The sequence below is a fragment of the Vanellus vanellus genome (assembly GCF_965231255.1).
Source record: "Vanellus vanellus genome assembly, chromosome: 1".
Classification (NCBI taxonomy): domain Eukaryota; kingdom Metazoa; phylum Chordata; class Aves; order Charadriiformes; family Charadriidae; genus Vanellus; species Vanellus vanellus.
The window spans coordinates 111,757,772-111,827,181 of NC_138905.1; the positions used below are offsets into that span (position 1 = coordinate 111,757,772).

General features: G+C 41.2%; 1 protein-coding gene across 1 annotated transcript; it reads left to right on the forward strand.

Moving 5' to 3' along the window:
- Nucleotides 1-28,124: 28,124 nt before the first annotated feature.
- Nucleotides 28,125-51,129, forward strand: CXADR (CXADR cell adhesion molecule; the record flags this gene model as incomplete). The annotated part of the gene is made up of 7 exons (XM_082498773.1): nucleotides 28,125-28,173; nucleotides 46,228-46,394; nucleotides 47,073-47,277; nucleotides 47,648-47,803; nucleotides 49,899-50,021; nucleotides 50,362-50,500; nucleotides 50,862-51,129. The coding sequence occupies 7 exons, from the start codon at nucleotides 28,125-28,127 to the stop codon at nucleotides 51,127-51,129; spliced, it is 1,107 nt and encodes a 368-aa protein (XP_082354899.1).
- Nucleotides 51,130-69,410: the final 18,281 nt, after the last annotated feature.

Below are 69,410 nucleotides of genomic sequence, written 5' to 3' on the forward strand. Positions count from 1 at the left end.
ACTTCAGCCCAGACAGTCTTCTAGAGTCGTTCAGAAGGAAACATTTTCCCACAGTTCATTGGGATCACAGGGTAATTCGTCTTAATGGAGTGAAAGAGCCACAGGATATAGCCCCAGAAATCCCAGCAAGTGCTGACATGGTAACTCACCTAGTGCTTTGTGGAGTGGCCGCCCTCGCCAATTACCTAAATTAACTCAGCAAAGACTGCTCACACATGGAGAAAATCCTCCCTGACCTGATTTGTAAGGCAGTTTAAATCATTCCTTAGGACCCACCTTTGCTAATATGCCTCTATAAAATGAATTGCTGAAACTAGGAGAAAGTGGTATACTCTACCTATTTGTGATACCTTACAAACATCGATGTGCTCATTATGACAGAACTGGCTGGTAGTGACTTCTCTTTCATGTGCCAAGTGTGGGCTGTTAGTGACTTATATAAAATACTTTCAGCTCAAAAAAAAATTAGAACCATTTTATAAAAGTCTATTGCCATCGGTATAACAGTCTTTGCAATTTAAAAAAGAGAAAGCCCGTAGGCTAGAAAAGTGCCCCCTCACTGCTAATAAACTTGGATTAAATGCGTACGATTTAATTAACTCACTTAATTTCATAAAGTTCCATTCTAGTTTCGCTTCTACAGCTTGCATGCCAGAGAAACACACTGGCAGTCTCCCAAATAATAAATGAATACAGAATATTCCAAGGTTGGGCTCATGCCACCACCGAAGCAGGAACAGCCAAATCTGCAATAGAAATGTCTGCAAACTGCTGGAGGAGAAACGCAGTGCCAGGGCAAACCCCTTTAAACAAACTCCCAAACTCACAGGTCCCATTGCAGAGCCGCCCAGCTCGCTGGGTCGAGAGGTGGGAGAGAGGAAGAGAGTATTCAGCTGTCTGAGCAAAGAAATAGCAGAACTTTTCAGCAAATCTGTTCTCTTCTCACACAGAAAATAAAGTTTATTTTCTTCTACTATCATCCTCAGAACAGCTATATTTGTCAAAATCTTTTTGCTAATTTGCTTGTAATCCATCCTGAAGCATACATCCAACATGGAAAAATTGAGATTGAAAAAACTGGAGCTTGGATAACTTATATTTGATAAAGTTAAAAACAGCCAAACCCAGGAATTTAGAGGGTAATTGTGAATAACCTTAACTAAAGCTACCATGACTGCTTTTACCGATAATAGCATTCTTCTCCAGTAGTTTTTGAGTAAGCCTGGTTTTCATTTGCAAAATTCAGACACTTAAATAATTAGTGAAGAACAACTTTTAGAATGAATGTAGCTACACTTCCAGGTGGAAGCACACGAGATGGTCTTTAGTCTTCCCTCTGAAGATAGCGATACTGGTATAAAATTTTTTATATTAGTTGTGAATTCAGATTGGAAATACATGCTGGTTTAATTATGCTATAACTAAATGTGCTAAATTGATATCGTACTAAATATACTATATCTGGGAAGATTGCACTATTTTAATTATATTGACAGGCTTAAAGATCTGCATTTTTCTAGCACAAAAAAAGGATCAGCTTCATATCCACATTCCATGATGTCAGCTGAGTAACTCTGGTCTCATTGCTGCAAATGCAAGGTACTGTCTTGCGTTAAAAGCTACTCCAAGTCATATCACTTCAGATTTACCACAGACTAAAAGCATTCATGTGGGTTGTTATCATGGCTCACTTGGTCCACAGTAACTTGTTAAGCCATGATAATTCAGCTATGAATTTGAGCTTAAAGGGCAATTTTCAGAGTACTATGATAACGGTGCTGTAGTGGATGCATGGTATAAGGATATGTTTTGTATTAACACAAAACCTAACAAAATAGCACCCTCATCCAGACTAGGCCATATTAAACAGTGAGTACTAAATAAGGGTCAAATAAATGAAGAGAATCAGGACTGGTTAGGATACAGATGATGATCAGCCTGGAATGCAGCAGTGTTCCTTGATGCCCATGTGAATCCCCCACTTTAACCCAGAGAAAGATGATTTTTGGTTGAGGAAAGTGCCCTCATTCAGGAATGCATTTCAGCAAGTACTTGAATTTCACTAAAAGCACTAGGATTCAAGCTGACCTTAAAACTAAACATATGCCTACATGTTTTCCTGCATGGGGACATTGATTTAGAGACTGAAAACCATGCAAGTTAATATCTTTGGAAAGCTATCAAGGTAGTGTTGAAGAAGATAATAAAACCAAAACTTCAAAAACTAAGGAAGTATTTGGGTCATTATGTTTCAAGCTGAAAGTGACAGCACTAAGACGTATTCAATGACAATGAAATTATACAAATTAAACCCAAGGTATCTTTTTAAAGTGATGATACAGGTTTTTTTACTGTTTGTAGTGTTTATTGTGCTTTAACAGAACTGGATAAATCTGATAAGCTGTTTAATTTTGGATTGGAGGAGCTGATGGAAGTGGAGTTCTGCCAGTGCTCCGAGAAGCTTACTTTCCCCATTGAGCCTCGCATTTAAATTGTCCTGACTGCTCTAGATTGTGTAAATAAATAGACACGGGAAACGCAGCATCGGCTCCAAGAGCCTGCTTAGTCTTCTTGTTAGAGCTATAGTGTACTAGGATTCGTTCCCACGTAGGGTAGACACTTATAGTCAATTACACTCAATTTATTAGATTAGGTATGCAGAGGAATGGCATAATAGCAGAGTCATATGGCAGAGGAGGTTTACCATCTGTTATCTGCCTTTAGCAAAGGATCAGTTCTCGCTGTGGACAACGAAAAGGAATAGTAAAAAAATAAATGGGACATATGCTTTTAAATTCCCAGCTGGGAATTTAATTCAGAATTCTCAATTTACAACTGTGCCATTTTGTAAGCAAACTGAATTATTTTCCAGTATTTCACAGCTGAAAAGATTTGCTAGCAGGCTTTTATTAATTGCATTTAATAATCTTCTGTAAGAAGCCTTTGCAGAATGTGCCAAAAGCTTTTCAGCCCGCAGTTTAAAGGTATAGATCCAGATAATGTAATTGACGGCACTAGAACTGTGCCGAGTTCATTTTGGCTTTGCAACTATTCATGTGTAAACAACCAGATTTTTGTATTAAAAAAAAATTATCTGTGCATAAATGCTAGCCCCCTGAAACAGAGATGAGGAGAACATTAAGTGGCAGAAGATTCTCAAGCAGCAGAAGTTAGGCATCTAACTGGGGTACTAAAAACTTCTATTCCAAAATCTCATTCAACTATTAGTTGACCGGTGAGACTGCTGCCACCCTGGGTTAGGTATGGTTCCTCAGGAACTGAAATGCTACTTCTCTGCAACCACAGCACCCCATTCTTCGAAAAAGGTACAAGTTACCCTGTTGTCAAACCTACCACAAAGCCTCATCTGCTTTTAGGAACCAGTGGAGAAATATCTCCCCATACTTCCCCAGTGGCCATTATGCTCTAATTCCACATTATGCTACTGGTACAGTAGGACTTTCCAAAAATTCAGCTAAGAGCATCAACTTTCTTGTAAAACTTGTTTTGCTCTTCTTTAAGACACATGTTAGCCTGAGGGCTATTAGCTATTTTGGGTATGGCCTCTCTGTACTCTTTTGGCGAGCCGTTGCAAAGAAACCGGAGCTACCTAAAACAGAAGGGGAGGGGAAAGGACCACTCCAACGTAGTTGTTAGGGTATACTTCTGGCAGGCTGAGATCTGTGTCTTCATCAACACCGGGCCCAAAAACTGTGGTGCTTTCTCCTCCACCCTGCTCACTGAGTGCCAGGCTGCAAAGTTGTCCCCCGGGTGTCTCCAATACCTCCTCCTCCTGCCGAGAGGCACAGGTGGGGCAGGAGGGAGGGCTGATGCAGCGGCACTCACAGCCAACCGCTTACAGGGGATGTGCCTGGGAATCCGCTTATGAAGGGGAAGGTATATAGACCACCAACACCATGGACTGTATCTTCTGTAAATTGCTTTCCAAGAGAAAAGAGAAAGTTTTAAGACCTCAAAGAACGGGAGCAATAAAGAAAGCTATTTTCCTTCTTTCACGAATCATATATATGTGTATACGTGTTGAAAATATAAATTCTTTTTGTGGTGTTTGTTTTTTTTTTAAACCTGTGTAAATGAAATTTGCCTTCTCAAATCTCGGGCCTTTCTGCCTCTGTGCTGCAACCAGCAAAGTTTGATTTATTTACAGAAACAGCTTGTGAGACCTGTGACAACAAAATAAATATAGCACTGGTACTGCACTGACTTACGCTGCATCTGCTTTGGGAGACTGACTTCCTTGGGTCAGTCGATACCCTTTACTCCTGTCTGTATATCGCTTTGCTGGGGATGGGTATGGAGCAGGGAAAGGTGTTTGCAAAACAGGCCTTGACCTTTTCAGCAGCAAATAAATTCTGTGAAGCAAGCAAATAGATTTCTGAGAATTTTGCAAGAGGAATTTTGGATTGGGACTGCTTTTGCCATCTCGTTTTCTTCTGTCGCTGTTCCAAGAGCTTATAAACTAGATTCTCAGAGTCTATCTACCTACTAATAGCTCACATTTTCCAGTTCCTGTTTCTGACCTCCGATAAAAACCCACTAAAAACATTTAGAAGTAAACAGACTCTAAAATTGTAATGTTAACAGCTGAAGTAACACCATCTTTACCCTTTAAAACTCTATTCCTTAAAAAAAAATAAGAAACACTATTCTAATCAACAAAAGAGATGGGTTTATCCAGAAAAAATGATTTTGAGTTAAAGTACTTTGTAAATCTATTTCATAAACGGAACGGTACTAAAAGATTTTGCATTTCCTGTGCTTTTAACTTGATAATCTCAAAACCATCTGTAATCAAAGATAAATAAATTCCTCAAAACTAATCGCAAGAGAATGAAATTCCTAATAATATGCCCATCTACAGGTGTGTGTGCATAAAATATAAAATTATACTATTTTACATACATTTGTGCCTTTTTCCTGTGAGGGTTATTTTTTTGTGTTTTTGATCATGTTATTCTAGTATAATTTCAGAATGAAGATTTATATGCTGTTGTATCAATGCCATGGGAAGTTCTCAAATTGCCAAAAACGTAATTCCCTCCATTTGACATCACCACCATGTACATTGTAACAATTTGATGAATTTGGTATCTTTTTACCATAACAAAAAAACTAGGTTCAGGGACTTACTGACTAAATTTTCCCATTTTTTGTTGTTTTGCTACAGAAACAAGCCTTCCGTGATCATACTTTTAAATTCTGTCTGACCCGTGGGTCCTCCCCATTCCTCAGTAGTTCAGGACGTGCTGGCCAGTTTAACTTCACACATACATGTAGAGATCTCAAAAATAATGTATGTGCTGTAAGTGTCATTACAACATATAGAAGCTCCAGTGAAGCTTCTGAAGCTTCTGAAGCTGCTGTGTGAGCTCATCCCTTACAATACATTTGAGTTTATCTGGTGCCCTGGTTTGAGCGACACATGACTAATTTCCCTTCTAATACTTGGGAAAACTGCACTTTTAGAAGACTCCAATGTCTGAATTTGTGAAAATATTTACTTTGTAGCCAGCTATGGTGTGTGAGTTTCAAGGCCTCAATGTTTTCTAGCTTTCCAGGTGCAGGGATGAGGAGCAGCGAGACCTGAGCGCTTGACCCAAGCTGGCCAACAGGGTTATTTCGTACCATGAATGACATATTCAATATAGATTAGAAAGTTTGCTGCGAAGCGCTCTCTCTCTCTTAATGACTGCAATCCAGAGAACTTCTTGCCCGGGTGCCAGACCCCTGAGGCCTTGCCTTCCTCCCGAAGCCATAGCACTCAGTGTCCGACGTTTACTGTCCACTGCTGGAAGTGCACAGCTTCCTGCTGATGGAATTGGCTGAGTATAATCCTCATATATTTTATATTGGTATTGCGATCAATATTGGTTCTTTAGTGTTATTAATGTTAATTATCTAGTCTTATTCTATTAAATCTGTTTATATTTCAACCTTCAGGTTTCCTTGGTTTTTTTCCGATTCCCCTTCCTGGGTGGGGAGGGGTCATTGGGTGACAGAACAATTGTCTAAATGACAATAAATTGTTGTGGGTTTCTCAAACCATAACACCTGGGAAGGCTGAGAGAAAGCAGAGAGACAGAGATCACGACCCTCCAGCAGCAGGAGAAGCACCCGAGTCGCTCATGCATATGACAAATATGCAGGAAATCAAGTTCCCCTGGTTCTGGTGCTTGTTGAGTGCCCCGTAGGTGTACATGCTGCTCTTTTTATTTCCAGTAACACTGTCTAGAGACAAGTGCCTATGAAATGGGACTAAATACTGGTCTGCCTTTGCTTGGCTGCTGTTTGGTGGCTCTGGCCAGTGATCACATTTCTGGGGCAAACTCAGTTATGGCATTGCCTTTCATTGTGATTCTGTCCGGAACTTCTCCTCGCGATCCTTTGCTCTTGCACAAAGCTGAGTAGAAAAATGTTTTTTAGTGGATGTAGTGTAAATTCACTGGAGTAACCTAGCTGATAATACCTGGGGTTTACGTCCTTGAATGTGCTCTGATTGTGGACTGGGAACGATGGAAGGTTTATATTGTGTGTGTTTATAGGCTATTAAATCAATACGCTGCTGGAGGGGAATCTTCCACATCATTTATAAATAATGGTGAGAGATGTGCTCTCAGCAGCAGTGGTGTACATGCAAAGTGCTTCCATTGACTTCTGCAGTGTTATACATTTTGCTGCATGATTAATTTAACTCGTTCCCCTTCATGAACTGTCCACTCCGAGAATTACTGCTTTAACCAGAGAATTAGCTGTTGCAAAGAACTGCCATCCCAAATCAGCCCTTCTAAAGAATCAATGGACTAAAATACATTTAAATGTTAGTTGGAGAACAAAAGAAACTATGAAAATCAGGAGAACATGATACTAACATCAGGTAGCTTCTGAACCATAGGCATCTACAGCCAACTGTCTAGGAACGTATGCTCTCTGCTCATACAAAATGTTTATTTGCACTCCTGGTGTTTCACAACACATCAGGTTTCAAGTCTGCCACAAGTCCCCTTCCCTAGCTTTGTGTTCAGCACTGAAAATGCCAAGTCCTGTACTCCACACACATCTAACTTTCTGACCCTGAACTTTATTATGACAGCAAATTATGGCCTCCAGCTGAACTCTCCTGAAAAGTCATCGTGTAGCTGACGCAAGAAATGAAACATGTCGAAAGCAGGGGCGTGGGCACACGCACAGCAATATTACTTCAGTAGTGAACAAAAGGAGGAAGTACGGATTATCACAAATAGCCAAAAAATCCTACTCAGAATAATGAGCAAATTAATAATAAAAAATTATCAGACTTGTCAAATCCAAAAGAGTCTGAAATTATAATAATATATTCATTAATTACTTAGATGTTTTGGTGAATGGAGTAAAAGTACATTTCAATCGACAAATGACAGAGGTATTTAGCTAAAAGTTATCGAAGTGGTAAAGTTTGGAGCAGTTTTCCCAAGTAAGACGTTTTCTAAGTGTGTCCATTTTTCCCCCAATCCCATCAGTACCAGCTGCAGTTCCCCAGATTTGCTTATCTCCTGATTCTACTCAAAAATACTCCACCATCACCTGAATTACAAAATTGTTTTGTCTAATAAAGATTTCTAACTAATTGGAAACTGATTGGCAAAACTGTTAAAAAAATGTTGAGAGTTCCAACCAAGTGTCTTATTAAATCTTTCTGTGTCAATGAGTATATGGGATAAACTAAACTGAAAGTTGGACAACTTCAAATTGTACTGTCAACTCAAGAGTGACAAATTCCTTTCCTTTGCACCTGAAGTTCAGTTGTAAATTATTCCCACTTTTCTGACATGGTGCAGAAGCTACATTGGGCATATCTAACTGCCAGTCAATAAGTTCATACATTTTCCTAACGTCAGCCAAATTGTTAGACTTCTGATGAGTGGGAAATATCCAGATCCTGAAACTCCTATACATGAGGTTCTGAGCAAAGATTATTTTAATTGGTGTGTGGCCGACTGGCCGTTTCAGCAATCTCTGCCCAAACACTAGCGCTCATTTCCTCATAGCAGGCCCTTTTGTAATTTAAGTTGTTTTGACAGAATAGAGAGCGAGGTTCCTTGTTGATCTAGTGACCAAATAAACCACAACAAATGCCGAGCTGTGAAACACCACCAGCAGCGATCTCTCCTCTGGCATTTTCTTCCAACATTAAAAGAGTGTTTTTCAGCACAAAGAAAACAAAGCCTGTAAAATTATGTGCCATCTCATCACCTAGTCCCTTTGTAGTACTGCTTCCATGTGCAGAACCCGTAGACTGCAAGGTCTCCACGTGTTAAGTAACCGTCATGTCTGCTCAGGTAGAATCAAAACTTGGTCACGGCGCTTTGCCCAGGCAATGACTGGAGACTTCAGGTGTCTCCGGCTGCAGTGGGAGGTGCCTACCTCCCAAACCTCTGTGTGCAAAATGTGTGGAGCTCAGCCCAGGTGCCCACAGGTTGGAGACCTCTCGTTGGAGGCCAGGTAGCGTAGGCAATTGCGGAGACGCAGCTTCTGCTCCACGAACGCCAGCATTCGGTGTGGTCCACAGCAGCTATAGCCCAGAGAGGACATTTGTGGGGGTCCAGAGGAGCAGCCAGCCTGCAGGACTGACACCAGGAAGGCAGTGCCACCTTTCACTCTGCAACCTTTTACCTGTGTTCCCACTGCGCTTCTCCAGACCTTATGCCTTAAATAAGCACTGCACTTGCCTTCCACCAGCAGATGGGCATAACGTTTTCTTCTCCTCCCAACATCTGTTCCCATTCTTACCCATTATATAGTAGACATCCCACATTTTCCTCTAATCTGAACACTAGTTTTCCAATATTTACAAATATAACCCATGAAGAGGTTGAATACTCCTTGCTTAATAAAATGTACTTATGCAAAACTACTTGATCACTCAAGAACACTTTCTCTCTTAATAGACAACCCCCAGGATGTTGACACTATCCAATAAAAGCCCGCATTCCTCTTGAGCTGTTTTATGTTTTCTAATTTCTTCGTCGCAATTAGTGTCTTTCGCTGTCAGAGCTGGCATCAGTAGTTCAGCAGAATTGCACTCAGCTGTGTTTCATCCCTGGTTCTGACTCATAAAGGTTGTCTGGGAAAGTTTGTAAACATGAGAAATCACCATTAAATGTAAGGATCATATTATCAGTCTGACAAATCAAGGAAGTTCTTGCTGGGTTAGGATAAATAACAAAGGGCATAGAGGTATATTTAGAAAGTAAATGCGTCTGTATGATGAGTTACATACATTTCACAAGCAGCAGAACTGAGAAGTTTGTGAAAGAACCAGTTCTCATACGACTCCACCCAGACAAAGGCAGCAAATAAGCAGCAACATATGATGAACCAGTTAAATGAAACGAAGGCATACACACCCAGTCCTGGGTTACTTTCAACATTTAGATGGTAATATACAACCTAAATTGTTAAATGGGTTTATAGCACTGTGAAATATGAATCCAGCTACCAAGAGGATTTCATATTTTATTTGAGATGCATATTTTCTAATGCAGCAGTTTAGCAGACACTGGGAGACATGGATGGATGTATGCAATATATTTAAGCTTTATAGAGAAACACCCCATTCAGTAGGAATGAAGTGTGAATTATTTTTTTTTTTTAATTCCTTACGGCACCTCCTCCTTTGTCTCTTTTCTCTTTTGTTTTCTTCCTGTACATCTTGATTGCTGATCTCTCTTTACTTTTCCACGTTTTGCTTTTTTCTGCTCTTTCTTTCTGATGTTCTGGGCAGTACTGCTGGAAAGAAAGGGAAAAAAAAAAAAAGAAAGGGGAAAAAAAGAAAAAGAAAACGGAAAGGAAGGAAAACGGAAAGGAAGGAAAACGGAAAGGAAGGAAAACGGAAAGGAAGGAAAACGGAAAGGAAGGAAAACGGAAAGGAAGGAAAACGGAAAGGAAGGAAAACGGAAAGGAAGGAAAACGGAAAGGAAGGAAAAAGAAAGAAGGAAAAAGAAAGAAGGAAAAAGAAAGAAGGAAAAAGAAAGAAGGAAAAAGAAAGAAGGAAAAAGAAAGAAGGAAAAAGAAAGAAGGAAAAAGAAAGAAGGAAAAGGGGGGGAAGAAAGGGAAAAAAGAAAGGGGAAAAGGGAAAAAAGAAAGAAGGAAAAAGGGAAAAAAGAAAGGGGAAAAGGAAAGGGGAAAGGGGAAAAGGGGAATGGGGGGAAAAAAAAAAAAAAAAAGAAGGGGGGGGGGAAGGAAAAAAACAACCAAACCCTGGCCCCATTCCCTTTATCTGGTGCTAATGATGCTGTAAAGAGCAAATGCCTGGAGTTGCTGTTACTGCAAACAGCCCTGCTGCTGCTGGCCGGCTGCGTGGAAGGGGCTGATAGGACGCTTATTATAGCCGAGTCGCAAGAACGGGTACCGGAGTGGGAAAGCCAAGAAAGCCGCTACCAATGACAGCGAGGGGCCAAAAATGCCTTAGTGCAGGGAAACCTTGAGTGACAGGCTGTAAAGGCGGTTATCATGGTTAATATATGGTAAATAATGCGTGGCAGGTACTGGCGTGTTTCCCCTGACAGCAGGCGCGGGCTGCGTTTGTTAACCCTCAAGTCGCACCGCTGACCTTTTTTTTTTTTCTTGGGTGTCTGAGGGAGGAACAGATAACTGGATGTATGGTCATTACGCGCTGGGTTACCACTGATGTCGTTCTTCTCGTCCGTTTTACCGGGGCATGCGTTGGGATAGTTACTCAATGCGTTTTTAACAGATTTCTTTTTTATTTTCTGTCCACGTGGCTTTATAAAAAGCCCATACAGCAGAGGCAATCCTTTTCGTTAGAATAAGCCAGTTCGCTAATTAACTGCTGAGATCGGAATATCATTGTTTTCCCTGATCGGAAATCAAAAATTCCCAGAAAGCCCCATATCTCAATATCTCATTATCAGCACCAAAGGCAAATAGCAGCATTGTTATTCCAGGGATTGCACCTTTTCAATGGCTGAATTGCCAGCCCCAGGCTGTGTCTGGGTGTGCAAGGGGGGGGGGGGGAAGGGGGGGGAGAGAGGGGAAAGGATTTGCCCGAAGTTCTTTGGTTTCAGGCTGTGCCATTTGTTTTGCTAGAAGATGATAGTGTTTTGGCAGACCTCTGCAGTTTTGGTCTGGTCAGCTTTATCTCTGTGCATAAAGCCTCTGTATAGCTACTGCATGTTGAGCTCTCAGAGAACTGGTTTTTGTTTATGTGCCGAAAAGTCTGAGAAAAAATCTGAAAAATTGCTTAATAGTTCACATAGTCAACACGCTGTTCCAGTGATATATCTTTGAATATTTTATTTCCATTCTGTTTCCATTCTTCTCTACCAAGCTGTTAGTAGCTTTTTCGGTCCAGTGCAGTGTTTTTTGTTGTGATTTTCTTTTTCTTTCTTTTTCTTTTTCTTCTTTTTCTTTTTTATTTCCTTTTCCTTTTGTCTGAACCGCTCAGGATGAAATGTGATTCAGAGTTCATTTCGCTAATCATTCCCCCTTTGACCGAAAAGTGCTTTACGGAGGCTGCATCCAGCTTGGTGGTATCAGATTTCAGCGTGAAAGTGCTACATTCCTGACTGGCCTGCATTCTCTTTGTGTTTGATTTTGCCTGGTAAAATAAATGGCATACTTAGAAAGATTAATTCCATTCAGGAAAAAAAAAAAAAAAAAAAAAAGAGAGAGAAATAAAAGAAAGACCAGGGGGAAAAATATATAAAAAAAAGAAACTCAGCTAATTTTTTTTTTTCCTATGCGTAGTTCCACTTGGCCATCCACTGTAACATTTGTTATTCTTTTTTTTTTTTTTTTTTCTGTTGCTGCCCTACACTTATCTTTTTCTACCTTTGATTTATTTCAGGTTTGATTCTACTTCTTAACTTCTGGTTTTAGCTGAAGAAAGCACTTCTCTAGATCTCTGAAATTCACAAAAAAAAAAAAAAATCAGTGAAAAAAAAGTTCCTTTGGAAGACAGCTGTAACTTTTACCTTTCACTTCTTGCTGTAGTTCATGACAGAACTAGCTCATGTTGGCAGCGCTGCTTGAATCATTTCAGAACCTTAAAAGCACTCTGGATTTTTATAGATAATTATTTATTTTTGTTTCTTGTATAATGTATAGCTAAGGCCTGCATTTTAGATATATCTTTTATTTTAAATGTTCTTTTTTTCCCGCCTTTAGTCTTGTTTGTAATTGTCTTATCTGGAAGGTAATTTTTGAACGTAGGCACTTGAGGAGGGGGAGGAAGAGCATTTGCATCACTGCAGCTTTTTGCGTGAATGCAATTGCACTGGCACAAAATAGTATAATAAGAGTGCCACTATAAAGTGACAAAAATGTTGACCAATTCTTAGAAGAAAACGGACTTTAAAGAAGTATTTGCTGTGAACTCTTAACACATATTTGAAAATCTGAAGGGCCCTTTTTGTAGACAGTGAATTCCTAAAGTAAAGAAACAGGAACATTAAAAAAAAAAATCCTTTCTGCCCATGTTCATGATGATAGTAACAAAACACAGCATCCCTGTGTTTTGAAAGTTACATTTGCAAATTAAGCAGCACCACAGTTTCACTCATATATCAGAGAATTGCTCTGTTTTGCATGCGATAGAATATTTGTGTGAGCTGGTTTGTTGTGTTGTTTTTTTTTTTTCCTTGGAAGGCTGGGCTTCTTTAACAATGTTAAAGGCTGTCTTTTTATTATCTTCTTGAACAATATCTTTTTCTCTGCTTCTGTATCTTATTTTTTCCTTAAATAGCCTCACTCACTTCAGAGACACAATTAAGAACCTGAAGACCCTCAGAAAAGGTACTCTTTAAATGAATTATTCTGAATATTATCATATTTTTTTAAAAAAAGTTTGCATTTCTAAGCATCCCTCCTGGTCTTTAAAAACTGAAGCTGGCATCTGTGTTGGCTTGAATTGAGATGGTCCCTGCAGGCTCTTTAACTCAAAGAGTTATTTTATTCATTTGGTTGTTTCTTATTTCTTCCCGTAGGGTAACTACAAACCTAGCTCTTATATTTGTTTACTTGCCTCGCTTTGTTAAAAGATTATGTCTTCACCAGCGCTTATGAATTTATTAGTGCTTAAAATGCACTTAAATTGTTGAACTCCATCCAGTTTGCCTTTATCACCCTATTTTACCTGCAGCACTTTTTGCTGTGATTGCTCCCCATGCATCCCTAACAATAAGCTCTCAGCATGTAGAAACGTACCAGAGTTAGCTGAGCAGAGGATGTAGGGAAGTGTCAAACATTATTTGTCTAGCTTTATTTGCTCCTATTAATACATCCCTCATTTGTATCGCCTGCAGTCAACGTTTTCAAATGCAAGAGATTGTAACAGGGTAACCTTACCTCCACATCTATTAAAAAATGCCACTGACACTTTCTTCAAGGGGGCCAAACTCGTCTCTCGGGCTGCATCTCCTCCTCTCCTCTCTCCTGCGCTCAGGCCAGCGTACTCTGCCTGATGCTACGCTCCCCAGACCAGCCCTTTCAGAAGCAGCTCCTGGTTCATCTGCCCCCTTCCCTCCTGCTGCTGGCTTCTGCCGGCGGTCCTGCAGCTCACTGTCCCCGCCGTGGTGCTGCCGAGGCAAATTTTTGAGGGGCTGTTTTGCAACAGAATTGCCTGAAAAGACGTGAGCTAAAGAGGGAGATGTGGTGCAGGGTAAGACCCGAGGGGCCAGGACCGTTTGCTCAGCATCACTGAACTGCACCTTCCCCTATCAAACGTCAATAGCCTAACCTCCAGAGCGAATGAAGTCTGTCACTTCTGAAATATCTCCTTGAATCCTACGTCCTGTAGTTGTAGTGGCCAGAGAAGGAGGGAGATTGGGTGAGATAACCTTCATCGGGTACGTTGGAAATCCTGGGAGGAGCCTTTGCTCTGAGCCATCAGCCTTCCCTCTCCTGGGGTGGTCCTCAGCGGGTGGCACAACTGCTACGCGGGCAGCTCTTTCCATACCGGGAAGTTTCACAGGGTCACAGTGTGCTTCCAAGGCATTTAAAACATGTGTCAAAATCTCCTAATCCCCGTTTCCAACCTGATCAGCCTCTGGCGTTTCTAACATGGCTGTGTTCTGCTCAGCTCTAAGGTACTTGATCATTTTATAGCCATTACCATATAGCCAAGAGATAACAAACGTAAGAGGTTAGCAGTGGAAACACAAAGATCAGCATCTGGATCAACCTTTTTCCTCTCTGCCAAGAAAGAATAGCATTTGAGGGGTTTTATTTGGTTTGGGTTTTATGGTTGTTTGTTTGTTTGTTTGTTTGTTTTTTTGTAAATATGTATCTTAGCTGTGATACTGAAGAAAGAAAGAACTGAAAAGCATAAGGTTTATATTTGTGCCAACATGGGGATGTTTGCAAAATTTCTGGTGGAATGAGTCTTGGACCGGGTCCTGAGGAAAATCTTTCTTCTGCATAAAGGTAACAGTCCCTGTGCCAGCAACAGATTGTTACTGGTGGCCGTGGAGGTCCTGAAGGTTGGTGAGAGTAAGTGCTGTGCACAGGTCCTGAAGGTTGGTGAGAGTAACTGCTGTGCACATCTGTATGTGAACAAGGAGAGAGCGGAACATAATACGGGCAAAGATACCTGAATATAAATAAGCGAGGGGAAGACTGTGGTCTTCACTTTAAATCCATGAAGCAAAATGTAAACCTATCAAAGCACCAGGATTGTTTTGACTGTCTGAAGAGATGCTGGCCACTTCTAAAATGCTTTAAAAGACACACGCCTACAGAGAAAGGCCACAGATTTTATTAGAAGAAAGCGTAAGGCATCTGGAAAGTATCTGACGAGGCAGAGGTGGCACAAAGTCTTATCCCAGTCCCGAGGGCACCACAGGAGTTTCCATAGCGCAAGACACGCTTGAGGCTCAGTTTATTCTCTGTCTTCAACTAGTGGCAAATAATATCTGCATTATAAGTAATTGCTGGGCAACTTCATGGGAAGCTTTTCTTAAATTAAAACCTGTTTGCTGCTTATGTTATAGCAGGGTCACATAGATAAGCTGCTGCCAGTTTAGCAGATACAAATCTTGTTTTCTCAATTCTAGTATAAACACATCTTTCCTACAGACTCATCACTTTTACAATACTACCTCTGCTTTTGTGTCTCTGCATTATTTCCTTCTTTCCACCGTGTCACAAATACCATTTGATTTGGTCCTGTGTTGGCTGACATCTACTCTGTCTATATTTTCTTATATCCTTTCAATCTGTTCACCTTTCTGGCCTCTGATTTGTCTGGTGGCATCATCTTTTATTGCCTATAACACCTTTCTGCTTTCTCTTTTTACTCTCAGTGGCATCAAAGGACACATACACACCCTCCACCCCGAAGGAAAAAGAATAAACCAAAAAAAAGGTAAAAAAATGTAAGGCCGCTAAGTTCATCTGTTCCACATTCTTGCTTAAAGCCTCTCTCTCCCAGGAAACATGAATAGTTTGCTAGTAAGTAGGCAGTTAGGTGTTATTACCTGTATCATAACCATCTCCTCCTGTCCATTTCAAGCTTACCTTAGAGGCACTTAGTATTTTTCCTCACTAGACGTCTTTTAACCTTTTGCATACATTGACTAAATTACAAGTCCATGTTATACCCTGGGTTGTTTGGGGTTTTTTGTTTTATTTTTTTTTTTGTTTGGTTTCTTTTTTTTTACAAAAACAGTCAGTTAATTTATAGTATTAAGTATATTTGCAGAGAGAAGCATAGTCTCCATAGTTCTCGTCAAGACTATAAATACTTGGGTTTAGTTCTGATTTGCCTGCGCTGCTAAGGGGTACCATGTATAAAACACTTAACTTCAGGCAAGCTAAAGCAAATGATAAACATTTGCTTAAAAAAAAAAAAAAATGGACCGTTTATAGAGTGTCCTGCCCCACTCCCTCCACTAAGATACCCGCCCTCACCATCCAGCCTCCAAAAGTTATGACAGCCAACAGCAGGAACAAAAAGGAGGTTTGTTCTCCTTCCTTCCCTTTTCTGGTTACTGCAGTTCATCCCGAAGCTGATGAGCTGAAAGATCTTTGATCTGATGGATTTCCAAACAGTAAGCTGGAGAAGGTGAGGTGTGGATACGCTTGCTGGTTTGCTGTTTCTGCTATTGGAGTAGTAATCTCCAACAGAGGAAAAAGAAAAACATTCAGAATAGTACCACCTTAAAGGACTGCAAAAAAAAAAAATGCTATGAGGCTACAGCCATGAGAAGAAGGGCTTATTATGAAATAAAGTCACACTGAAAATCAATCATGTTTGACCTGGCATGAGGTTACAATGCCAGGTCAATTATCATCCAAGTAATATTACTCTGTGGTAAAATTAAAGTGCCCTATCTTCATGGAGAACGTATCTTGAAATAGCTGGGTTCATTTTGACAGTTTAATTGCGCACCTTTAGGAGCACTAAAAAGAAACACTAGCTTCAGAGAACAGAGTAGACACATTACTTAGGACACGGATCAACATTTTGTTTTGCATACTTAGTGAAACAAAGGCATGATTCATAACTGGAGCCTTCAGACACTGCTGTAGCACAAACAGACAATAGTTTACATAGTTTTGACAGCCTTTTAATAGCAGATTTAGCTAAAATGACAATCACTTTAGCTGACGTAATAATCCCAGCCACATTGTCATCCTTGTCTTTTTTGCAGAAATGATCGTCCTGTGGTGATGCCAGGAATGCATATGTTGATCACAGAATCATACAATCATTTAGGGTGGAAAAGACCTTTGAGATCATCGAGTTCAACAGTTAACCTAACACTGCCAAGTCCACCACAAAACCATGTCCCTAAGTGCCACATCTACACACCTTTTAAATACCTCCCGGGATGGTGACTCAACCACTTCCCTGGGCAGCCTCTTCCAGTGCTTGTCAAGCCTTTCAGTGAAGAACTTTTTCCTAATATCCAATCTAAACCTCCCCTGGTGCAACTTGAGGCCATTTCCTCTTGTCCTATCGCTTGTTACTTGGGAGAAGAGCTCGACCCCCACCTCACTACAACCTCCTTTCAGGTAGTTGTAGAGAGTGGTGAGACCCTCATATGCATACTCATAACCAGCAGTGAGTGATTCAGGAACTGATGCAGCAAGCAGGTAGAGATGACCAGTGCCACCAGTGGGGCTGTGTTGGCAGGTGCCTGAGCCATCCCAAGCTGCTGCCTGGGGGCAGACAGGAAGCCACACCTTGCATGGGGAAGCTCTAATGTTGGGAGCTGGGCCCTTCTTTCCAGTGGTGGCAGGACTTCTGTTGCAGCCTTTACCTAGGTGAAGTATCAATAGCTTTCATCAATAAGTGCTGTCTCAAGATAAGGTTTCACAAGACAGCTGAGCTGCTCTAAGAGTTTGCTGCTGCTGCTGCTGCTGCTGCTGAAAGAGGCAGGCTCCAACCCTCATCTATCCTGGCTTGGTGCTTCCATCCCTCCTCCTAAATTGTGGCAATTGCCTGATCCCGTCTCCCCAGCTGCTGCAAGGCAATGAACACTACCCAAGCACAACGGAGTGGCATGGAGCAGTGAGAGCATGGGGGACGGGGAGGGCTAGGGCCGCTTCTTTTGTGTCCCTGCAGACCAAGCATCAGTCTTTGCCACCCTGTACTGTGAACAGACCTCTGAACTTTCAGAGTGAGGTCATAAAATGCATTAAATTGTCCTATGAAATGGACATTGTAGCACCCATAACATTTCTTGCACTTCCAGTATTTCCTGATGAAGGAGTAGGACAAAGTGTTTTGTCAAGTATGTTACTGACTTCAGTTTTTTGTATTGTCCCTTTCGGACAAGCAAATATTTAATTACACAGTTATTCAGATGAAACAACTGAGGATCAGACAGATAAAGCAAATTGCCCAGCGATTTCAACAAAACAGCCAGGCTAAGGCTCTGGCTGTCCTGCCTCCCCACTCTCCGCTCCATCTCATGCATGCCATTTGGTTTTGAACTCCTGAATGCATTTTGCTCATCTTCCTGGAGCATTTCACTAATTGATGAAAGATTAAAATATAATTCAGAATGACATTCCCCACTGAAATCTGCCTTAACAAGAGGCAATAAGCTGAAACCAGGGAGGAAAGGGAAAAAATGCTTCCAGAATAAAAAACAAATTACAGAATTTGAAAAGTAGATTCATTTCTTTGTAGAGGACTACTTGCAGAATGTCCCCAAGTACACCACAATTCGGCAGTAAGTGCCACTTTCAATAAGCAATGGCATTATTATAGTTTGCCATTAGGTTAACAGTGCTAGACTTCCAGTTAGGGGCTACTTCTACTGGGCAAATACTTTTCACTGGCTCTCTGGGAGGCCATTTAAAACAGGTTTCACTGTAAATAGTTACGCAAGACATAACAAAGGTTGTTATCAGTGAAAATATGTATTCCTTATGCTGTCAGCATTTTTTCCTGAGCTAATGTAATTACAAAGCACTATTGAAACCAACCCGGCCTGTTTATACAGTAGGAAGGAAAACTACATTACCCTACCTAAAAAAAACAAAAAAAACACCACCAAACCCCCCCAAAAAAAAACTTTCACCAAATGAAATTGTTACAGATTTTACAGCGGTGTGATGTTCAATGATCCAGCAACATAGAAACGCATCCAAGTCAACCTGGAACACAAACTGGAACTCTCCCTTACAACAGGACACTGTTTAAGTGCACTGGGCAGGGAAGAAAAATCTCAGCAAAGGACACCTACACCTTTGAGAGGGCTCCTCTTCGGGTCAGTGAGCAACGTCCATTGCTATCTCAAACAGCCAAGTCATACGCTCCCTTCCAGAAAGTTCTGTATGGAAAGTTGTTAGACCTTTCTTTTTGCCTCCATGGGGTATGGCTCTTCCGGAACCTCCAACCTGGGCAATCAGAAACTTAACTCTGGAAGGAAAAAAAAAGGTGTATTCCGTGGGCCAAAGTCCCTGCCGTACCCAGAGGGTGTGGCTGTGATGAGGAAAGCGATGAAGGACAAAGGGTGGTTTATGCTGCACTTGCCAATGTATCAGTCAGTTGGACCTACTCTGAGGGTACATGGTTAGTACCCAAGGCAAGGGAAATGGAGGACAACACGATGGAAGTGGAAGAAACATGTATAGTGGAAGAAATAGTATGGCTATTTTACTCGCAGTTTGCTATTTAGGCAGTCATATCCATTTTTCTGCTTGTGCAGAACTCCTTTAATACACAGCATAACTTAGAGCAGGAACATCTATAAGTGACTCACAACAGCAATTTTAGAATTCTCAAGCTCCTAGGCACCGCTAGACAAAATTTTGGGGTTTTAGGGATTGCCATAGTTAAATGTATCCTGGATACATGTGCACCTGAGAAAAAATGGAATTCAAGGAAGGGAACCTGAAGAGGCAAGGTTGGGGGTTAACCAAAAAAGGCAGGAGTTTGTGGAAATGATGACGATGAGGAGGAGGTGGCATCCATTTCAGAAAGAGCTAGGAAACCCTATTATGTAGTACTGCCAACCAAAACTTTATGAATAAATCCCTTCTCCCCACACCTTCAAATACTGAGACTACATTAAAAAAAAAAATCTTAGAAAAAGTAAAGTTAAGAGTATTTTTATTTGGGTATTTTTGTTGTTATTTCTGCAGGTCTTCTTCCCAGTTTATCAGCTGCAAACAGGTTCTGATATTTGTTCATTTTTAATAAAAGTTCTGTTTTTCATTACAGTAGAAGCTGATGCCTTAAAAGGAAAGACAAGCAGCACAAGCAAATTGGTGATAATTGTCATTCTTCAATGATACCATGTGTAGTGACAGTAGGTGTTAGATGAAGGTACCATCAAAATCTTCATAACTGTGGGCCCCAACACACAGATCCTCAGTGTTATTTAACTATTCTGGTGGAAACAGCAGTTAACATTGAGATACATTTGAGGAGCTCGGCTGTAAGTATGGTTGCAGTTAACCCTGAAACACCTAAACTTCTGTGACAAGCAGATTTTACAGCCCTGAGCTACCCAACCAGGCTTCCCTGGGGAAGGGGAACATCAGACACCTATGCAAGAAATACTTCAGAAAAGCAGCCAGTTGAGCACAGTGTGTCACAGGGGTAAGACTGAAAGGTGAAGCATGGGACAATGAGTAAAGTCTGCGGTGTCTAAGCAACTGATTCTGTATAACTAGCTGATGGACCTGAAATGGCACCTACCTACCTACCTGTTCTTGAGATCTTCAGCTACAAACACCTCCCTTACGTCAGCTTCAAGGATTGGTTTGCCAGTACGAGATGAAACACTGTTTCCCCATCCTGTACTTGCACTCCCTATCTCTTCACGGAATCATGGAATCATAGAATCATAGAATTGCTGAGGTTGGAAGGGACCTTTAAGATCATCAAGTCCTACCATTATCCTATCCTGACAAAACCACTTCTAAACCATGTCCCCAGGTACCACATCTACCCTTTTTGGGCAAATCCACCACCTCCCTGGGCACCCTATTCCAATGTTTAATACCCCTTTCAGTGAAAAAATGTTTCCTAATATCCCATCTAAACCTCCCCTGACATAACTTGAACCCATTTCCTCTCATCCTATCACTTGTCATCAGGGAGAAGAGGTCAGCCCCCACCTCTCTACAACCTCAATCATGGAATCACGGAATTTTCAGAGTTGGAAGGGACCTCTAGAGATCATCTAGTCCAACTCCCCTGCTAAAGCAGGATTGCCCAGAGCACATTACTCAGGACTGCATCCAGGCGGGTCTTGAAAATCTCCAGAGAAGGGGACTCCACAACCCCCCTGGGCAGCCTGTGCCAGTGCTCTGTCACCCTCACCGTAAAGAAGTTTTTCTTGTGTTTGAATGGAACTTCCTATGTTCCTACTTGTGTCCGTTGCCCCTTGTCCCATCATTGGGAATCACTGAAAGGAATCTGGCTCTATCCTCCTTTAGATACTTATAAGCAATAATAAGGTCTCCCCTCAGTCTTCTCTTCTCCAGGCTAAAGAGTCCCTCTTATTTTTACCTTGTTGTTTTATTCCTCCCACTGTCCTCTGTGCCAATACTCTGTTCCTCCATCCACCATTGGCTTGTACCCAGACCTTCAGGCACGTGAGCTGGCAGGCCACAGATGTTAGGAGTGATCCGGGCGTGCCTGTGGGATCTGGTCTCACTGGCAGAATAAGCAAAAGGATGTCAGATGAAGTGAGTGTTACATGCAGTTGGCTCCCGTCTTAATGCACCTCCTTGCTTCTTCCGCTAGCTAATGGTTGTATCACAACGCAGTTGTTCAAGCAGTCACTAGAAATACTGCATAGCAGGCTCGTGCACTCTGGGCACCCTCATACCACTTAACAGGTATGCCTCAAGATGGTATGAAAGGGTAATTTCCCCTGATTATGGAGGATCTTGCCTCAGGGACTCGGGGATTTCATCTCAGGAAAGGGCTTTGAGCAGCTTGCTAGTGGCTGGGCGATGTCAGCAGTGACAACCAAGAGAAACCGGGCTGCCTAGTAGGGCAGTGGCAGCTGAGTAGCAGTTCAGAAAATGTCACTGGTGCTTTAAGTGGTAGATACAGACACCAAAGAGGCTAGTAAGTGCCAAAGCACCATTTATAAAAGCCTGGCACGAACAAAATAATCTCAAAATGATGCAGTCCAAGCCACCACCAGCTACTGGTCCTGCACTATTATAACTGACCTGAGTTATTTTTGGGATTAGGTATGAAACGCCATTGCCTCTGGCATATCTGTGATTATCTTCCTGTTCAACTGCAGTCCCTGAAAGGTTGGGATAAACCCCTTCCCACTACTCCTTGCTTATGAATGCTCTTGGTTTTCAGATATTGTTTCTCCTCTCTCTCCTGTGCAAGTGTGGATCCTCTTCCTAGTCTTGCCTGTTCGATTCTCACAAGATGATTCTTTTTTTCTGGGTGCAAGAAAAAAACATACTACAGACGCTCTCCTTCTATCCGCAAATGCCAGCTTCTACAGTGCATCTTTCAACCCATTTATGGGTGGTTTCCATATTTCCCTTGGCCTTTTAGCTCTGTAATGATCACTTCCAGCCTGGCCATGCAAGAATCCCCTCCAGTGTTGAGCAACCCCGGTTGGAAAATACAACCCAAACCAAGCATAGCCCATGCTAACCTTGCGAGGAAACGTGTAACCACTCTCTTTCTCTGGCTGTAATTTTAAAGATCCATGTTAGGGTTGCAACCCCTGAATGGATGCCAGGTGTCCACGCCCAGTTCCCTCCACAAGGAGCCAGTTGTAGCAGTGGGAATGCAGCACTTCTTCACGAGTGTAGTTGTGCTTTGACACAACCACCCCGTGATACAGCTAATTTCACTCTAAAGGCCAAATTTCACGAGGCAGCTGAGAAGCTGTAGTTGTTGCTATGACAAGCAAGCATGGGCCTGTTCTTCCAATCCTTACTCACAACTTCACCTCCTCCTAGCTTGTCCTTGTGCTGCTTTTGTGGCACCAGCAATGGTCAGTAATTTATTCTGAAAGTAAACCAAGCTGATAAAATGTGGAGGGGAGTAATTGTTTGCTAGTCTGGTGAGCTAAATTAGCTCACTAGGTTGTCAGATGACTATCAAAGCTGGCACAAGGGAAAGCATGGTGACTGCAAAGCTCAAAGGGAGAGAGGGGACTGGGATTGTGCTCCTGTGAAATGCTGTTGCTGGGTCATACCGGCATCAGCAAATGTGGCAGCTGAAATTCAATGCAAAGAGAGGGACAGAGAGAAAAGAGGAGAGAGCAATGTGTATGTCACCTCCTTTGGAGACAGCAAATCTTCAGATCAGCTGCCGAAGAAGCACTTCCTTGTCATTTCAGGAAATCACATCTATTTTTCCTCTTAAGGGAAGTTTTCTTCAATCAAGGCGTCACTGTGGTGAATGTTAGCTTAGAAAAACAGTATGCTACAGGACAGATCTGTATTGCCAATTGAATTAATGTTTCAGCCAACAGACATTGTCCTTTTACTGCCATGTGCATATACAATGCAAGGCTGAATACAAATAACCCTCCAATATATAAATAATAAAAGATGTGTAGCCCTAATATTTTTATAAAGATGAATCACACGATGCACTTCTCTTCTGGACTTTAAACAAACCAAATCTATCTTATAATTACATGGATGTTGCTTCCCTTTTACAGCATAAATATGTAGCTTTAAGTTTGGACCAACTCTCACTACCATCGGCATGAAGGAACTACTTACTGTTCCTTCTTTTTACTTTCTGCTGGTTTTGTGTCTAAATGATGCAAACATTCAAGTAACCTCTGAGAGAAAATTATTCGAGGCAAATGATATTTCTAAACTTCATTATCACAGGGACACAAAGGTGTAAATTGCTGCCCTTGTAAAACGTCTTTGCTAAAAATTGTCGTTCCAAAAGAGGAGCGCGGCAAGATTTTACTCTGATAGCAACTGTCACTTGACGGAGGTGCTAAATGCGAAACCTGTTATTTTAACTCTGAACAAGACAGTCCCTGAAAAACATTAACCCGCATTAAGGATAATGAAACCCCAGCTATTGTTGGCCAATTTTTCCTTCATTTCTCCGCATTTTCCCCAGTAATGCATTGCTTTTAGTTACCATTCCAAACAGGGAGCGAGCACACGAAAGCTTAACTGGGACCAGCCCACGGTTGTTAGAGGAAAAGGCGGCCGGTCACCCCACGCGTGCGGAGCGGCGGCCGCTCCGAGGCACCACCCGTGTGCTGTCCCCGGGGGAGGCCGAGGTGAGGAAGGGGGTGGCGACACCTCGCCGGACCCGTCCCAGCGGGGAGCGGCGTTCCCGGCCTCAGGAATGAGTCACCGCTGCCGTCTCTGCCCGCCGGGACGCGGCGTGAGAGGCCGCCCTCAGGGCTTCGTGTCGGAACACTCGGCGCTCGGTAACTCTCCTGCCTTCCAAAATCCTCTGCTGTAATCTCCCCACGCCGGTGAGACCTTAATGTGGGCTGTCTCTTGACTCCGGCAGCTATTTTCAGCCTATCAGCCTGATTTGCCTTGGGCTGGTTTAGCTAATGCTGATAAGGAGAGCTAGTGCCAAAAAAGCTCAGCGGTGCAGAGGTGCCCGTTCCCGGCATCGGGGCGGGATAAGCACCGCCGAGAATTCGTTTGGGGAAAAAAAATAGTTGTGCGACCTAGACCTCCCCCTTCTTCTTCTCCCCTGGACGTGGTGCCAGAACAGCTGAAACTGATCTCGGCTGAGTCACAGTCCTGCCCTTTCGCTGCCCGCCACCCAGCTCCCCTTTCCATTTTTTTTTTTTTTTATTTTTTTTTTTTTATTTTTTTAGTGCCAGCTGGCATTCGGGCAAATAAGCAGGAAAACAGTTCGGGGAGCTCAGCTGGCTGAAAACAAAAGGTAGTCATCTTTGGCCAGCCTGGCTTCCCAAACTAACTTCTCAGTGAGTGACGTGAGCTCCAGTGGCAGCTCAGGTGGGAATACTGGGGGTTGGGGCTGGGGGCACTTCCAATTTACGTGGCCCGCCTCCAGGTGGATTCACACCGAACAGCAGCAGCCTGCAACTGCCGAACAGAAATGGTCCCGTCCTCCTACCCTTTCTCCCCTCTCCTGGCCAAATACCCCACGTCCTCCCTAGTGTTGGCTCTGGCCTGAATTACGGAGTAAACCAACCGATGGAGTCTGGTTGGTTTACTGGTACAAAAGAAAATGTGTCCCCGAAAAAAATACAACGGCTCCCTCCTACAGGTAGAAATCCAGACCCAAACTGCCCAGGGTACTATTTGCTCCTTCTCTTTATCTTTCTCCCCCATTTCTTTCTTTCAGCCTTCTTGATACATAGTGTTGTCCAAATTTGGAAACGTACAGCCTTATGGGGAATTTTCCCTCAAGAATTGCAGTGGCTGACCGCAGCAGCTCCTCCAGTGCAGGACGGAAACTGAAACAGAAAATAACCCCATTTTCCTTGTACGGGACAGTCACATCCTATGTGATCTGTGCAACACAAGCATGGATGATCTCCATTTCATTGCTTCCGTAGGTCGAGCCTATGGGTAACTTTGGGTCATACTCTTACACCCTTCCCCTCAAAAAACCAAACAAATACTAATTTCACTCAGTGGGAGGTCAGGCAGATAAGGAAGGGTTTCCAAAGCAAGGAACACAAATTATTCACAATGTGAAGTTGAAATGTGTGGATAATTTCCCTTCAAAAAGCAGAGGGAAGTTGCAGAAATATGCAAACAGTTTTATTCAAGTTCTGAAAAGTTTAGATTTGGATATACCGAACAGACAAACCACACCGTTTTGTAAGCATATTTTAAAATTACTTCTGAATTTGTGCTTTTTGTGTAAAAACCTATTACAAAAAATTGTCTCGGTATTGTTTCATTTCAAGGTATCAATAAATTTTGGCTAATACTGAAGTTTTTCCTAATTTTAAACACATAAAATGATTTTTTTTTTCATATTTAACATAAATCTGAAGATTCCTGAGCATGAGACAGCATTCTCCACAAAAGAAATGCTAAACAATTATCCATTTGCAAAACGTGGCTCTGGACTGTAGGCCTCACGCCAGTGGGTCTCTCTTCCTTGTTGACTGGATTCTGCCTTCACCCCAGACTGTTTCTCGGTCTTGATCCAAAATGCTGCCACTGGCAGAAATCTTTTCAAAAAGTTTTGAACCTGACCTTTTCCTTTGTGAGTGGAGTAGCTGTGGTCATTTTCACAGTTATCTTTTTCCCTCATTGTGTTTAGTGCTCCAGGAAGCACAAGGCCACTCAAAATCTACAGTATGTCACATCCTCTAATAAATCTGGTAGCTTTATGCCCTATTAGCCTGCCCAAGGCTCTCAGTGGGAAAGCGGGGACTTTTTTGCTTTTAAAAAACAATTCTTTAAACGTTGTATTTTGATGTACTTTTAATTCACAGGAGTGTGAACAATATTCAGGAGTGTGAACAATATTCAGAAGTGTGAACGTGACTGCATCGGCGTTGCTTTTGATTTAAACGAGAGCAGGAATAGGTCTGTCTAGGCTAGGCAAAGTGTGGACCTCATGTTTCCTAAATGCAGTACAGTATTTATTTTAATTATTAGCTAGGGTTTATTTCACAGAAGGGTGAGCATCTCCATTCTAATGACGAATCATTTTCTCTTTCTGTAATGACTGTGATTGCCTCATTATACTTTCCATGGTATATAATTTCTGCGTTGACACAAGTGGATGTACAGCAAAGAACCTCGCTCATCCAGTCAGCCTGGGATCCTCGAGTCAGATTACCCTTTAAAGCACAAGTCTGCAGCACATATAAAACCACAAAAGGAAACAAAACCTGAATATCCCCACTTCAAGGTTCTACTTTCTTTAGCTTAATATTACAGGAATGATATTTTCTTTCCTTCACAGAAGGGAAAGACAATTCTGTTCTGTCAAACAAAATGCTTGAAATCTCCCAATTTAAAATCCTATGCTTTGCATAGAGTATCCAGCATCTTATTGGGCAGATTTTTTTTTAAAAGGAGATCTAACAGGCACTGTGAATTGTCACGTCCTTACGTGACAGAAGCGGAACCTACCTGGACCTTCACAGCAAATGACAATGCGTTTACCCTACTTATCAAAAAGCTAATTCTGAGCGGCTGCTTTACGTAACAAACCACTTTGACAGACGTCAGTGCACGTTCATGTATTCATCATTCCAGCAGAAATGGAGACGCCACCAGTTTCATCACTAGGAATCCTTTACTGAATGAAAAGTGTAACACTTCCTTTTTAGCTAAGCATTTGGGAAAATACCCTAGTGAGTAGTCACCAATTCGATCTAACATTTTCAACAAGGGCAGAAAGAACTTTGTTTTTTAAACTCTCATCTCATACATACAGAACATAATCATATAAAAATGTATTTCAACTTTTATTTATTCTGGGCATCAAAGAAAAAACAACAAACAGTAATACTATTCCTTTCAAAATTTGTTTGGGCTGAAAAATCTGGAGGACGTAGCTTTGGCATTTGTGTAAATATTTGGTTACGGGGATGCTTTCTTAACACAGACGGAGCTGTGGACGTAACAAAGGAGATGGTACCAATACAAGTCTTTACAAGAATAAACCATAGTGACAGGAACACGGTTGTGCCAGTTAACAGCTTTGCTATTGCAGTGTATGGTAATATATGCATAGCAATAAATTACGGCGACTGAGGGGTTTGCTGTATGTGGAGCACAAATCACGTGTTTTCCGCGATCAGCCGGTGCTGCCTTGATGGGCATCGTGCTGCTGGGTGACGTGACGCGAGGAGGCCTGGCGCTACCCTCTCGCCAAGGGCCTGGCCCGCCTTTTGTCTCATTTGCGGGTTTCCTTCAGTTCCAGATCTTTCGGCCAGAAGCTGTATGCTCTTTATCAGGAAAGCACAAGACATGGCGATGGTGTTGCTATGGCGACCGATGAATCCCACCGATTAATCCTAGAACGGTTTTGGTGGGAAGGGACCTTGACGATCACCTCGTTCCGCCCCCCTTGCCATGGGCAGGGACACCTCCCACTACACCAGGTTGCTCAAAGCCCCATCCAAGCTGGCCTTGAACACTTCCAGGGATGGGGCAGCCACAGCTTCTCTGGGCAACCTGTTCCACATGACTTTTTTTCGGGGCCGACAGCAACGGGCGAGGGCCCCGGGCACTACCGAGGGCAGCGGTGCCCACCGCCGCTCCCAGCACCCCGGGGCCTCCCTTTAGCTGTCACCGCTCTCACACGGGGGAGGGTTCGGGCCAACGCGCCGCCACCTTTCGGCGGCCGTCGGGCCCCGCCGAGCCCTGCCCTTAGGCCGAGGCGCGGAGAGCCCCAGCCAGCGCGGTGGCGGGCGGGCGGCCGCTGCCCTTCGCCGAGGTGCGCGGGCAGGCGTGTGGCCGCCCCCCGGATGGCGGCGGCGGCCCCGAAGGCTCCGCACCGGCCCGGGAGGGGCGGGGGGAGGCGGCAGGTGTCACCGCCGGGGCCGGGCGCCGCCGAGCGGCCGGGGCTGGGGGGGACCGGGGCGGGTGGCGGCCGGAAGTGACGGGGCCGGGCTGATTCACCTGCTGGGCGGTGCGCGGGAGGTGCCCGCCGCGAGCCGGTGCCGGAGCCGGAGCCAGAGTCGCTGCCGCCGCCGGTTGCCCGCCGCTCGCGCCGCGCCATGGAGCCGCCGGTGGTGCTGGTGTCCCTCGTGCTGCTCTGCTCCGCAGGTGGGCGCTGGGCGCAGGTGGAGGGGACCGGATCGGACCGAAGGGAAGGGAAGGAATGAGGGAGGGAAGGAATGAGGGAGGGAGGGAGGCGGCGGCGGCGGTGGTGGTGGCGGCGGCGGCTCTGTCGGGCTGGGAGAAGGGGCGGCGGCGGGGAGCTGCTCTATCGTCCCGCTCCCCCACCCCCCCTCCTCCCGGCGGACCGGCCGCGTCTGTGTGTGGGGAAGGCGGCTGGGCCGGGGGGCTCCCGTCGCCGCCAGCCCTTCTCTCGGGCGGGCGTCGCCGCCCGGTCCCTGCCCGCCGGCGGCTGCGGCCGGGGAGCGCCGCCTGAGGCGCGGTGCCTGAGGCGCGGGCGGGCGCTGCGGGGCCGACCTGGGCTTTGTTCGTCCGCCGCGCCGCTGCCGCCGTTTGTCTCTTTTTTTTTTTTCTTTCTTTCTTTTTTTTTCCTCCCCCTCCTCCGCCCCTCTTCCCGGGCAGCCCTCGGCGCCCCGCTGCGGGTCTCCCGTGGCGTGTCCACTTTCTCGGGCGGGGGCTGTGGGCGACGGGGCTTTCCCCGCCGTTCCGGGCGGCGGTGCGGTGCGGCGCGGCGGTGGCCGCCCGGTGTGGCTCCCGCCGTCCTGCCACAGGAGGCGCCCCGCCGCCCGGCCGGCAGGGACCGGGGCGTGCAACCGGGGCGGGGGGGGAAGTGGTGGTGGTGGTGGGACGGGGCCGGAGCGGCGCCCGCTGCGGGCGTGTGGCCGAGTCAGTGCCACGCGTGGGAACCGAAGAGAAAAGAGAGGGGGAGGGAGAAAGGTTTAAAACCCATAAGGCAGTCCTGCACGTGTAATACCTCCTTCGTGTCTGGGTGCGACCTCGAGGTTGGTCCTGTTCTGAGAGGGTGGAAGGGGCCCGGTGGTTCCCAGCGACCCCTCGGAACCGGGTTGTGCCGGACTCGGTGGCTGTGATTGAACTCAGTGGGGAAAACGTGAGAGGATTTAGGGTGGGGGGAAAGGAGTTGAATGAGATAGGGCCTGAACTCGTTTGTTGTTCTTGCTGAGAGAAAACAAAGGGGTAGATGTCTTTCAAACAACAACAAAAAACCAAAATCAAACCAAACGTGCCTGGGCTACTAAAAAGTAGGCAAACATTTTTCATTTCAAATATTAGACGTTATGTGGTTCCAGTAATGAACTCAGTTGGATTACCACATTAACGTTTCCATAAAATATCTTTTTTTCAAAAAAACAACAAAACAGCAAACCTAGCTTCCACTAAAGTTGACCTAAACTTAAGTGAAACTACAAAAGATGACAAAACACCTGTGGTGGTTCAGGTTCACAGTAAAATGTGTATCAGTGGTGTCAGGAAGCCAGTTTTTGTTTCCTGTTGAAATGTTTATGCCTCTGTTGATGTCACTGCTGTTTTGGGAAATTACTCACGGGATCAAAATTCTATCTCTAGAATGGAATGATGAACTCTGGTCTCCTGCGTGAAAGTGTATCCATAATTCTGCGTTAACTCTGTTTCTCTAAGTAGGGTTAGAAACAAGATAGATGCTGTGTAAAAACTATGAGTTACTAGTATTAGTTGACTGGGTTAGCAATTAAGATTTATATAGAAACACTTCAAGTAACTAAAGCTGTGAAAAAAAGCTTGTTGTGAGTACAATTATATGTACCATGTATGAGCTGGATCACTGCTAGGATATCAAAGGCTATGATACTATAAAGCTAGGAATAATTAATATATGATGTAAAGTTTTGTTCAGTTTTTATATTCCACTTTAACTTTACTGAAGTGTACAGGTGTCGTCAGACTTCACTGTGAAACTGGATGACTTTGTAAAGAAAGTAATATATTTGTTTTGATTAAGAATATCTTTTATGTGGTTATTTAGATGACTGTACCTTGAAAGACACATTTCCCAGTCCTCTGAGGGAAATAATTGAATAATCTAGATGTCATAGGAGTTGATACATCATCTGAGCTTGCTTGTGTGTTTTTTTTCCTCCATCAGATCGAGTTAATATTTCTGGGTCTGTGTTCGAGGTAGACATTGCTTCCTTTATTGAGGGAACGGGTGTCAGTAAGTTGTGGTTCTCAGTATGGACCAAACTTGGAGGAAGGAAGCTAATTTGTGTGCAGCTGAGTGAAAGGTGTTGGCAGTGGAGGGCTGTCTAGGTGCTGAAGTGTTTACTTAGGTTTGTGGTACTGGAATAATTTGTCATGGTATTTTAGGGCTCACGCCATGTGCTATTTCCACAGCTCTGTTTTTTTTTTTTTTTTTTTTTTTTTCTCTCCCTGTAAGCCTCACTTTCCTTGTTTCACTATTGCTGAAAGTCGAGCATTCAAAATAAGTGATATTCTATAAATAAGGAGGCTTATCTTGACTGTGCAAAACACACTTTCAGCAGGCAATGGGGCTATACCATTATGTGTTGAGATAGGAAAGTGGTTGTATTTAAGCTGTCCCTGAACCCTGCTCAGGGGTTTAATCCCTCTGTTAAGGTCAATTTCACAGTCATAAAAAACTGAATTGGGAATTTCTTTCCCTTGCAGGAAGGGAAGAGTTCATCCTTGAGCATTTCAGCTGTTCTTTTCTGCTCTATCGTTGTAATTAGTAATTTATGTAATTCTCTACCTAAAAATGCACGCCAGGTCTTTGGTGACTTGATGGCCATTTGGTGTGTATGTTAAGTATGATCAGTCATTTCAAGTAGTTGGAGATTCTCAAAACCTACAAATTCTGTTTAACTTAAATGAACTGTATAGCTGTCATCAATTTATCCTGGAATAGGGTAATATAAATGATGTAACTCCTAAGATCTTGAAATATTTTATTGAGATAATTGATATTAAACTGTTCTCAAAAGGGCGATGCAGAGTTCTGGTTTGAAGAGGGAAGCTCAGTTGTGATGTTAAGTGCTGCCAGATCATTTTATTAGGTCTTATGGATGTGTAAACAGGTATACTTTTTTTTTTATTAATTAATTCTAAGCTTTCCAGAATGCATGGTCGTCTCAAGAGCTAATAAAAAAAAGTCTATTGTTCCTCATTGCTCAGTGGCACTGAGCATGTATTTGCCTGTGCTGTGACTTCAGGGGAATTGTGTACATACTGGTAACCTTTTCCAGTTAGTGTTGGGGAAATCATCTCATTCCATTTGGAGCATATTTAAGTTCATGTAGTTTTAGAAGTCTGAGAATAAATATAAGTGCTTAACTTGTGACACTGATCTAACAAATAGATAGTGACTTATGGCTGTTAACATTTCACAGTTATTGAAAGTTTGCATTCTGACATTACACATTTTTAAAAGTTTAACATAGCTGGATTAGTATCTATATTTGTACAGGTATAAAAAAGGGATTACATCTGTGGCGATGCATTTAGCCTTCAGAAGATATGTTACACAGAATAGTAATGTGCACGTGAATGCTCAAATTGATGAGTTTGAGTAGAGTTTTAAGGTAAATAATGAGGCAGTTATCTGCAGTGTTATTGCTGCTCTGTGATGTTTTTTGGTTTGGGTTTTTTTTTTCAATAGGAGTAGTAGGTAACTGTACTATATTGAAATTTTGCAATGTGTGATGCTTTATTAATATAATATTAAGCTTCTGCAATGTGTGTCCTTTATTAATAGAATGTTAAACTCTGAAGTAAAAATAAAGTTCACGTAAGCTTTGAGAAAAGTCTGTGGTTATTGCCCTGTCATTAGGTGTTATTCATAAAACTTGCCCAAGTATTTCCAATAACGTGCATGCAGGAGCAGAACCTAATGCAGACATGGTAAGTCAGCATTTGGTGGTACTAGCCTTTGTCAGGCATGTATAATAAGGAACTTAAGCCTGTTCATGTTTTTATGCATGCAACAGGATCTTTCAGAAACTTAATTTAGAAGTTTGACTACCACAGGAGTTAAATGATCATTCCAATTCCAGTCTCATAACGACTAAACCTGGTATGCTTCATCCATTGCAGAGTAATTGTAACAATTTGCAGGTTTTAAGTTCTTCCGAAGTGTCCCTTGACATTAAAAGTTATCTGAAGTTCAGGATCCCTTTCCTAGGTTTCCCAGATCAGTGTTTCAAGAAGTATGAAAACCTTAACCAGAGATGACTTAATCAACTAGTTACTGCTGTGACATTGACCATGAGATCTGAATTACGGTCATTTTGCTTTCATTAATCTTGTGTTTATCAGAACGTATTTTATGCATTCAGAATGCTGCTGCAAAGATTATTATCGCTCGTCATGTTTGTCTCAGCTGACTGCTGTTCTCCCCCTGTGCTGGCTTCCTCTGTGTTGCATCAAACTTCAGCTGCCTGTCTGTCTTCACTTGCAGTGCTTCTCACAGCCTCTTCACAAGCTCAGTCCACTTAATATAGAGATGAAACTACCACTCCTAAATGGCTGGTTTAGCTTCCGTTGCTGCTTTGCAAAAAAAGATATATTTACATAGGAGCACTTGCGTGCTTTGCTCCTGATTCCACTCATGCTTTGAGAAATTCCTTGTAAATTTCTTTGAATCTTCCTCAGTATTGGAGACTTTTAAAACTCATTTGCTACAGTGCCCACAGATTTGTACAGACTAGGGAACTTGTTTTTGGGGCCACTGTTGTTTCATCATACTTCCTAACTAATTTAATCATTTGTTGCTTGCATTAATTCAGAAGTTTTAATGGCAAGGGTTCTCTTTGCTCTCCTTGCAATCTCTGGTTCGTTTCATGGAGCTTTTAGATACTATGTGAAACGTAAATAAGGAGAAGCTTCAACAACTGTGTGGCTCACCAGCTTGTAAGAATGCTGCCCCCTCATCATTTGAGTCGCTGCTAGCTAAATATACACTTAGCTTAGCTAGTTCTTCCTTTTTTTTTTTTTTTCCTTTTTGCTTTCTTTTCAGGGAATTCCTCTTTCTACTAGTTTGCATCTTTCAGGGTTTGGTTGTAAGAAGAGCCACTTCAGCCTGTTGCCATGGGAGTAAGTGGCAGTGAAGCTATAGTCCTGTGGAAGCCTGTTTCAGTAGCAGCTTGAACGTGAGCAGCCCCTGCATCCTTACTGCTCCTCTCCTTTACTGCTCAGCTGCCTTAGCTGTGTGAGTGCATGGTGAACAGGTCTGAGTTGAGGCTGCTTGAAAAAACTTGCATTGATTTTTTTTTTTTTTTTTTTTTTTTTTTTTTAACTTGTTAGATTGTAGGATTTGAAACAAGAAAGAGTTTTGTCAACAACTTGTCTTGGTTCAGGGCAGGAATCAGTGACAGGAAGGAGGGCAGAAGAGCATTAGGAGGAAAACCTGATCTGCTTGATCAGTATTATCCCATAGGTGAGCAATGTCTGTATAACATTGGCCTGGGGGATCTTAGTTTGGGAGTTTGACTTCATCGCTAAATCAGGCAATCAGTTGAATGGCTAGATGTTACCTCCAAGATTATTTTTGCATCCCGTTTCATGTTTTGGCTGGTATTCATCTGGCTTCATGGCGAGCCAGTTCAGGGAGTTTCAGTCAGAGAAATGCTAAATTTTTGTGCTGTCAGTTTTTTACCTGTTCCTTTTTTTGATCCAACTCAATGAGATTGAGTCTGAGTTGTTACGAAAGAGTCAGCTGGAACCTGAAACCTATGTCGGAGTATACTACTATTGATTTTTTTTTTTTTTAATGCCACCTACTTATTGGGTCATATACTCAAAACTTGTGATGTGATAGGCAAGATTTGGAGCTTTATTGGCTGTAGGCTGGAGCCATTCACCAGTGCTGTGAAGTCATTTAGCTGCTGTTAAGAAGCATCTGAGATACTTGATGGTCACAAGTTTTGCAGTTCTACTTGCTGCTACGTTTTTTAAATAGATATGTTTTTCATGCCCTGTAGCTAAAACCTATGCTTAGTATGTTGAAAGATGATTAATCAACAAGAAATATGCGAATGTGCTGTGCATAGAAGGAAGGATGATAATTTCATAAATTCACAACTGTTTTAACTTGTGCAGAGTAAGTTTGTATATGTAACGGAAACTTCATGTATTCACTGATCCTGCATTTTCACTTCTTCCTTTTAGATGTATTAACAGCATCAGCTACGAGGAATGTTTAATCTTAGTTGTTTTAAGGCATGTAAAAATAATGTGTGTGTATATATATATATTTGAAAGCCTCCCTACATTTTTAAATGACTAGTTAACCTTGTGGCTATTTAGGGTGGATATTCTGATGCTTTGCACTTATTCCTTTCTGGCTGTTTCTTACATGGGGGGATAGGGAGGGGGGATGGGGGCAGGGACAGGGAGGGAAGCAAAAGCAGGCAGACAGCTACTTCTGTCATTGTGATGCTTCACCTTTTTACTTAAAAGCCAGCAACAACAAAACAAAAAAAACCCCCAACCCTGTACTACTGAATGAAATAATTTTCAATCTTAACATGAGGTGTGCATGTGCTAGGAAAAAGCATTGCTTGTTCAGTAGCTCGGAAGAGGCAAAACCCCTTTACTCAAGTGAAAATAATATGGCTGCTCAGTTAAGTGTTTGATTGTACTTAACTCCCTAATTCATTGACTGACAGATGTGCCTAACGCATTCACACTGCAGAAGAGCTGCTTCATTCAGTTTCCTTTTAAATGCCATCAAATTGGCAGGAAAAAAAATCGAATCATGTGACTTGATTGCTTAGTGACTGCATAAGCCTTCAATATCAGTTTGTAATGGGAAAATAAGTGACTTGCAGGGCTAAAAGCAAAACCAACCTGTGCAGTTGATGTAGACTTGATAGAGGAGGGGCAGGTTTTTGCATGAACAAATCATGTTAAGATTTGGGTCCTGATTTTTTTTTTTTTTTTTTTTTTTTTTTTTGCCTTGGCTTTGTAATGGTTGGCCCTCGCTTCATTTTACACTTCTTAACACTGTTTCTAGATGGTTCCTTAATGGCTCTTAAGTGCAGTCTGAAGGTACAGTTTCACATTACACCTAGTCACATTACAGATGTGATGCAGTTACATCTGGTGTAACTTCACGTGTCCATTGAGGTTGTCACTGCTTCCAGCGATGGTGTTGGGTTCCTTCTTCCCTCCCTCCTGTCAGAGCAGCGTCAGGCAGCTGCTGCCAGAGTCCATTCCCCTGATACAAAAGAAAACCTTTTCTTTTGAGGGTATGTTGTCTTCCTATTGGGCAAGTTCTTGAATTCAAACCGCTCTGTGGCTGGGTGGCTGGCTGTGGGAGCTGGCAGCAGCCTGCCTGCTGTAGGTGTGATGAGAAATATCTCTCTGCAGGTGGGGTTCCCTGGTGGTGCCGTCACATCCGTACCGTGGCTGTGGCAGCCTCGCTGCTTTTCTCTCCCTGGCTTTCTGCTCCCGCCGCCTGCCTTGTGCTTGGGGGCCTCTCTGTCGGGGAACCCCACATAAAGAGGAAAAGCAAAACTTCATAGGTGGTGTCAGTTTTTACTGGAGTCAGCGCTTTGTTCTGGGTTTCTGCCTTTTTGCATAAAGTGTTATACTGGTGTAAAGGGGGGTGAGGGGATCAAGCCCGAGGATGAGAGGGCAGGACCTCAGCAAATCCGAAATATTCCAGTTGTCATTCCTTTAATACTGCAAGTTGAATTTGCTCGTACTGGGGCATTTAAATGTGACCAAGCCTTAGAACTCATAGTGATCTTCTGTAGGTACTGGGCTAAACAATACTCCTGTGCTTAAAATTAACCTTAATCCCAATTTGTGTTGCAATTTCCTCCCCCCCTCCCTTAATGCTGCCCTCCACCAAAAGCGTACCCTCCCCTTCAGTAATGAGATGGAAATGCCCCCCCCCCCCCCCCAACGTGATAATCATGTCCTTCTCGGGTAAGGCCATCAGCTGCGGCAGTTGCTAAGATACCGCCTGGTGACCTCGGCTTTAGCAACAAAAAAGCTTCAAGAATGTGCTGAACAAGTAAGGAGCACAAGGACAGTTGTAAAAGGGAAGGGATGTTGGGTAGAATCTGAAGGCGAAAGGGGATGTCAGGGAAGAGATGACAGTAACGGATCGGTAAAGCTTTAGCCTGTGATTTTTAGGTTTTCTTTGTTGCGTAACTATTCCAGCTGATCTCAATGAATTACGGTTGGGGATGAAATTAAGCTCATGCTATGCATTTGCAAGGATGGGGTTATTTGTAGTCCTGTTAAAGTCTTAAAGTTAAGAATTTTTAAAGTTAATAGGTTTTTTTAGTAGATTGGGAGGATGAGTAACTTCTAACTTAATTGTGCAGTACATTTTAATCTGGGATGTGGGTACTACATGAATTGGAGCTAGTTACTTAATGCTGTCTGAGGGCATCCAGACTGAAAGAACTTCTTTTTTTCTGTCTTTGAAGAAATACACTTAGCCCATTTCCTGTTGTTATAGCTTTTTTTCTTCCATGTGTGATTTGACAGAGGATTTGTGAGTTCAGGTGAACGCTGATAGATACCCAATACCTTAATGGTTATTGTTGAATTGATGTATTTTGTCAGATTTTTTCAGACTAGAGCAATGCAGGATTGCTTCAGCTTTGGCTTCTGTTCAGTCGATCACCTTAAGGTGGTGTTTGTGGCATTTCAAAGGGGAATAGGTCTTTTTGAGCTGCTCTGCAGAAGTTGTGAGCTTAGAGTGGCAAAACTTTTGAAACCGTCTGAATACCGTGTTTCTTCTGTGCATCTGGGGATCAGAGAGTAGAAAGAAGTATCGGACATAGTAGTGGACTCCTCTTTAATTGTGGAAGCAGATGGAAAAGAAAAGTGAGAAATAAGCAGGGAGAAAGTAAATCCGTGATTTGAAGTAATGTCACACTGGTTACTTTAATGGTAAGTACAGCTGGGAGGCTTTGCCCAGTAAATGTGCTCAGAAAAGTGATGCTTCCCCTCTGGTTGCTCAGATGAACTGAAGTTTGGAAATACAAACCCACTGTTTTGAGACCCAGCAGCAGCAGAGTTGACTATCCAGGTGGTAGAACTTTGCCAGGCTTATTCTGACATGCAGGTTTTCTTTTTTTCTGTATTTTGCTTTTAGTGCTTCTGCTGTTTCATCAGCCACCTTTGTAGCTTATGGCAGAACCTTTCTCCATGCACATAAGTCTTACAGCTGCACCACCTGTGGGAAAAACTGTCCTGAAAACTTAACTACCCCTCAGCTCTGGGAGTTTGGTCACTCACCATCGTTCTTCTATCAGCAAGGCAGCTCAGATGAAACGTGAGAGAGGGAGGGATTTGAAATCTTGCCTCTGTTAACACTAAGTGTCCATATAAAACTCAAGGTCTTTACTCCAGAAATTATTTTGTAGATTTAGTTTCCTGAACTATTTTTATATTTAGTCTGGGACTAAGAGGACTAGGAAGGAAGAGACAGTGTTTGGAGCAAAGACTGGTAGCCAAATCTCTTCTTTTCTGGGTGAGTGCTTTTATTCCTGGGTTGTCGTTGCTTTCCTTGGCTCCATAAACTGTATCTTTTCTGCATGGTAGAAGGGCTTCACTAAGGTATGTGACTGATTAGCTTAGAGAGTACTGTCCTGGGAGGTATGAAATGCAGGTGTGAACATCTTTTGTCTGAACGTTAAACCTCTGTCTTTGGGGATTAATCGGTGTTCTGCCTAGTGGACATAGGCTAGTATAGAGAGGCAAGTTTTTCATCTTCTCTCTAACCTTTTTAAGTTAGGCCTTTGTGAGGTTTAAGTAGAGGGTTATGTAGTACATTAATGTCAATAGCTGTAGAAATGTTAAATTTAGAAGTGCTTGATGCTTTTGCTAAGATGGAGCTTTTTTTTTTTTTTTTCCTGCTTACAGATGTCACAGAAAAGCCCAGTTCACAGTATTGTAGCATTGTATGACAACCACAGTTAGTGTCAAGCGTGGGAAAAATGTGGTCTGTGGAGCATATTAAACATTAACTGTTTTACAGTTTTGCTACTAGCAGGACAGTGCTTTCTTTGTAAGAAAATGCTTTGCAATTTGCCTTTATCAGCAGTGGATTATCCTAAAAATCCTAATTCTCTGCAGAGTTCTACAATAATTGCATATTAAAACCAAACTTGCTTTTTGGATACGTAACCACTATAGACGCAGGTGCAGTAATGCTGTGCCGGTTTTTCTTTCTTGTTTTATTCATTGCTGCATGATTTCCTAGCTTTTGGGAGTTGATTGCCTGTTGCTCGCTGGTTTCTTTCCCTCATCTCTTGCTTTTTCTTACCTCAGGTGAGATTGCTGTGAAGGTTATGTGTTCTTCAGTACCTAGGTGCCTGATGTGTATTGAGCTAATATGTACTTTGGATTCTGTCCTGAAATATTTGATGAGAATACCTGTGTACTTTGGCTGTAAAAGAGAATTTTAGAGTTTCGTTCTTACATCAAAAGTCCCCAAATCTGTTGAATTTGCTTTTTAAAGGGAAAACAACTGTTTGTTTTTAATCCTTCTATTAAACTTCTGCTTTTTTTTCTTTATTGTCAATGTTCCTTTAATGGTTACTAAGTTAAAGACAACTCTTTAGCGACCTTTCTTTGTGGTCTTCCATGTCATGTGTCCCAAGGAAAAACAGTGAAGTTGAGAAAATAAGTGCGACTACAGCTGGTTGGAAAATTGTAATTGACTGTTTTCCCTTCGCTCTCCGTTCCCCCTCTAGTTGCTCAGCCTGGATTTCTGAAGCCTGGTATAACTTCTGCAGAGACTGAAGTGGGGTTAACTGCCTTAGTCTGTGTTAGACCTTACCAGGACCAGTGTCAGGATGTTTTCAGTATCTTTTGCAGTATGGTGGTGATGCTTGCCAGAAGTTGTAGGGTTTGGCATGTGGAAAGTTAGATGCACCAAAGCTTCATAACGTTTGGGGCCCGATTTCCTGAAAGCTGTGACTGTAATTGGGCCTTGCTCTTGCTGTTGGAGTTAAGATGCTGGGAACTGTGAGAACCCAAATCTGAAGCTAGGCTTTTTTGGCCTTTAGGGGTCTTACTGGTAAAGCTAGGGTTCAGTTTGTGGTGCAGTCAGTTATGATAAACTGTGGCAAAACAGCATAAGGAAGCTTTGCAGCTTGTGGCTATCTTGCCTGTGCTGATGTGACTCGGCTCCTGGGTGCTGTAAAAATCACTACAGTGAGTAATGTCAAATATTGTTTTTCTTTTATTTTTGCAAAGGCAACTTTTTAATCCAGTTAATTCATTAGCAGCACCCTGCCTTGCAGAGCCTTGTTTTGGCAGCACTTGAGGATACTGAAGTGTTGTGTAGCAAGGAAGTGGGAGAAGATTGTGAGATGGTGGCTTCTTGTGGGGATTTCAGTCATGAAGACTTATGTTTGTCTTAGATTGTGCCAGTAAACACTGGGAAGTCTCCCTCAGCTCAGTCACTCCTCAGTGTGTACATATCTCGGTGTGTACTGCTTACTTGCCAAGGGTGTTCATTTGACGCCCTCAGTTTTGCAGGGCCTTATTTCAGAAATGCTGTTCCAAAATAAGACATTGTAGAACCTCTTGAGTGGAGGTGGGATAGGAGAGAATTGGGGAACTTTTGCTTTTATTATATCATTGGAGCCAGCTGAAAAAAGTAGGAGATTAATTGTGGATGAGATGGTGGGGAGATGGTTCTTGAGACTGAAGTCTGTCAAGTGAAAAGATGTCATCACAGGTACATCTATAATCTGTATTTGAAAGAAGAGTCCAAGGTGAAGTGTCTCAAGTGAATTTTATAGCTCATGTATCTGAAATCACTAATGCATTTCTGGATGTTATTTACTACTTGAGGCCTCATTGTGTGAAGAAAAACATTTATGTATTTACAGCCATTCCATCAGTTTGAACCTGGCAGCAGTCCTGCCATCATGGTGCATCTCCCCTACCCTGCCCCTTGGCATGTGTCAGCCGCCTTACTTTCTACTGTTCCAGCTGATGGTGTTCCTCCCCTGTTACCCATTTAGGGAGGGAATGTCTCTCTTGGGTCATGCAGCAGTTCTGTAACATAGCGCTATCTGATGCCAGAAACATTCATGCCAACTGTACATGTACACTTAAATTTTTGTGAGCCAGCAATCCAGAATTTCAGTGTATCCCAAACTTGTAACTTTTTTCATTTAAATAAGAAAATACTAGATGCATAAGTAACTCATCTAATGAAAATTTGCTTTCTGTTATTTGTTAGTATATATCACAGCCGTGTTTGTAGTTCCTTCCACATTAAGGAACTTAAATCTGAATGCTCAGAATTAAAATGTGTATTGACCTCTTACCTTCTGATATAAGCTTTTATAAGGGATAATATGTATTATTCTGCATCGAGGAATGGTACTTGTCTCTTCTCACCCAGTCACAAAGGTTCATTCTTCTGTTTGCTCCAACTGTATATGGCACCTGTTCTGCTTGCAAAATATTTGGAGAGCAATATACATGGATTTGGACTAATTACACTTCTGTGTTGATTGTTTTCAGTTGTTTTTTGAGAATCTGTTGCATGCTTCTGAGTCTAAGTTTGCAGTGATTTGTTTGCTGGAATTAAAAAATTGGTATTTTAATGCTAAGCATTTTTGAATACTGGGATAACTGACTTGAGGAACCCTCATTTTTCTGGTGTGTTGAAACAAATCTGAAAAAGGTCTGAAACCTTATCTGTGAAACCCTGCCAACAAAAACAAACACAGATCTTCACTCAGCTTGATAAAATGTCTGTCTGCCATGTACTAACAGTTAGATGCCACAGCTGATCCACTTATGTTTTGAGGAGCATACTAGGGGAGTGAAAAGAAATTGAATCTTCCTGTTTTGAGTGGAAGTTGAAGGAAGTGAGGCTTGGGAAAGCTTGGAGAAAATGTCATCTTCCACTATGTGCATTGGCTTAATATGGATCATTAATGCAGTTACAAATTGTTTGAGTTAGATGTGACATCAGTCATCCAACCTTCTGCTCCAAGTAGAGTCAACACTGAGTACTTTGGTCTTGTCTGTGTCAGCTGTCACTAAATCACCTGTTCCTTTTTGATTCTTTACTGCTCATGTGCTAGGAGAAGCTTTTCATGTTGCAATGAAGTCCCCTGCTGCTTTCAGCGTTGGTTGTGTTTTGACTTCCCTAGCAGGGACGCTGCATGCCTGGGCAATATTTCTGTGTTCCTCCCTTGGTAGACTGTTCTCACTTCTTCCTCCTTAGGCAGAGCTGCTGATTGATCTGCTTATTTTCCCGAGCGTTGGGATGTACTTTTCATGTGGTTAGAAGCGATTGTTCTTAAATACCTGCCAGCTTTCATGAGCTCTTTTGCCTTTCAGAACTGGCTCCCACAGAATTCTACCTACTGAATAAGCCAGCCTGCCCTTTTGAACTGCAGGGTCTGTACTGGATGTGCCTTTCTTACTCCTCTCTGGATTTTAAACTACAGTGTTTCATGGTCACTATAGTCAAGGCTGCTGTTGATCCAATCCCCTGCAAGTTCTTCCTTTTTCTGTTGCAGGCAATTCCACACAGGTATCAAATGGGTTGACCCATTTAGCATCAGTTTTTCCCTGAAATCTCCCAGAAGCCTCCTAGACTGTGTCCTGCTATGTTGCCTGTCCAGTAGATGTCAGGGAGGTTAAAGTGTCCCACAATAACCAGTCTCTGTGATTTTATAGACTTTCTGGAACTGTTGAAATAGATGTAATCTACTTTCCTGCCCTAATCAGGTGATTTGTAACAAACTTGAACTGTGATGTTGCCCATACAGTCCTCTCTTTTAATCCTGACCCAGAAGCTCTTAACCAGCCTGTTGTCTGTTCTGTAGAACAGTTTTTTGTGTTTCAGCTGCTCCTTCAGGTAAGGGACAATTCACTTGCTGTTCTTTCCTTCCTGGCTTTCTTCAAAGGGCTTGTATGTGTCCATGACAAAGCTACAGTCGTGTGAGCTATCTCACGTGTCTGTTACTCCAGTGTCATAGTTCTGTGTACAGATACTTGAGGTGGTTCCCCTTTCAACATGTTTTATCCTTGCCAAGGTCTCTCTTCCTCCCACCAACCTGACCTGTGTACTTAATGAGTCTGAATCTCTATTCCCTCCCTTAATTGCAAACTGTCACCGTTCCCTGATAGACGTCTCATTTAAAGTGCCTGTCACCAGATTTGATGAGGATGTTCCTAACCCGCTTTGTCAAGTGGATTCCATCTCTAACTTAGCAGCCCTTCGATGTCAGGGGTACTTGCAGCCATAAAAAATTAAAACACTGCCTGCACTGCCAGTCCTGCAGCAGGTAGCTAACTCGCAGGATGTGTCTCCACAAGCCTTTTCCCCTTCACATGAAAGAGCAAGGAGAACAAATGTCACCTGGGGTCCTATGTCATTTTTTGCCCCTGGAGTTTTCTAGTCACTCTTGATTTGCTCCAGGTCTCCTTTGTTAATAGCATGGTTGCCTGTGTGAGTAAGTAATAGTGATAGTTAGGGAGAAACAAAAAGCAAGACTGGTGATAATATGGGGTAGTAGTTTAATAGTTAATAGTCCAAGGGTCTGAGGACCCTTGGCGATCTCTCTAACATGCTGAATCTGGCCAAACCTCCTTCATCAGCAAATCTGGCAGCAGATGTCAGTGTCTCCTCTGCAGAAGGGAATCTCCAACTGGTATTACCTGCCACTCCTTCATATTGCTAATGCTGAATTCAAACCAGCCAACTCTGACACCTACCTTAATTGAGATGCTTGCTGCTTCTGCCTGTCATTTGAATGTTGACAAAAATAAAAAAAAAAAGAGAAAGTGGGAAATAGCTTTATATGCTTGTTATGCTTGTGTTCTTAGCATAAGAAAGAGACTGTGGAGCACCAGTATAACAGAAATCAGGTGTTGGGAGACATGCTGTAAGAAAATAATTGAGATTTATGAAAAATCTCTGAGACTTAGAAGGCTCAGACCAATGTTTGGGTACCTTTCATAGTAGCTTATGGGTGCTGCCAGCTTCTCGTGCAGGAATGATTGTTGAGAGCTGTCCTGAGGTTCACGTGCTTCATCTTCCATTGATGTGTTTATGTGCAATCAATGTGCATGAACATACTACTCACACTTCAAAAGTTTTAATTTTTGTAACAATCTTCTATGTTGGTGTCATGGTTTAGGCCAGACTGGCCACTGAGGTGAACAACACAGATTCTCCCCCATCTCTCTCCAAGGAGAGGAGGGAGAGAGAGAAAGAGACTTATGAGTTTAGAAGGAACTAAACTACTTTAATGAAATATTAATAATAAAATTAAAATAATGAAATATATACAAAACCATATCAAGCTCCCAGGATGACAACCATGTCACTGGCTGGCACTGGGGAAGTCCCAGACTGGACTCAGTGACGGATGGGAACTGGATTCTGGATCTGCATTCAGGATGGAGATCAAAGGCAGATGAACAGAGAGAGTCCTCCTCAGACACCTGCCATTGAAGGAAGAGGGCTGACCCTTTGCTCCCTCGGCTTTTGTACTGAGCATGAGGCAGATGGGATGGAATACCCTGTTGGTCAGTTTTGGGTCACCTGTCCTGACCGCTCGCTCCTCCCCACAGGTGGGACACCACTATGCTTTTCTGCTTCCGACCCTCCAACGGGGCAAGTAACAAAGTTATCTGCCCCTGGGTGTTACAGCAATAAGTATAAGTAAGATCGTCCTTGCATACCATGCCTGGGCATCAACTATAAAGAATTAGGTCTTACCACTCTGTGAGTGAACAGTTTTCTGCACAATAGGCTATGAATTTCAGTAATTAAAAGAGGCTTAGCTAAAATGTAAAATTACTGAGCAGAAAACTGGTTCTGTTTTGCTTCAAACCGGGACAGTTGGATAAACTTCTGGCAAGTCACTTTAGGCTATTGGGTTCTGCTTATATTTGGCTTATGGTTACTCTGCTGTTTCATATGTTTTGGATCAGAGAAATGAGTGCTGTACTAGAAGCTGAGACTAAACTGCTTGCTATTTGTGGCTTTTAAAGCACTTCAGAAAGCTACCATGTGATAGGCAGGATTATTGGAGCCTAATTTCCTAGGAGCGTGTCTCTGAAATGTAGTACTTCCAGCTTTTAATGTAAATTTTCTTCCCTTTTCCTGGTGTCCCTTTCTCAGTGTTCTGCCATCTGAATGAGGAGCAGTTTGTGTAACGTCCACTTTGAAATTATGCTCACATGGAGTTGTCTGGCAATGAAGAGGAAAGATAATTGAAGAATCTAATGCTTCTTAGCTATGTCAGAACAAATGAATAACTTCAGGGACTTCTGGTTGCACTGGACTGTTATTTCTGCTTTTGTGTTTGTTTGAAATTGTCGAAGAGATGAACAAGTAGTGGCAGAACAGGGAGAGGAGTAAAACATTGATTGTACAAGTCCCATTTGTTTAGAAAGTTAATAAAAAAATCAACATACACATACTCATCTGTTTTTCAGCTGAGTTGTGTGTTTCAGCCTGTGTCAACTAAAAATCAAAGGTTTTATACTTTTTAGTAATACAGATGTCATAGCATCTCCAAAGCATGAATTCTGTTACCCACTGTGAAGAGGCAGATGTCATTGTGTTCCTCTTACCTGAATTACTGAACACTGTGAAATACTCAGCAGGTCCACTCGTGGGGAGGGGAAAGAAAGTGTGTGTTCTATGGTCATCTGTTGTAGAACTTCAAATGGTGAAGTAACTGTTATTGGAGATGCTGTCACAGAGCAGAAGTACTGCTTCAGTGATTAACTCTTACTTCAGAATGAAAGCTTTTGATTTCCTGGGTTATAGGTTTGAGGGAGTGAGTTGCTCAGATATGTTTACTGCGGTCAAAAAAGAGGCGATAGAAATCTCTTAAAATTATCTTTGAGAAGATGTACATGGATTGGTAAGAAGTATTGCACCTAAATCTCTTTTGTACCTCAAATTGATGTGGTTGGTTTTTTTGTTGTTGTTGTTTTTAAATAGCTATTAAAGATCCTTTTGTTTTGACATCAGGAATAGAATCCAAAGACTTGATGCAGAGCAAAGTTTTAGTAAGGTAGAAGAATAGTTGTTGCAGTCTGATCTACTGCAGAAATGCACTACAGCTTCTCTACTATATTGAGAATTGCAAGTTAGGTAATAACTTGAGCTAGCGCAGAAGTGCAAGTTAGAGCACAAATGCACTGTTTATAATAGTGTTTAGTTTTATTTAATCTGAGGCTATGATTCTACAGATGCACCAAAATGATCTATCTTCTTCACGCTGGCCACTCTTCTTGTGGCCTTGCATCTGTTGTGGCCGTGGTAACATCTGTGTGACTGTCTTGCTATGATGAGCACCAACCTGCGTATATCAAATGACTGAAAATCTGAGCTTGTTACCCACAAGGTGGACAAAACAGTGGATGTACAAATGCCAAACCTGTTTCCATAACAAGCAAAGGGAGCTTTCCACTTCCTAACTGCGATGTGTGGGTCTGTACGCTTGATGAGGGAAGCCTATGTTTGTTGTAAAATGGGGAGAATCTTGGTTCAGGCCTTTTGAGTTAAGTCTGTCTGTGCCCCCTATATAGATTCTTTTTCAGGGCTGAATTGAGGAAAATTTGTTTGGAAACATGTTTTGCCTAGAGGCACGCAGATAAGGATTACACAGCCTTTTTTGAGGAGTAAAACAAGCAGAAAGGGAAAACAAATCTAAAAAAACTCATTGAGATTTTTGGAAAGGATTCATTTGTCCACTCCCTGTAGATAGAAGAGCCCTTATACTTTAAGGCAGAGTTAATTAACTTTATCTAACCCATGACTTCACAACAAGGCTGTCCATCCTGGTGGGCTTCATCACTGTTCTATGCTTTCATTTTACAGTGAGGGAGTAGTGGTAAAGTGACTATCTAATAACTTGGAAAAAACTGCTGTTGAAAACTTTTGGTTTAGCTTTGTATGGAACTTGAATTGTACAAAAAAAAATTGTGCAGTTTGAAAGGTATAACTACCTGTTGGATATCATTCCAAATGAACAGTACATGACTGCATTGTGTTGAGTAACATACTGCACAGGATCTCTTAAGCAGTGACAAGTCTGACTAATGGCATGATTTCTATACAGGAAAAGTATATGATGGATTTGAATGTATACTAATACATAACAGAACACTTACGGTGAAAACTGCATGTGAAGTGTTTTTAAAACATAAAATATATTTTTATAGGTCTAACAAGCAGCCTAAGTATAACTTCAGTTGAACAACCGATTGAAAAAGCACAAGGAGATAAAGTTACGTTGCCATGTACTTTTGTACTCTCAGAAGAAGATGAAGGCCCACTAGATATTGAGTGGGTATTGATACCAGCAGATAATCAAAAGAAGGAACAAATAGTAAGTAGAGACTTTTTTGGATGGTGTTAATTCAGTTGTTTGAGTAGGTCAATGCATGAACTTTATTACTGACTTCTTAAACCTTTTAAACCTGACTTTTCAAGTTGGGATGTTTGTGATCTTAAATTACTTTGAAGTACCAGTTATATGAAATATAGTGTAAGTTTTGGAATAGCAGGTTGAATATGAAATGTCAAGAAATGCCTCACTTAAACTTGTCTTCTAAAGAAGAACTCTCAAATGAAATATGCTTCAGTTCCAGAAAACAAACTGCTTTTGTAGCCGTGTTATTTTCCTGACTGAAACTGATTTATGAGGATTTAATTTTAATATATTAACTCTTTTAGTTATTAACCCTTCCCTTTCTTTGTAAGCCTTGTCAATAAGAGCACTCCTTTTAGTTACACAGGTTTTACAGAACAAAATTAGAATAGTTTTAAACAGTTTTCTTTCAGTTAGAAGTCAATGCTGACAGATTGCTACTTGGACAGGTGTTTGTTTGGAGTATTCATTAGAGTACTGTGTGTGGTGATATTTTGAAGATTGAGATATTTGGCTATGTCATAATTCTGGGATTATTTAAAATGGTAGAAAGAAACTGTCAAAAATCTGAAAATACTAATTTATTTTGGAACATTTTCATGCCAAGTGGATTTCTGAATCATATTTTTTTTATAGATAATTATGTATGCTGTAGACAGGATTTATAATCATTATTATGCTGCTATGACTGGACGGATGCAGTTTACTAATCCTGATCCCAGATCTGGTGATGGTTCATTGGATATCCTGAATTTAAAGTCGGCGGACACTGGCACGTATCAGTGCAAAGTGAAGAAGGCACCTGGAGTTCAGAGCCAAAAAATACAGTTGACTGTACTTGGTAAGATAATGCTTTTCTTGAATTTTCAGTGGCATTTTTTGTGTGTTTATTGCATCCTATCGTTGATGTCTAAAATCAAAATTTCTGTTGGACCAAGTCATACTGAATCTATGATGATGCATCCATTATTGATGCTTTGGGGGGGGGTGGACATCATTCTGTTCTGGGGGATGAAGGGAATAATATTCAGAATAACGAGCACTTTAAAAAATTCTATGCCTGGCTTGTATATCATAGAAAAATTTTCCATGCATAGAAATGGTTTGTTGCACAAGCTTTGTCTCTAGCAAAATGGTCTGACCTACTAGAACACAGCTGATAACCATTTTGATTGTCACTGTCATTAATTCAATGATACTTTGTTTGTTAGTAAAGCCAGCGAGAACTAAATGTTCCATTGAAGGATCACAGGAGATTGGAAAAGACGTTATCTTGAAATGCGCATCACAAGAAGGATCCCCACTTTTGTCTTATGACTGGAGGAGAGTATCTGGCAAACAGGAACTTCCTGCCACTTCTATGCTGAGTACTGTCAAACTTTATTTATTACTCTTAAATATTTAAGAAAGATTGTGTTTGTATTTTTGGCTTGGCTTGACTTGCAAGCATCTCAAGCTTGATACTAGTATAGAGTAGTCAAAATAAGTGTAATTTCTGCCCTCTCACTGGCTTTGAAACAAGTTGTTGTTTTGGGTTTTTTTTGGTTTTTTTTTTTTTTTTTATTCATACTGGAAATATTTCAAGCCTTAAGTTGAGGTTCTTACCATTAGGCTGCAGAATCATGCTCACCCATGCCTGATCGTTGTGAGTTCTCTTGCTTGCTGATGTTGGCTGCTTTTGTGCTCAAGTGGACAATAGGGAAGAGTCAGAACAGAGTCTAGACTAGTGGTTAGAGCTGTGCTCAGAGAAGTGGAGATAAAAGCTTGAATTTTATGAAAGACTGAACAGATGTCTTCACTTCCTGATCAGGTGACAACTTATTGTTTAAAAAAGGGTATGTGTCATTAGAAGAAAAGTTGTCAAGAGTAACAGAGAAGAGAAGGCTTACCCTCTTCTTGCAAGAGCTGATGTATAGGAAAGAGTTACATATAGTGAATTTTGACTGATGGATTCCAAATTATTATAGTGGTGGTGTTGGATTTTTATTGTGAGAACTTTGTTGTAGAAGATTAATCTGTGAGTTTGGGCTTTGTGAAAGTTATTCTGGAATGCTTTTTGGAAAAGTACTGCTCAGTACTAGTTCTTTTTGATCTTCTTTGTAGTTATGAAAACCTTAAACCTTGAGATGGTGGGATTTCTTTGCAGAGGAAGCATTTTAAGAATCTGCTTACAAATAAACGTATTTTAACTCAAGTTGTGTAGGACATACAGGACAAAATGGTATCACGTCCAAGAGTAACAAAAGTGGATGTCTAGGGGAGAGAGAATAAGAAGTTGTGTGGTTTTTCCTCATAGGGCTCTCCTATCCTCTTATAGTTTATGCCTCAGGAAATTAAGATGTGGCTTCAGTTTAATTGATTTAAAACAAACAAAACCTGACTTCTGTGAATTTCTCCAGTTTCCTTTAAACTTTTGTAGTCTATTAGAATCTCTACTATCTCTAAAAATCATCTACGTATGGAGAACCTCATACTGTTCTGTATTTTGAACTTGCCTCCTGGCAGTTCTCTTTGATATCTCTTATTTCTTGTTTTGACAGTGAACAGTTAATCACTAATGTTTTTCTCTGTACTAGTAAAGATCTTAAGCGTCTGTTATGGCTCTTCTTCCTCCATATCCCAAACTTGTCTCATGGTAACAAAAAAATAAATTGACAATATCAGCGCTGGACAAGAATGAGCGAGGAAGTATGCGAAAGTGGCATATAGCTCAATAAACCGATGTTTGTTTTGGGCTTGTGAATGTAGGTTTGGGGACACTGAACAAGTTCTTAAGAATCAAAACACTACCTAACTACTTCAGCAGGAAGAGCTGAGTATTTGTGTGGTGCTTTGTTCCTGTGATGTAGTCTATTGCGGTGCTGATGGCAAATCTATTGGCAATTAAAGCATGCAAGCCAATTGAAGTTCGTATAGTAGAAACTCACAGAGGTGGTTGTCAATGGCTTTGAAAGGCTTGGGGAAATACCCCCTTTTCACTGATTGTCTCTTGTGCTGTCAGCATAGCTAGACTTAATTGGTCACCCATTGGAGTGCAGTATTCAGGATAGGTCTAGGTCATGGTGGATCCCACATTATGGGTTCTGCAGGCATCTGAGCTGGTTTTGTAGAATCAGTTGAGACAGAAAGGAGGTGGTACTTCTGGGATGCAGTTAATTTTAGAATTCCATGTTAGGATGAGAGAATTAGCTGTTTTAGGTGTCTGTTCCTATCCATTGTCAGAGCAATTAATCTGTAGGCTTAATATTAAGTCAAATGCTGTGGAATAAATTTCTAATAAGGTAAAGACTTTTACAAGCGATAGTATTTTGCAGTATGGTAGACTTTTGGTTTTATTTGGATATTTTTAATATGTCATTTTTTGTTAATATTTCATCCATATACTGGATTAATAATTCTGTAGTATTGAATATGGAATTAAATTTTGGAAAATGATCAGCCTCTACCTTTTGTTGTTTGTAGATAAAAATACAGGGGAACTTCTCTTGAAAAATGCCTCTCAAGACTATTCTGGTACATACAATTGTGTTGCCTCAAACCGAGTTGGCACGGATGAATGTTCTGTTGAGCTGAAAGTCACCCCTCGTAAGTGTTTGCTGTGTAACAGTCGCATAGTGTTTTGTGTATTAAAACGGAATAATCTTGTTTCTCTAAACTCTGAAAAAGTTAAAGCAACACTGTTGTGTAACTGATGGTTGCTGCTTCAAGTCTTTACTTGCCAAAATGTTGCTTTTTATGCAGAAAGCTGTAACTCTTACTATTGTTTTAAATGCATGTGATTGAAGCATACCCTCTGTGATTCAGTGATATGCTATTAACCTGGATCATGTGGAAACATACTGTTTTTAATCTTGAGTTAAGAGAAAAGCAGTTGGTCATATAAATTTGACACCTAACAAACAGTATTGTTATTTATCTATTCTAGCTATAAATACAGCTGGTATAATTGCTGGAGCTATTATAGGAACTCTGCTGGGTCTTTCTGTACTGGCTTTTCTTGTCATCTGTTGCTGTAAGAAACACAGAGACAAGAAATATGAGAAGGAAGTACATCATGATATCAGGTAATGACACGTCTCTAGTTTCAGAACAGTATTATTTGAAGATTAAATTTAAAATGTGTATTTCTGCAAGTAAGATACTTAACAGTTAAGATTTCTTTTTTAATGTGGAAAGCTTATTAACATACTAACAGCTTGTCAGGGACCTTTGTTTTGAATATGGTGTAGGTAGTCATGTCTAATTTTGATAAAGATTTTAAAGGCAATGAGTACTTGAATTTTTTTTAATTTAAAGTAATATGTGGGCCTCTCTTGTCTACTGTGTCAGAATAAAAGGAAACAAACTGAAAGATGTTTTGTAAGCTCCCACATAGTAATGGTGACTGAACTCTTGTTCTGCAACTGTTTGTTTTGTTTGTTTCAGAGAAGATGTCCCACCTCCAAAAAGTCGCAGTTCAACAGCACGCAGCTACATAGGCAGCAATCGTTCTTCTCTGGGTTCAATGTCTCCTTCAAATATGGAAGGATATACCAAAACTCCATATAGCCAAGTCCCAAGTGAAGACTTTGAACGTCCTCCTGGTCAAAATGCAACCTTTGCACCTTCAAAGGTAGCTGCACCTAATTTAAGTAGAATGGGAGCTGTTCCTGTGATGATTCCAGCACAAAGCAAAGATGGGTCCATAGTATAAAATATTATTAATTTAAATGCTGGTTTTGATGTGTTCATTGTAAGTGTTAGAGAAAACTACTGTGTTCCATCCCTCATTTAAACAATGGCATGCAATTTTCCTTGAAGAAACTGAACAAGCTAGTGTGAAAAGCCACCAATTCTCATTTTTAGTTTTAAACTTATTAGTATGACAGTTGAACTATTTGCTAAAAGCATTGAAGATCCTAAATATCGGACACTGAAGGTATTTGGACCTCTGGTAGGTTGCTGAAGAGAGACTGTCAGCTAATGTACAGTTCTGAATATGTGACAGCGAGAGACAAGTGAGAAGTAACAAAAGCATTTCATATCTAGACCATGAAGTTTCTCAGAGTTCCTGAAACTTTATCCTCAATTTTGGAATAACAGAAATATTTGAACTTTGACACTGTCTGATGTAGTTGCAGGGGGCTGAAATACTGAAGATGGATTTGAATTCTGTTCAAACTATTTATGTAGTTTTTTAACCTGGTAATGTTTGTTCGGCACACTTCTTGAGCTCTTATTTCAGGGGCTACCAGTTATTTGATTGGCTCAATTAATTTAATGAGTCTATTCTGAATTTAAAATTTCAGTGAGTGGAAATGTGACAGGTGACCTTGCAAGCTCTTAGAAACATGAATTTTTCTGTAATAACTAGTCCTAGTCATGTCAGATAACATATGTATTATCTGATGCAAGAGGTCCTATTGGGTTGTTGATAGTGGTACCTAAGTTTTAAAATGTATAGATCAACTGTTACTGTCACAGTTGGAATGAATATGCATCTTTATACAGGTCTTATGTTAATTGTACCTTGCATTTTCCAAAGCCTGTTTAGGTTCTAAGGCAGTGCTCTTACTTTTTTTCCAAACCTATTACTGAGAAGCTCCATGGGGTTTTAATGAAAGCTGTTAAGTAACTGGTATTTGATATCTGTCCTCTTGCTCTAACATCACTGTGGAAACATCTTTTCCTCCATATACATGTAAGCGGTAGTTTGCCTTTACTTAAGATGCTAATATCTTTCTGTGTGAATTTGCAAGGAGCTTAAAGCTCATTTCTCCTTGCCTCTTCAGCAGCACTAAATATTATGAACAGACATTTAGACTTTTAAGAGCAAGAGTTATGAAGCCAGAATCTGAGAGGAAATAGTTATTTAGAATTGTTGATACAAATCTCGTGTTTCAAGATTAAAACCCCTTCTTCCCAGTTTTGCAAACTGAAAGCATTACAGGAGGAACAGAACAATTCCTTATCTTACTTTCACGCATACTTAAGGACTTTTGATAGCTTCTGATGACTGGTATTATATACCTGTGGAAGCTGGATTTAAAGCTTGGTGCAGTTTGATTCTTTGTGGATTTTTTTTTTTTCCTTCTTATTTTCTACTTCTTCATCCTGTGCTGGGCGGGCGGGGTGGGGGAGTCCCTTCACCTTATTCTAGCTATAGGTGTTAAACGGCAAGGTGTTTTAGAAAACTCTAAAGGCACATAGTACGTGGCACTGATGTTGATGAAGGAAAAATCTGAATAGCCTGTTGAAAGATGTTAGAGGATTATTTGTATGTAGCAATACTGTGAGAGAAAACACTTCCCCCAAACTTCTAGGTTTAGTGTCTGCTTTTTTGTAGCTGCTTATAGATCTGTGATAAATTCTTTGGCTTACCACTAAATGTTTGTCCTATCTGTAGTTAGGTGCACGATTTTTGACTGGCACTATTAATGTAAAGAAACATACCCTTCCTACTGAATTTAGAAACTTGAATGACTATTAAGTATTCTAGACTTAGTTTTACACATTTGGGACTTTTTTAGATTGTAAACTGATACTGTTACAGATCAGATTTTTTTAATCTTTCATGTGTGCCTTGTCAATAAACTTTGCCTGATTGTAACTTAAGTTTTTATGAAATTTCTGGTGCCTAAACTTACTGTTCGAACAGGTGCTTAGATGATGGTACAGTTCTTAAAACACGACACTGTGATCTGATTTCTTGATTCTTATGTACTATTTATACCTCTTCATGCCTATTTTTGGATGTGATTTCAGTGTCTCTCTCTGTATTGTTCTGTATTTCAAAATGTCAGTTAATCCTTCAATTGCTAATTATGATCTAAGTGTTTATATCCCTGAAAACTGTTCAGTTGTACCAATGAGATGGGTGATTGACTTTTATTTGTGTGGTAAATAATAGGTTTAGTAACTGTGCCAAACATATGCTTATGAAGAACAATAGATGAGGAGACATTGTCTTGCATCCAATTATTGTGATAGAAGAGACTTCTGAGACTTTAATCATACACTGATTGTTTACCTTGAAACTAAGGCCTTCCTTAATTAAAAGGGTATAGTTATTATAAATACAAGTTGAATACAAAAGTAAACTGAATCACAGACTGAGAGAGAGCTATAAACCTAAGCAACCAGGCAACAAACCTACTGAATTTGGTTCTTGGCCATCTGCAGACATATGTGAGATTAGATGTGTTTTTTTGTTTGTTTGCTTTTTTTTTTTTTTTTTTTATTTGGCCTGAGACCCTGTACCTAAGAGTCAGGTAAGCCCTAGGACACTCAATAACAGAAACCTATCTCACTGAAGCATACGGAGCAGAGTTTACACATGCTTAATGCTCTGTCAGCTTGTACAAAATAATAAATGGACAGAAGAGAAGGACAGCATGATGTGCCCTCAGAGCCTAGCTGTTAGGCTTAGCAGCCTTGACAGTGTCTGTCTATTTATGTAATTGCATGGAAAATAAAAGAAATAGAATCTGACATAGTCCTTATCTGAAATAAAGAACCTCTGACTTGGGGTAAACTTTGCCTCAAGTTGCTATCATCATGCCTTTCTGAATGGGTACAAACTACTATGAAAACATAATACCACTGTTACAAATTATTTCTTTCATCAATAGATTATTCATTTACACTGGATTATGATTCTCAAAAGCAGCTACTATAGTTTAGCAGTGATTCCTAGCTGTGTAGGAGATGAACTGGTTAAACATGTGAGGTGTCCAATCTTACAGATAACTCTGCGAACAGAACTCTTTTAGGAAGTAATGGCAGCTGATATACCAGTAGAAGGTGGCGTTTTTAATGTCTCATTTTATTAAAAAAAAAAAAAAAAAAAAAGGAAAAAAGGGGGGGGTAACATTATGTAAATACTCTAAATGAACTCATGACGTTAACTAGAGGTTTCTTGACTGTAAACTTGCCTGTTGAGGGCTACTATATATAGAAGAAAACCCTCAGTTTTAGCATGGTGTGAATACAGTGTTAGACTTGTAATACTGTAGAGGTTACGTAACACTTGTCCATATATTACAAGCATTTTCATGAACTCTCTGAAATGGATATTTAAAGATATTTGTGTGAAACTTCCTTACCTAAAACTGAATACTTCTTCCAAAACTGTCTAGTGCACAGAAATGCCTTGTTGGAGGGGTAAAACATGAACTTTGAAAGAAATGTACAATGCATACATCTTTATCAACTCTGATAGTCGCATTCATATTAGATGTATGCTTCCTGCTTAGTAGTACGAGTAAGGCTTCTTAATTGCGAGTTCTTCTGTAATGCTGAATATTGTATATTACTGGTTTCCACGATAAGCTTTTGGTTTTGTTCCTTACAATGTATATTCTGGATCACGTTAGATCTTTGTTCCAGTCTAAAGATGTAATACTACTTGTGTCACTTAAACCTTGTTTTATACACTTGATAGGTGCTTTATGGGACCCTTTGGTTATTGGTCCTCTAGCATTGAAGCACAGCTCAATTGAAATTGGAGCAATAATATTTCCTGGAATCCAAAATGTTATGATGTTACGTTACACTTCTCATGCACAAAGCATGGACTTGAATATTGATATGAATTTCAGTATGAGGTTTTTTTATTCACACTTTTGGGGGAATGGTATTTTAAAATACAAGTGTTGTGAGTGAATTTGTAAAAACAAAATCCAAAATTTTAAAATGCTGTAGTTCCATGACAGACTTGTGTACTTTTTGAAATAAAACTGTTGGAGAAAACAGTAGTCTGTCTTTATTTTAAAGCAGCACTTGTGTATGGCTTCAGCTTTCTCTTTATGTAGTTGGAAGTGAACTAATAAATATTGCTGTGTATACCACACTGGCATTAATCATTTTATTTCTTGCTTTTTCCCCCTGTTAATTTCTAAGGGAAGTAAAACTTCAGGTATTTTAAAACATTCACTTATTTGTGGTTTCTAATTGTAGATACACATAGTGATCAATTTTAAAAACATACCAGGGCGATCTCAACAGTTATTCTGAAACGTAAGGCTGGAAAGGGACTTTAGATTAAATTTCATCCACCATTATTTTAGGTAGCACCAAAAATACCTGAAACTGATGAATTCTTGCCTTTTGAAATCCAACTGAGCAGGTTTATAGCTCTCAAAGCATGTTGTTGCCTGTTTTTATATTGTCAGTTAATGTGCATCTCTCTTGATTCAAATGAGGTTGACTTGGGATACTCCCCAGCCTTTGGCCTTGCAAACCAACTGATGACTGTCCTTGTAATTTTACCTAAGATTAATGCAATTTCTCCAGTGTCATCTTGGGCACATATTTGGTTTTAGGAAACAAAGTCTGGCACGGGCTGTGTTTGCATTAATGGCATCTGTTATATTTAGATCATTGGAGGCCTAATTAGCTCATACTTGTTTGTAATGTATGCATATCTTCATATGTTAATATGTACCTGTGCCGTGCCAGATGTTTCTGTCACTTCTTTATGTATATCTAAAAATCCTGTTTGATACATATGTGCACGAGCATATGAAATTAAATGGAGTACTGGTGGAAAAACCTTTAGGAATTTTTCCTATTTTAAATTAAGATTGGAGCTTAAATACAAAAGGAAACATAATAAAAATGAGGGTTAAGAAACCTTTCTGCACCCTTTTAATGTTAACATCAAGATTTAAGCTCAAGACTTCTGTCCTTTCCTGAGGTGGCAGTTTTGTCACAGATGGCACTTGCGTGCCTCAGCTGTCCCAGGTCTTTTATTTGGAGATGAAATTGTGAATCAGAGAAGCTGAGTACCTCCAGCTTGTCTGTGGGAATTTTCACAAATCAGCTAGTGCTTTCCAGAGAGTGTCCTGAAAGAACAGAGGTGCTCATCACATGGTAGTTCCACAAAACCTTTATGGTCTTTATGTATGTATTAGGCAATGCCTTGGATAAAGTTTCTTAAAAGGTCTGTCTTGCTGTTTTGTGTGTGTGTCCTTTTTTTTTTTTTTTTTTTTTTTTCTTCTCTGACCATCTTTGACTGTGTACTTTGAGCCTACTATTTCAAATTTACTTCTCAGATGCAGTAGCTTGGGTTCTTTCAAGCTCTATGATAATGCTGATAGACGATTAATTGTTAGACTGTTTTAGAAAACAGCGACTTAGCCTTGCTTTCTTTTGTGTAAAATCCATAAAACAAAACCAAAAGAGCTTGTGAAGAAAATAGCTGGTTAAGGAGCAAAAGCAAGAGCAGAGTGAAAGAAGCTATGGATGTTGCCTTACCTTTCCACCTGTTGGTTATATTCTAAAATTCTCTTTCACTTGTGGGATGACTGTAGGTGATTGCTCACAACATGAAGACTTGCATCTTAATACAAAAATAACGCATGTCCTTGAGTTACGATGATTCTGTTGTTTTTTGAACTTGCTTTAGGCTTTTTGCAGACTGGTACAGGCTCAGCTATCAGGAGAATAATATGAACCTCTAATTTTATAAAATAACCACTCTGGCAGAAAATTGGCCCGGAGGATTGCATTGTCCCTGCTTCTGACTTCCATTCAAAGTCACATTTCTGAAAATAGGGATCCTTTTAAGGATCCTTGATTTTCATATTGTAGGTCAATGTTAGTGTCACCCTCATAAGTTGGAGTTTAGAAAGACTTAAACTTTCAGCTGTTGGGTACTGGTCAGGTTGCTGTGAATATGCGTTTAGTGGCAGCAGCTGGTAGCCAGGTCACTCAGTGGATCAGCAGAGTCATGGAAATTTCCTTCTTTTTTTTTTTTTTTTTTTTTTTTTTTAAATAGCATTGACCAGATGAAGGGCATCTCTACCACGTTATTCAGGAAACGTTAAGAAAGTTGTACAACTCATACACAGGAACCTTGTCCGGATTTCTAGGTGGCAGGAGGGAGGGGAAGGGAGTAGCTCTACAAAGAAGTTGAGCATGTTGGGTTACACAATTTGATTATGTAACTATTTTAAAACATGGCAATATTAGAAGAGACGTTAACATGTGAAAGCACATCGTTTTACCTTTGGTAATTTAATTTTTTTTCTTTGGGGCCGGGGGGAAGAAACCTCTGGAGGCAGTATGTCTGCTGGGAAGTGCAGAGAGCTGTGTGATGCTGTGACAGTTGTCCCCCCTGTCGGGGCTGGGAGCTGTGGCGCTGCGGGCAGGCGGCACGGAAGCCGAGTGCTGTACCTGAAGGGCATCGGGCTCTCTTTCCCGGCATGCTCTTCCAAATTGCAAAATGAGGAGAGGAAAAACAGCGAGTCTGATCGGTTTGCGGGGAATTTTGTAGGAGGGGTCTGTGTTTTGGAAACACAAACGAACTGTCCAACTTCTTGAAGCTTTTCCCTGCTCTGGTTTCCAGCAGCGTCTGATGCAGGGGGGCTCAGACAGTCGGTAAAACCTTTTTTCACTTAGAGTTGCTTATCTATATAGCCAGTGTATCTTCATTGCTTAAATTGCAGGTATAATACTGTATAAAGAAATACTCAGAAATTGTGTAGACTAAAGTGTCCTGAATACCCCAGACAGGGCAAGCTGTGGTGGCATGGCTTCTTGGTGCTCTGGGCACAAACATCTCCAGGGACGCAGTGGGCACTGAGCTTGGGTACCAACTCATTCAGAATGTGGTGTCAAGGAATACTAAATCTGATGGTAAAGAGCTAGAAAAGTAATTTAGTACCATTAGTGTAATAGCTTCCAATTATGTCAATTTTGCAAATTGCGTTCTGTGTGAATAGGAAAGAAACTTGAGGTTTTGTTTCTTGTGGCCAGTCACTGCTATACAGGTGAAATAACACCTTTGCATACCTTGTGATTTGGCCTGCTCTGTGATTTCTAAGCGAAACTATTATCTCATACGGGAATCTGAATCTCTTTATTTCACACACGTGGTAATGTTTTACGTGTGAAACGGCAGTCGGGATTAGTCAAATTTCACAGAAGTTACTGTGCAGCAGAGCCTCCCTTCTCAGTGTTTAAGGTCTCTGATTGCCACCGTCATCATCAGGGACTCACTCGCTAGTCATCTGTGAAGGGGTGGGTGGTGTTTCTAAGAAAATATTCGCCGAAATCAAAACACTTGTGCTGTGCTTTACTTAACTGTAGGAAGTCAAGATAAAATAATTACTTAAGATTTCCGGTTGCTAGTAGAATAACTCGGGTGGGAGGGAAGCCGATACCCTTACAGCAGAAATAAAGGCAACCGGTGGTAGTACATAAAACTACTGAATTGCTTGTGACTGCTGAAGAAGATGACAACTCTGGGGCACAGCTGGTGGTTTGCGGAACATGTCAAAAAGCTTATGTTGTGGCTGCTAGCACTGAACTTCTTATCCGGATACATAAAATGCCCTTCCATGTCACTTCCAATCCTGTAACTGTCAAGAGCAGGGACAGTTCATCTCAGCTGCAAGAGCTGTAAATACAAAAGAAAGCTTGCAATTACTTTAACTTAGTGTATCGTTCCCTGTTTCTTGTTGGTACACAAGAAAAATTACACCTTACTAAAAGGACGCAGCTTCAAATGAACTGTTTGGTGTTGCCCTGCTTTCGTCCTTGTATTTTTTAATTCAGTATGAAATGGCTTAAGAATTGCCAGGACTTCTCTTCCTTCAGACTTGAGTTGTGGTTAGGGGTGACCTCTTTAGATAACATCTTTAATTTAATGACCTTGTATCCTTATTTAAGATGAGAGAACTTGCTGTCTTTAAAACAGAGAACTTAAAAAGCTGTGATCTCCCATACAGTCTCCAGCCCACCTGGAAAAAAAAAAATTATGGCTAAATATGAGTGCTTTATATTGAAACAAAATAATAAATTCTGTGTTTGGGAATCCTGGCCGCCCTCTTGCAGCTGGCGCTTGGGCAGCCTGTGTCCCCTTCTGCAGCTAAATGTGGCCTGACTGCTTTGCGGTGCTTCACAGATACTTGCTAAGAAATGTTAGGTTTTCCAACAGAAAGCAAAAAAACCCCTTCTTAGTTGCTGGAAAGATATTTTCTTATTGCTTACTTGGGAAAATAATTTAGGCAAGAAAATGGTTACTGTAATCTGCATCAATGAAGATGTTTTTCTGTTTAAGCTCTGGCAAAAGGCTGTGAACTGTACAGCGATCATGAAATGTACAGCTGAGGTATGAATGTAGTTTTTGATAGTTGTGGTGAGGAGCGCTATATTACCTTTACATACACTATTGCTAGGCTGGAAATACGTACTTCTGTAGCCCTTTCATTTACCAAAAAAAAAAAAGTGTAACTGAAGCCTGATTGACTACTATGGATTAGAGCTTAGAGTTAGTCATTAAAATGTGTATTTTCCTCAGACTGAAGTTAAGGTTACCAACAATGTTTCTTCATTTGCAGCTCATTCAGGAAAAAAAGATCTCCTCAGTTGTATCGTAATTATATCTGTTGGTTTTCTTTTAGGAGCAAGACAATGAAAATTGTGATTCCTGTACAGATAACGTACAGTTCTGATCACGCTAGACTTGCATACTTGAAAGGCAATCAAAGTTCTAAACATCAATTACGCATTTTACAAAATCAAGGTTATGTTGCTACTTGAAATATTTTATGTGCGTTACTTAAATACGATATATGCACATCGATGTGATTTTTTTTTAATAGTGCATTAACTGAGGGGGCAGGCAGGAATCTCAGCCAGCCCACTAAAATCCTTTATTCCTAGATGAAAGAGCTGGAAGGAGTGTTAGAGCCTTTACGCTCAACAGTCCTTTTTGTTGCCTGAATTAGCATAATTTCCCAGCCCCTGGTGTTACCTGGGCAAGCTAGGATTTTAATCAGCACTCAGAGTGGGATATCCAACTGACAGTGAAAATTGGGTCATTATATTGCACGTGTGAATTTTATTCTGACGACATCCCGTGTCTGCGCCAACCATATTAACTAGTGAACTTGCTATTGACTTCATGGTTTGTACATGGGGGGAAAGATGCTGAACGTGCAGGGAAGTTTAGGACATCCTTAATGCTCAACATGGCTAACAGAAAATCACTCGCCTGCAATAATAACAATAATAAAAGAATCCTGAGGCAAGGGAGTCTGATTAACGAAGTGAAGGATTAGGGTTGATGTCCTGGCTCTGTCATGACTTAGCCATGTGATTTATTTGGTTGGTTGGTTTTTGTTTTGTTTTGTTTTAAACATTGACATCTTATTTCTTGGCTTCCACTTTTATTAGAATGGAGAAAGTTCTGTCGACTTTTAGGGACTTTTGGAACTAGAGTTTCCCATCGCACTGTCATTTTTTTAAAGCTATCCTTGATGAGTCTTTTCGGTCTTCACCAGCTGCACATCTAGTACTTCTTTTCCTTTCTTTCATAATCACAGAAAATTTTCAAATATATGTATTTAGTTACCTTGGTAAAGAACATCTGCGGTTGTGTCCGTCTCCTGCTTTTTGCTGGTTTTTAATACTCTCCTGACAGTAGTCACTCTTCCAGTACTTCTAGCGCTACCTGGGTTATTTCAAGTTGTAGTAAAAATAATAGTAGGGCAGATGTCATTAGGCAGCTTCATGAGGATGAAAGATCCCCCAAAGCCCATTGCCAATGCAAGGGGAAACGAGTTTCCCCTGGAAGCTTTGTCAGAGATCCCAGTTTGGATGCGCTCGGCATCACCTCGGAAGGAGGCGGCTTCTCTCTCCTTCCACTCACGGACATGTAGGAGGGAGCGTTCGCCCGGGCTGGTGGCCCCTGTCGCTCAGCTGGGCCACTGGGCGCTCCCTCACCACCCTGTTCCCTGCTGCTCGCATACTGCTGCTGTGCCGGAAAGTATTCGCAGGGTAAGGTAGTTCATCCTGCTTATTTTGCAAATACAGAATCGAGTCATGTTGAGTAGTTCTCTTCATTGTTACTGATATCGGAAGTACCTAACCATGTATACTTCCGCTGCCAGGCTGAGATACATAAAAAGAGACGTAAAGCTCCTTCATGCCGTCATTGCATTGGCCCTGTCAGCAAAAAAATGACTTTTTTTTTTTCTTTTTAATACAACTTTCCTCTACAGCTTGCCTCTGACCTTCCTATTACTTGCTGCCTTTATATTTCTGATTGCTGCATTTCGCCACTGAAGCATTTGGACGTTTTTAGACAGTTTTTCCCCTTTTCTGAGGACAGTATGTTGCTATCGAACATGCTTTTGTGGAAGGTCATTCCTTTGACTGATCTTTTCTATCATAGTTTTTTTTTTTTTTCTGTAACCAGTTCACTCATTTGTCTCTGATTTAGGCATTGGGCACTTCAAACTAAATACAGCATATATTGTATTTTATACTGGCCCCTGTTTTTCCAGCTTGAACATAATAAGATTATGATTGCAAGTACCTGGGGAGACAGCAGTTTCCCATTAATTGGTATTTTTCCTTTTTTTCCTTGCAAGATCCAAACCAATTACCACATCTTGTTTATAAGTTACAACACTGCTGGGTGGATTTTTTTTTTTTTTTTTTTTTCCCTTTATCACAGCTGCATGAATAACCTCTAGCTGCATGCTCGGGTACTTGCCAGACAATTTTTTTCTTTACTTTTTTTTTGTTTGTTTGTTTTGGTAGAGTCTTAGATGAGAAGGAAAGAAGAAGAAAATCAGGACTGAAAGTATCAGGACAGTGCAGGCAAAGGAGAACATACTGTGTTGCATTTGTTCCCTTTTGCTCTTTGAGCTCCTTTAAGCGTCTGCTTTTTCAAAACTTTTGCTTTTCCAAACGGGGGGGGGGGGGGGGGGGGGGGGCGGGGGGGAGATCAAAAGCTCTCACCCCATCCCAGCTCGTCGCTGTGTGCAATATAGCAGATTTTTTTTTCGTCATAAACAGGGTATGTTAATTGTCTCTTGACTCATTCGTGAAAGGGAGCAAACAGGATGAGAGCCGTCCTTAGGTGAGCCCCTACTCGCAGACCTGCCTTAGCCCTGGGAATAGCTACGTTTATAAACGTTTTGGCATGTAAGAGCTCTGTTTCTTCGGCTTTTCCGGTGGAATGGGATAGGATGAGCTGTGTGGGGAGCAGCTTAATCTTTATTTAGAAGGCATATGTTTGCTAATTATTAACTAGTTATCTGTTGGAGGGCTGTTAATGCAAGAGGTTGGAAATAGGAGGGTTGTGTTAGTTGTGGTGCAGGGGCGGGAATACAGACAGAAAGGACAGCTCTCGCCTCAGCGTTCAGTCCCAATTAATTTGCCTTTTAGTTAGAGGCAGAGTTAGTTAGAGCATCAGTTAATTTGATCAAGTACAATAATACTGGGGTTCTTGTTCCTGTGATGCTAGAGCTAAGGATAGATGTACTAGGTTAGGGTGGAAAATAAGTTCCAGGAGGGGAAAAAAAAAAAAAAAAAGCTGCCAAAATCTTCCGAAATGGAGAAAACGTTCGATAACTGATCCTGAAAATACGCTCTTACGCTGTAACATTCCTTAAAGGAATAAGTATATAAACAATAGTCAGAAAGAAGTTGTAAAACAGATTCTCATGCTAGATAACAGCTTGAAATAGAAGGCAAATGTGGCGATGTAATGCCAAGCAGTACTTGGTACTGGTTTGAGTTATGCTTCCAAGTAAGGTTTTGTGAAGGTACTCGATTATTTTTACTGTCACGTGCAAGTGGAAGATTTTATTTGATGTGTAATTCTAATTGCAATGTGACAGTTTGCAAGGAAGAAAGTGAGATGTTACAGAGGTAGCCTGTGTCAGTTTTTTTTAGTTACTGGTCTTGCGGAGAAATTATTGTGGCATTGAGGTAAAAAACTGGGGACTGGTGTAGCAATAAAAACAGCCTGTAATAAGCTGAAATGGTGGAGTAAGAAAATGAGATGTTTCCAGGAAATGCAATATATCCATATACATTTGTGGATTATTAATTAGGAAGAGTTGTTTTCTATCAGAATATCATGTTTGGAAATTAATATTGGTGACTGTCAGCAGAGTGAGTACAGGCAGCATACAGAAAAGGCAGTTCTGCAGCATGGAGTGGTAGCAAAAATGCTTTGTTAACATTTTTCTTACAATATCGGTCTTGGGATATTAAGTCAAAAAATGCAAAGCTGATAAAGAACTATAACTATAACAATGAATTATTTCTGCAAGAAAGTATTCCCAGAAAAAGTCAATAAAAATAGTCATGGAACTAGAACTGACTTCTAAGGAAACGATGAAATGCCTGAGTATGTCTATCGGGATGAGTCACTGGATTCTTTGAGAAGGCTGAGTGTTTATAGCAGTAAACAACAGAAATGCGTGGTTCTTTGATATTCAAGTTACTGGTATGAAATCGAGGAGAGAGACACCTAAGCAGGCTTTGACAGATACTTTAAAAATTGATGGTAGTAGGTATGCGCTGGGAAATCCACGAGGATTTTCAGATAACCTAGGTGAAGACACAGAAAATTTGCTGTTAAGTTAAGCTTACAGCCATTTGAAGTCCACTGGTAAAAGGAGTCAATTTGCTACACCACTGCACTGGTCTTCTGCACGACTCTAATCTGAATGACTATAACTTGAGTGATGATTGGAATCATGCATTTAATTACTGTATATTACAGTATGTAGCCTCTTTTTAATATAGATTAATGATATTCTTTCTTTTTATAGTATGACATCGCACACAAGATTGGGGACATAACAGTGGTATAAACATGAAGAAACGGGCATCATTTTTTGCATGACTTTCAAGTGTGGTGAAACTGAAGTACATTATGAAATGAAGTGCTGTTTTTTTACCTGTTCTCACTTTAGATTCAAGATTTTTAAGTAGGCTGTATTCAGTTTTGTAAGTACCCTTTTTTTTTTTTCTTTTACGTATTTTCAATGCAAAGTTTACAAAGTGACTACCCACATTTTTCTTGCTAGTCCTGTATCTTGAAAAGCGTGCACAATCCCTCCTCTCTGCCCTACCACCGTGGAGATCCAAAAGCTCATGGGGTTAACAAAAATCAACTCAGGTCACAGAAATCGTAGCCTTAAGCAGTGGGACGTTGAAAGAGATTATAATCTGAAATAGAGTAGTTGTGTTTTTTCCTAGCTTTCCGGTCTGCTGATTTGGTAGGAAGCGTGTTATCTATTCTATGCTGTAGCGATACCAATGAGGTCTTACAACCTGTGTGTGAAATGCGCTGTATTTTAAGATTGTATATATTTTATAACACTTAATAAAATGTACTTGAATGTTACAGCTAACACACGCTTCAGCACAATCTGTTAACGCGGGTGGTGTGGTCACTCAGGTGCCTCGTTCCTTCTGACCCCCAACTTAACCCACAGGAGACCGGAGGAAGAAGAGCGCGCTCTTTAAACCAGGGTAGTTACCGGGTCCTTGTGGCCTCCTGCGGCGCAGAGGCTTCGGGTATTCACTTCCTAATGGAAATACTCACGTACCTAACCGCGTAAGGGTGAGACCACTGTAGACTGATCCCGTGGATGGGAGCTCAGTAATTAATTTTCGGAGCCCGGGACCCCGCTGGTACTCGGGCGTTTTTGCTAACTCGTTATCTGGCACAGTCCGCATGAATCAGAGCACACCGAAGGACGCCCCGGCACTTAGGAGCTAACAGCGAGCATATGCAAACTTAAGCCTCTCTTTGGGCAGCTACATCGTTCTGTGCTCTTGAGAAATACTGGGTGTATGTGCACGTGCTGTTTTTTACTATTGTAAATATGTAGATACTAATTTAAAGCTTAATCCGGTGATGTCTGCTGTGCTGTGCTCTGAAGGCAACCGTGTCATCCATTGGTGAAACTGGTGGTTATAATGCTGATAAATATGTTACTTATTAATTCATTTTGCTTCTGTTTTTGAGAGGAGAGCAGCTAATTCTGAAATAAAGTCAAACTCAGATGCTTCTGACCAAAAGATCCATATAATTGGTTTTGTCACTGTACATGAAAAAAACAAGTAAAGCCATCTAAGAAAATAGTAATATCTTCATGAGAAAAATGAGAGGAGGATTTCTAAGTGCCACAGGTTTAAGTAGGCAATTAAAAAAAAAAATAAATCGTTCCAAATCTAATTTAAGTTCAATATTATAATTACAGAAAAGATACTTTGCCTTTAAGAAGCGCTTGTTTTTATGCCAAAACATTACATTCCTCATCTTCTCCTTTGACTCCATGCTGCCTAAACTTGTCTGTGAGTGAATGTGGCAAGTAATTAATCAGGGTAAAATTCCATTGGGATCAGTGTGAAAGTTGCCTAGTCAAGAAGCAGCAACTGCCTGTTTAGCGTGTGTTCTGTAAGGTAGTGATTTATAGATATAACTTTTTTTGCTACAGTATGCTCCGTATATGATGAATAAGTGTCCTTTTTTTGCCTTAATGATTGCCATCATCTAAGTGCTTAATTGCTGGTGGTTTAGAAAGGGAGGAGAAAGATGGTAATTACTGTGCAAGCTTATAGTGTTGTTTAAAAACTGAGTTTTGTAAAAGAACTCCCTTTTGCAGAAAAATCTGCAAAACTTGATGCACCAAAGTATGTTCTTGAAGGGAGAAGTGAAATAAAGTAATTTTTGTACTCCAATTCCTACCTAAATTAACTTTTAATATGTATATATTTTAAGTAAAGCAGTATGTAACAAACGCTGTCATTGAAGTCAAATGTGTGTCCGTTTTGCAAAGAAGTTTGCATTTAGTTTTTCTTCATGAAACTTGTAATTGGACAACTGCTTTGTCACCTGTCTAATGAGTTGCTTGGCTAATCCACATGTTCTTACCTACCAGCTGTCCTGCTACCAACACCGACTCTTCTGAAAGGTACTGTGTGTTGGGTATTTAGTCCCGAAGTCTGCCCCAGTGAGGTCACCAAGTAAGTGGTGTTAACTTCACGTTGCTGTGGCATAAGCAGGGTACAAGTTTGCAAGTTTGTCTGATGCCACGCAGAAAGTCTCAAGATTGAGTCTGACCCTCAGTCTGCTTTCTGCCACCTTTCCCAGGCTTGGAAGATACCATAACAAAGCCTAGAGGTCGTGCCTGTATGGATTATCATGACCAGGTGGCTGTTCTGGACTGATTGCAGACATCAGGAAGCATTTTTATTTGGTTATGGATGATTTTTTTCAACCGTTTATCCTTGGTATCTAATCTACAGAATAGCTTGGTCATGCATGGTCAGAGGGTGGAAACACCCTGGCTCTTGTGCCAACACTATTAAATGAGAAGTAGTAGTGCATTTCACATACCTTAACTTCTTGCCAGGGCTTGCTTTTCTCAGGAAAGTTCAAGCAGGTGCTTATTTGGTAACTGTGCTCTTGTCCACACCCAAAAATATCTGACGCTTCTGTGTGCAAGCTAACTCGCCTGGACCTGGAGAGTCAGACAAAGCCTAAATGTCGCTGATACTCGGTAGCCTGCATCTTTGCTGCAAAACAGGTAAACTAGCTTGCAGTGCTTTCCCACCATCCCGGCATAATGTGGTGTTCTATCAAATGGGAATTGTCAGATCGAGCTGATACCTCGCTCCGTCTAGTTCAGACCACTTCAGTTTCGTTTCTCCAAAAGCCATTATAATTACAGAGGTCTGAAGAGTAGCACTGTGCTCATCTGTTCTCACGCTTACCGGCACCTTCTTCGTGGTTACCAAACCTTGCAGCCGTGTAGACCTTTCAGGTTTGATGTAGGCTTTGGAAAATGCATGTTGCAAGCTGTTACCGAGGTTGGTTACGTGGGTTCAGACTGCCTCGGCGGTGTCTTGCACGCTGTCTCGGGTTTAGGGAGAGCCAGGTAGTTCACCAGATGAACTTTCCCGTAGTTTGGGGCCGATTCGGATTCAAACTTTGCCCTACAGGCGCTACGGCTGCGCCAGGCTCAGAAATGGGGGAAACCTATGCCAGTGCAGGCAACTTCATGTTGCTACAGCTGTATCCATGCCTGAATTTATATCGTCATAAGTATTTGCATAAAATTAAGAAACCTGAAAGCGTGACTCTAGCATATGCACTTTGAATGGCAGAGTTCAGCATACTGCAGAAAGAGCTGTCCCAGCCTGTCTGGCTCTTGGCTTTTCCTTCCTGGCCTTGGGCTACCTCCTATCTTGTCAGCGTAAGCATTGGCGCAGCTGCCATGAGCCACATCAGAGACATGGCGTAGTTTAAAATTACTGACATACGGTGTAGTGTAGTTTCAACTTGGGTATGTTCATCGTTGCAGTTCACCAGGTGGCTGCACCAATATTTGCGCTGACAACAGGGGAAGGAGGCAGTGTGAAAGCGGAAAGAAGGATCCAAGTGCAAGAAAAAGGTGGACGACTGCTTTCTGCAGCAGTGATAAAAGGGCTCAAGTCACCGGAGTGCCCTGCTCTGAGCAGGGTCCAACACCAGGCGAACTCCAGAGGTGCTTCCAACTTCAGCTCTTCAGTGATCCTGTGAAAAATATGCACATACCCCAATTCTCTCTGCATCAAAAAATGGTGATCCTCGGCGGCCGCGTCGAATTGGAGGTGCTGGAAGGCTACAAGCACCTCAGCTTTTCACACTGATGTTTCCAGGGACCTCTAGCCTCTCACCCTGCTCAGAAACCCCTTAGTCTGAATAGGGCGCACGGCTTGCGTTGTATTGCATGCGCATCCTGTTGGTTACCACATATACAAACCTTCATGAGTGTCCATAGGTCTCCAGAGCGTGTTCCCAGGGCATCCTGCTCCAGTCAGTGTTGACAGAAAGCACCCTGGCAGCAGCTGCTGCTTTTCCTTTAATACTTAAAGGTGGTAGTTGATAATGCTGATGTTGTCTTCTACTGCGAGCTTGCAAAAATATATGTAGCTATTTTATGTGACTCCAAAATAATTCCGAGTCTCTCCCTAAGGCATCTTGTGAAGCGGGTTCACGTGGGCAAATCATTTTTGGCTTCAGTTGCCGTGCAGGTGGGTCACTGGCACTGCAATTCCTTTTGCAGGCTCCAGGTCTCCTGAGTTGCTTAGAGAATACAGAGGGATCAAATAAGAGTGTCCTGGTTTGAGGTATGACTTACTTCAGTCTCAACTTCGATAAGATGTGGAAGGTAAAGAGGGAAACCATGACTTAAAAGGAAAACCCAGCATGTTTCACTGCAATTTGGTGTTGTGTTTAAAGATCACTTGCTGAAATCCACGCACTGGAGGCCCAGCTCACTGGATTTTAACGTGAGTAGCTACGACTTTAGTGTGGTTCACTCCAGTTCATTTGTGTTCTTCATATGACTTTCATTGTTTACAGGAAAATGTGATACGTTAAGAATCTTAAGTCATTTATTTTGAATTGCTTGCTTATATACTACGATGCAGGCTGCATTCATGTCCAGGAAGCAGCTAGGCATGAGCAGGAGCCTGAGCTGATGCTGAATATGCAAAAATATTTACAATGCACTGTATGTACTGTGTTCTTTATAAGCAATTCCCCAGTTACAAAGTAAATGGCATTAATTACAGTTATCACAACAGAAGCCATGGCAGTTTTGGCTGACAAAAAAAAAATACTGCCTTCTACATTAACAGGGTCATGCTGCATTTTACCATCTTCAAGTGTCCAACTTGCCGATGTCTGTTCTCTCTGTCCTCATGACTGAGACATCATTAATGCAACAAGGATTTCCTGTCCTTACAGAAAAAATCATGTTCCCTTCACATATGTCTTTCTCAGCTTTGAACTTTTTTCCATGCAGTCCTCCTATCAGTAAACAAACTTTTCCAAAGGCTCTGATAGCCCTGCTCCTGAGGTTAACAGAAAAGAAGGTGGAAAATCTAATATATCTTACCTCATGCGCTAACATGGAAACGAAGTGCGTGCAAGCCTTGCAGAACTCCTCAAAGGAAGCTGTACACGGGTTGCTGAAACTAGAAAGAGAGTACTGACACACTGAGGCCTGTCCTATGACAGACAGAAAAGTTCTGTAATTTCAAACCCAAATTTTCATTTTTTTTTTTTCTTTTTTTAATAATTTAAACTGGGAACCAGACAATTCCGTGATGGGAGTGCTTAGAAGAAGCTAGGCTAGTTTCAAACCTTCAAGCAGAATTTTACTAGACTGACTGTCATTAACA